At 33.6% G+C, this 72,089-nt stretch overlaps 7 protein-coding genes across 10 annotated transcripts; 3 read left to right on the top strand and 4 right to left on the bottom strand.

Moving 5' to 3' along the window:
* Positions 1–9,936: 9,936 nt before the first annotated feature.
* Positions 9,937–18,927, top strand: LOC108199649 (protein STICHEL-like 3). 2 transcript variants are annotated; one of them, XM_017367570.2, is made up of 7 exons: positions 9,937–10,208; positions 10,478–12,784; positions 14,412–14,631; positions 15,086–15,562; positions 16,392–16,968; positions 18,258–18,321; positions 18,655–18,927. In XM_017367570.2, exons 2-7 carry the CDS (start codon positions 10,742–10,744, stop codon positions 18,745–18,747), a joined length of 3,474 nt encoding a protein of 1,157 aa, XP_017223059.1. In that variant the 5' UTR covers positions 9,937–10,208; positions 10,478–10,741; the 3' UTR covers positions 18,748–18,927. The 2 variants fall into 2 exon arrangements, with proteins under 2 accessions (XP_017223059.1, XP_017223058.1); XM_017367569.2 differs by lacking the exon at positions 9,937–10,208 and having other exon boundaries at positions 10,597–12,784; positions 16,389–16,968.
* A 2,288-nt stretch (positions 18,928–21,215) lies between these two features.
* On the top strand, positions 21,216–23,981 carry LOC108197104 (U-box domain-containing protein 17). The gene has a single exon (XM_017364612.2). The coding sequence runs from the start codon at positions 21,581–21,583 to the stop codon at positions 23,714–23,716; it is 2,136 nt and encodes a 711-aa protein (XP_017220101.1). The 5' UTR covers positions 21,216–21,580; the 3' UTR covers positions 23,717–23,981.
* A 2,252-nt stretch (positions 23,982–26,233) lies between these two features.
* On the bottom strand, positions 26,234–28,377 carry LOC108197523 (heat stress transcription factor A-4c). Of its 2 annotated transcripts, none has more exons than XM_017365169.2 (3): positions 28,093–28,377; positions 27,497–27,779; positions 26,234–27,405 (listed from the first exon to the last, which is right to left on the bottom strand). In XM_017365169.2, exons 2-3 carry the CDS (start codon positions 27,716–27,718, stop codon positions 26,422–26,424), a joined length of 1,206 nt encoding a protein of 401 aa, XP_017220658.1. In that variant the 5' UTR covers positions 27,719–27,779; positions 28,093–28,377; the 3' UTR covers positions 26,234–26,421. The 2 variants fall into 2 exon arrangements, with proteins under 2 accessions (XP_017220658.1, XP_063938759.1); XM_064082689.1 differs by having other exon boundaries at positions 27,497–27,796; positions 28,093–28,336.
* A 4,208-nt stretch (positions 28,378–32,585) lies between these two features.
* Positions 32,586–37,240, bottom strand: LOC108199888 (uncharacterized). The gene is made up of 5 exons (XM_017367902.2): positions 36,977–37,240; positions 35,154–36,509; positions 34,099–34,299; positions 33,683–33,878; positions 32,586–33,072 (listed from the first exon to the last, which is right to left on the bottom strand). Exons 1-5 carry the CDS (start codon positions 37,064–37,066, stop codon positions 32,888–32,890), a joined length of 2,028 nt encoding a protein of 675 aa, XP_017223391.1. The 5' UTR covers positions 37,067–37,240; the 3' UTR covers positions 32,586–32,887.
* A 2,117-nt stretch (positions 37,241–39,357) lies between these two features.
* On the bottom strand, positions 39,358–40,553 carry LOC108198766 (uncharacterized). Its single transcript, XM_017366535.2, has one exon. The coding sequence runs from the start codon at positions 40,415–40,417 to the stop codon at positions 39,563–39,565; it is 855 nt and encodes a 284-aa protein (XP_017222024.1). The 5' UTR covers positions 40,418–40,553; the 3' UTR covers positions 39,358–39,562.
* A 4,426-nt stretch (positions 40,554–44,979) lies between these two features.
* On the bottom strand, positions 44,980–49,565 carry LOC108197737 (uncharacterized). 2 transcript variants are annotated; one of them, XM_017365433.2, is made up of 7 exons: positions 49,436–49,565; positions 48,676–48,701; positions 48,073–48,241; positions 46,164–46,192; positions 45,565–45,638; positions 45,370–45,455; positions 44,980–45,262 (listed from the first exon to the last, which is right to left on the bottom strand). In XM_017365433.2, exons 1-7 carry the CDS (start codon positions 49,488–49,490, stop codon positions 45,207–45,209), a joined length of 495 nt encoding a protein of 164 aa, XP_017220922.1. In that variant the 5' UTR covers positions 49,491–49,565; the 3' UTR covers positions 44,980–45,206. The 2 variants fall into 2 exon arrangements, with proteins under 2 accessions (XP_017220922.1, XP_063938497.1); XM_064082427.1 differs by lacking the exon at positions 49,436–49,565 and having other exon boundaries at positions 48,638–48,701.
* A 16,143-nt stretch (positions 49,566–65,708) lies between these two features.
* Positions 65,709–67,821, top strand: LOC108198261 (aquaporin NIP1-1). Its single transcript, XM_017366024.2, has 5 exons — positions 65,709–65,874; positions 66,078–66,302; positions 66,766–66,963; positions 67,187–67,248; positions 67,487–67,821. Exons 1-5 carry the CDS (start codon positions 65,740–65,742, stop codon positions 67,683–67,685), a joined length of 819 nt encoding a protein of 272 aa, XP_017221513.1. The 5' UTR covers positions 65,709–65,739; the 3' UTR covers positions 67,686–67,821.
* Positions 67,822–72,089: the final 4,268 nt, after the last annotated feature.

Consider the following 72,089-nt stretch of genomic DNA (forward strand, 5'->3'; position numbering starts at 1 on the left):
GCCTCGGCTTCCGCGGCCTCTCCTTTGGCCTCGGCTTCCGCAGCCTCATCTCTCCTTCAGCCTCGGCTTCCGCGGCCTCATCTCTCCTTTAGTCTCGGCTTCCGCGGCCTCATCTTCATTGACTCATCCTCGGCTTCCGTGGCCTCATCCTCAGCAACCTCGCCATCGTCTTCATCAGGCAAACACTACCTTCACATCCATCAAGCAAATGCTGCATTCACATCCGTCAAGCGAACATCATCTTCACCTCCGACAAGCAGAATCAACTTCATCTTCAAACAACTTTTTCAACATCAGCTTCAGAGGAATCTCCCCCATTCGACTCAGTTGCACTATTCAGACTCAGCTATTATACGGCAACGTATGGTGCATCTAATTAAGGAATGTATACATCTTCTGCACCAATGAAGAACAACCAAGATATGACATCCCAGGGGATGAAGGACATCAAGATCTCATCGACATCTTCAATGCCACCAAGATCTGGGGGGTAGTTGTTATACACAAAAATCACCATGAAGACCCGGCCCATAAAAGAAGATTATGATGGGCTTAAGAGTGGACCAAGCCCAAACTAGCCATGTAAGTCAGAAAGGATCACTACACGAAGATTGGGCGCGCCTTATCTTCAGGGCGCGCCAAGTTGAAGCTTACAGAGAAAGATCATCATTTGAAGGGCAGAAGGGGACATATTTTACCTAGGGGGACGCCCTTGGGTGTGTATAGATCCTACTGTTAATTTGTCGAAGACTCTACCTTGTAGTCTGAGGAGTTGCCCTCCTTGGGAGATAGAGAATGAAGATTAGAGGAGGCCTTGCTCTGTAGTCTGGCGAGTTGTCCTTGTCGGGGAGCTTGTGGAACCTTCTCGAAGATACGCCCTGGAAGGCTCTATCTCTGTAGTCTGGCGGGTTGTCCCTGTCGGGGAGTAGAGAAGTGCCCTTGCATTTGGGGTAAGTTTTGGGTGCTCGAGAGTCTACAAGGCCCAAGACTAGGCCTCATCGTATTGGGCCCCTTTCAGGAGGAAGATAGCAGAAGGGGAAGCCTAATCCTATTAGGTTTAGGTTTCCTAAGGAGAAAAGAACTACGTACTGGCTTGATCCCCTATAAATATAGGGGTACGTAGGCAAATTAGGGGGACACGAGTTGGGAGCATCTGGAGGCAACTCGAAACCCTAATCTCAGCCACCCCAATATTTTCCATCACCACCGCTTAGCCACCGTCACAGATCTTGATTCCGGCCACGAACCTCGAATTTTGTTAACTACCAAATTCCTCCGTTAACAGTAATGAAGCTTTGTTTGGCTTCCGCAAATTGTGTTGAAGGTTGTGGATGTGATGGTGTTGTCGCTGGAGTTATGGTGATGGACATAAAGGAGGAAGGAGTGATAGCTGTTGTGATAAGGGTTCACTAACGGTTGGTGGATGATGGGTAAGGCGACAGTAACTTTGTGGAGATGGTGCACTACCAGAGAGAGATAATGTAATATGAGGGGGAAGGGGGGAGGGAGGTGGAGGTGAGAGACACGATTTTTAGAGGGTTTTGGGGTGATTTTCCTTCTCTACCCTTTTCTTCAATTTTATTTTTTGGAGTCAACAGAGGAAATTAATGGAGCTTCACGGCCGCCACCTTTTCAAAAGACGGAAGTGAACTCCATCCATCATTCCGTAATTTTCAAAGTCCAGCCACCATTCTGTAAAATTTGGCAAACTTCAGTCATAACTTTGTCATTTACTTTGTTTAACAGAAAACTTGACTATGATTTTTTTTCTAATGCTTAATTTATTACAGGCATCCACCAACAATGACAATGTTTGAAATGTTTTTAGGACTACTTTTGAAAGTTCTCCTCATTGGCTTTCATTTGTCTTAATAATTTAATTACTTATATTTATTTTTACATGTTTTATATTAGATGTGTCAACACTCGAACTTAATTAGAGCAAAGAATTTGGTGATCACTACCCCACCTCACCTTTCAAATGAAATAGCAGGGGTCAATCAACAAACATGAAAGACTTCAAAGATGAGGAAAGAGGCAGACCTTGTACTTATCTAGGAAAGAAAGATTAGTCGAATTGTAGTGAGAATCTTTTGTGACACTCTGTATGCTTTATATTATTGTGCAACAATTCATTATTTATGCTTTGTTGTACGCTCTAAAAAGCTAAGGACCATGGTTAATCTTTCCTAACTGCACACAAGAATTTTGATATCAATGTCATGTATTGATTTTTGTGTTCTTTTATCTCTGCAAATTTTGTTTTTTATTCTTGTCACAAATCTTGAGTCACATAAAAGTAAGTTATTTGAGATTGATTAGAATGCGGAATAGAAATGAATGTGAGTGTGTATTATTAGAATGGGTAACAGAGTTGAGCGTGGGTGTGTTTTTCTTCTTTATGGGATGTTTGTGTTAAGAATTTAACATGAACTAACGAACTAAATCTGTATGCAAGTTTGAAATGATATACATAGTTGACTATTTTTTTTTAACTCAATAGGTCAATTAAAATTTATGAATGTATTCTGCTATATATAGTTGAAAGTCTCAATTATTGAGTTAAGATCCAAATATATAAAGATAAAATTTTCCACAAAAATAAAAACATGATTTGGACAAAAAGTTTTATTTCTAGAAATTTTCAAGTGTGCTGCCAAGCTTAGATGACTCGCCAATCTCGAGATTAATTTTGTAAACCATTTTTTCACTAAAACTTGTACATCCCAAAACGTTTTAACTTTTGTGTTTACTCTTATAAGCTTCATAGGAACAACCTTCACAAAATATTTATTTTTCAAATTATAACACCACCAAAATGGATCATGACAATGGTCCAAATCAGATGAAATTCTGTCCAAGAATACAATCAAAATCATCTAAGAGATACTAAAATTAAAGTTACCTTTTCAATTAATATGCTAACATTTAAAGAGTCCCAATTTTATATACCTCGAAATTAGTTGTTTTGTCTATAAGTGTATGTAGTGTCAAACTCAAACCAAGCTCGTACGCTTACTTTTCAGCCCATGTCAACAAAGTAACCAACACCATCATTCCCATTCAGTTTGCACAACCCATTCATCTCTATACTTTTTTTTAAAAAAAAAATTAGTATTAACGATCAGTTTGCATACAATATGTATTTTGTAAATAAATCGAACTGGTTGTTAAGAAAATCGACTCGACTGAGCTCGTTAATGAGCTCGAATTCGAATAACTAAACCAGTTCAATAAGTTTAATGAGTCGATTCAAACTTTTGGGTTGTGTAACTCGACTCATTTTCCACTCAAACTCGAGTTCGGCTCGTTAAACTCAAATTTGACTCGGTGAACTATATATATATTAGAAAAATTATGTTATATATAGTTTATATAAATAATGGATTAAGATTCAATGATCATCTAATACCTAATATAATCTTCAATCGTCAATAAATTTTTTAAATACAATAATACATCCTTACCCATATATACCACTGCATAGAATAATGACAAACTTTTAATCTCACAAATTCACTAAACTTGAAATTTGAAACAAAACAATTAAACAAATAAATACATAATATATATAATGAAACCGATAAGTGTGATGATTGGTTTAGAATTACTTCATTGACTAGTTAATAAGTCAAAATTCCATATTTTAGTACTATTTTACTCTAAAATATTGGCATTTGAATGAATATGTATTAAAACATAAGTCAAAATAAGTTTTAGCGGGTATGTGTGATCGTGAATACCGGTTCTATATCACAATTTATGTTTTATCACTTATAAGTTTGAAGTTTTAAATTTTAGACATTTGATTTTTGTTCTTTTTATTTTTCAATTCTAGGATTCACGAATTGTGTTTTAAATTTGAAGGAAGAATTAAAAAACTTATCTACCGACTCGACATTGTTCGTTAACAACTCGAACTCAACTCGGTCGTTAACGAACTCAAGTTCGAATGACAAGAAAAATTGATAAAAGAATTAGAGTTTGGCTCAAAGTCGACTTGAATTCAGTAAAAACTTGACCCAACTCAATTGATTTAAGTTAGTAAAATTACTGATTAAATTATGTTTTTTTATACAAGATCAAATTATGCGATGAAATTAATTTTAAAATGTATTCGGGCGACCTGAAGGTCCCGGACAAAAAGGATTAGTGGGGAGTAGAGCTGTAATTCGAGTCGGGCGGCTCGCGAGCTCGCCCGGCTCGAATTCGTTTAACTAGGCTCGACTCGGCTCGTTTAGCACGTTTAGTTAAACGAGCCGAGTTGGGGCAAAGGTTCCGATTCGTTTAATTAAACGAACCGGCTCGACTCGACTCGTGAAATTAAATGAGCCGAGTTCGGGTAGAGATTTAAGCTCGATTAAGTGTAAAATTAAATGAGCCGCTCGCTCGACTCGTTAAATCCGGCTCGTTTAGCTAAACGAGCCTGCTCGACTCGCCTCGTGAAATCAAACGAGTCGAGTTCAGACAGGGATTTAGGCTCGATTAGTTAAACGAGTCGGCTCGGCTCGAATTACACCCGGCTCAAAACTCTGTTCGTTCAGCCCGAATTACACCCCTAGTCGGGAGCTGGCTAATATATTAAACAACGGTGGAGGCAGCCGCAAAGGTGCACCATGCATGCGAGTATCCAAGCGCGGATCTTCACTTTATTATCCAAACAAGTACACTGAACATCCTCAAAATATTGGGTTCACATCACCCCACAAAAGGAAAATGCATATATCATAAAAAATGCTAATTCAGTCATAGTCCTAGTTGTTGCTTTAATACACACTAGCCTTTAACCCGTGCGAAGCACGGGCGGGTATAGAATTCGTAATTTATTAATTATAATTTATATTTTAACATCAATTTATTAGGATTTTAGTATTAATGAATTAGATTTTAACCAGATTATATTTACCAACTTATTACATTTTTTGGAGTTTATTATAATATAGTATATAAACAATATATAAATTATATTTAAAAGAATAATGGTGGAGTTTTTTATCTTGTATTACATCACAAGTGTTTGTAATTTGAATGGTATAAAACTCTTTAATATTGTAAGAGTAAAAGAAGTCTACACGCGACAGACTTGTAGTTATAAAGGAGATGACCAAACCAAAATTTTGTACGACTACAAATTAAACCTATGTTGCCTTATTATATTATAGTATAGATTTTAAAGATTTTGTTCCTTCGGAACTAGACCATGAACTTGATTTTGAGGCTTTTCAAGGTGTTTCAAATGATGCCCACCACCTTCTCTCACTAATCAACTCATAGTATTCCTTTGTCTGTCCAAAAGTGAGTTCCGGGAAATATATCTCCGATTCTCCCCAACGTATGAGATCCATATATGACTTGTTAGATTCATCTCTTCGGTTTTCGTGATTATATTTTGTGTAAGTTGCAAAGCGATGCTTTTAATCGTGTAAATTATACTTTATTATCAAAAATTTAGATAATTGCATAATATATTTCTAACATATATTTATACTCACTTTAGACCTTTTTAATTCTTTTTTTCTTCCCGGTTTTGACCTATCAAAATTAAACAGATGAAATTTAAATTTATTAATTAGCTAAAATGTAAATATTATAGGCTCTTGATTCTATTTTATCTTTTTAGTTTAACATATTGATAGGTTAAAATAGAGAGAATGCCAAAAAATTCAATACTTAACACTATTATATGTGAAGTTATATGTACTATGTGATTATGTAAAATAACTAATTACAACCGACTTGAAATAAAGGGATATATTTTAAAGTTAACTTATGACCAGTTTGATAACTTGAATTTCATTTAAAATTTTGAATTTAAGCAATTACATGCTTGAAAACACAAAGAAAATTGGATTTAAATTTCATTTGAAAATCATAACACTAAAAAACTAGTACAAAATTAAGAATTTAAAATGACTAATCATTTAAAATTCAATTTTTGAAATGAATCATATGTAATATATCCCCTTTACTTGTAACAACCCAAAGATTTGGTTTAATTGACATGTTACAATCTGAGTGACAGCTGGTTATTCTCGGGTTTTACTTTGAACCGCAAAGTTGCAGGTGTCATAGTTTTAGGCTCAAGTTTCTAACTAGGTCACATGAACAAGAGACTAAAGTGGCAGTTGAATGTGTATATTATAATTTGTATCATATGTTGCCCAGTTTTTCACTATAGGTGTGATGAATTAGAAAATAGAGAATACAAATAATGTAACTGAGAGTGGAAGAGCACATGGTTTATGTTATTAAGTCCATTAGAAGACAAAAGCGGCATGTGGTCCGTGCCCATATATTACATCTTCACGAGAGAATCCAAGAAGAAGAAGAAGATCTAGTTTTGGTTCAACAATATTGCATTACTGGCTACAAATAGCTACTCCTTCTTTGCCCTCCTTTAATTACGTTACTTTTGGCACGCTTTTTCATACTCATTTGAAATATAATTTCATAATATATTTTTTAAATTTTTTTCTCTGAATAAAAGTTTAAATTTTTATTAAAAAAAGAAAATTTCAAAAAAATTATGAAACTATGTCTTAAAATGCGTGCGTACGTAAACTACCACGGGACGGAGGGAGTACATAATAACGCAGTAAATGGTAAATGCTGGTACAATCAATCCATCATAAAGCAGCCTAAATGTGTAAATAAATAAGCGAATAACTGAGAACTCCCTCATTGTCTATCTTCAGGTATACATTTCTTTAATAACGAGAGATCCAGAATTTAAGTCTTTAAAGTGCAAGTCCCATCATTCATTTTGTATTTTCAGTTTTGGGTATTTTCGGAAGATATATTATTATAAATAATTTAATTTAATGCATCATTAAAATCTTCAGATCAAATAAATCAACTCTTTATTATTTTATACATGTACGTGTATCATTTAAACCTCAGAATTTAATCGAAATAATTTCATATAACTCATTATATGCTTATAGTTATTTAATTTTTCTTAGTCGTCATACATAAAAGTAAATTTTAAATTATAGTATCTTTAGTTATATTTTTTCCTTGAATTTTACTAATTTTCATTGTTAAATTCGGATTTTGAATGAGTAATCGCTGATCAATTAAATTGATTTCTTTCTCTATTTAACTACTTTTCAAAAAAAAAAAGACTTTTGACATTCTTTTTATTTAATCAAAATGATAAGTTGTTATAAACTTCTTCCAAATTTTTTATTATATGAAATTTTTAGTCTTAGGTGATGCATGTGCATCATATAATAAAAAAGGGAAAAATACTTTTCAGATATAGAACATGTTTGTTTGTATGAATTATAAATATATCAAATTTAAAGAATTATATAATGAGATTGTATAACAATAACTTTTTTATGAGTCAATAATCATATCAAAAAGACTAAAATAATAGTTAAAATATAATTTTTTAATATTTTAGAATGTTAACAAACAGGACTTCTTTTTGTTTTTTTCGCCTAAACACTACTCCTCCGTCCCTCTGTATTGTTTACGTTCACTATTTGCAGGTATTTTGAGACTTCGCCAAAGTATAGTTTCATAATTTTTTTTAAAAATTTTCTTTTTTTGAATAAAAATTTATATACTCCCTCCGTCCCATTTAATTGTATATGTTTCTTTTTAACTGCTCGACACGCATTTCAATGCTCTTATAAAATATAGTTCTGTAACTTATTTTTGAGATTTTCTTTTTCTGAATAAAAATATAACATCCAAACTTTAATTCAGAAAAAAAAATTTAAAAATAAATTACACAACTACACTTTACAGGAGCATTAAAGTCCGTGCCGCGTCCCCGTCCCCCAATGTATACAATTCAGAGGGACGGAGGGAGTATCAAATTTTTATTCAGAGCAAAAAAAATTTAAAAATATATTTTGAAACTATATTTTAAATGAGTGTTGAAAAGCTGACCAAAAAATAATATAAAGAAATGAAGGGAAATGACGTATATATAATAAAAGAATTTATAGGTGCGGGGGGCCATAAGTGTACGGGGCAGTTGGCGAATTGAAGCAAATAAAAGTAACAACCCAAAACCTTACTACTCCCTCCGTCCCGGTCAATAGTATACATTGGGGGACGGGGGCGCGGCACGACTTTAATGCTTCAATATAATATAGTTCTGTAAATTATTTTTAAGATTTTCTTTTTTTTATAAAAGTATAACATTTATATTTTTATAAAAAAAAGAAAATCTCAAAAATAAGTTGTAGAACTATGTTTTATAAGAGCCTTAAAAAGCGTAAACGTATACAATTGACTGGGACAGAGGGAGTACAAAAACAGTGACACATTTGTTTGATGGAAAGAAGCTGCAGATTTGGATGTGACCCGGTGTCATCAACGATTCCTACAGTTTCTAATTACGAGTCCTGTTCCTGTCCAAAAACGCATTCACGTCTATCGCAAGTACATGGCCAAACAAACGGCTTCTTACATCATCACCAACAGAACGGATAGTTTTTAACTGACAAAAGTGGAAGTGAAAACACACGGGAACAACGATCACTTGGTTGTTGGTCCCCACCGCTGGAGGTAAATGTGTTTGACAAGTATTTTTCTTTTCAAATTTGTTTCGATTGTAAATGCGGGGGTTCTTCAAAATAAAGTTTGTCGACAAGATATGTATCTTTCAATCTTTATTAGGGCTGAGCATCGGTCGGTTTGGACGGTTTTGAGGATCCAAACCGAACCAAATCATAATTATCGGTTTTCCAAAATTTCAATCCGAAACCAAACCGTTAAGTAAAAAAAACCGAACCAAACCGATCCATTTAAAACGGTTTGATTCGGATTGGTTTCGGTTAAAACAATTTTTTTTATCAATATAACAAATTCAACAACGAAATTAAACTTGAATTTGCAAACAAGAATTGAAAGTTTGAAATATATTATGAATTTGTATATTATATTTTAATTTTATTTTAAAAAAGATATTAATATAAGAGTTTGTACAATATAAGGAGAGGGAGAAAGATGATAAAAATGTAATTCTTATACTTTTATTTAGAAAAAACAAAAAGATAATACATACAAATTAGTATATCAATATTCTTTAAAAAAATATGATAATAGTTTTATATGTTTTATTTTTCACATATTTTGTAGAATATAATTTTATTATCAATTTATTATTCACGCATGTATATTATTATTTCAATATATATATTCGGTTCGGTTTGGTTATATGGGTCGGTTTGGAGGCAAAAACCGAAACCAAACCGAAAAAATTCGGTTTTTTAAATTTTAAACCGTAACCAAACCAAACCGTTAATAAACCGTAAAAATTGGTCTGGACGGTTTGGATCGGCCGGTTTAAGTCGGTTTGGAGAATTTTTGCTCACCCCTAATCTTTATTGTCGACAAAATTTCGATTTTTTCAAATATTTACCGGTGTGTTTAACTAGAAGCAATTTTTAAGACTTTAAACTGTTCCTTGTGTATGGTACGGTAAAAAGTAGAAGTGCTTTGTTTGAATTTTTGAAGTTAGAAGTGAAAGTTAGAAATGTTAATTTATATTTTTTAACAAATTTTTAAATTTTTTTAATATGTAGTAAATTTTATTTATTGATAATGTTTCTGGTATTATAATTATATAGATTGTTAATATATAAATTAAATTCACTTATCACTTATAATCTATTTTTTATTTTAAATAATATATAACTTTTTTAAATTAAGTCAAACAATCCTTAGTGTTCTTTAAATAAATTGAAATTTAGAATCTATTTGAGAACTTACTAATAGTTATTTCTGCATAAAATAAAAGTGATCAAGTGATTTATAAAATTTTGTTGACATTGGTTGAATTTTTGAATTAATTATAACTATTGTGAAAATGCACATATTTTTATTATTCATTTCAAAAATAATTTAAAATTTAGCATAACCTCACCGGTGACCACAACTGAAGAGTTAAAAACAGGGAAAGTTACTAGTAGTGTCCACCACTGCCTGCTTTCGTCCCATACTCCCCAACATCTCTCTCACACACGCACACAAAATAATGAATCTGGAAGTCTTGATTATTAAATTTTGAATCCACTAAACAAATAAAAATCACATCTTTCCATCATTTTCAACCAAGAAAGCCTCGTGAACTTGATGTTAAAGTGTTTCTGTGACTATATATTGGAAGATTCCTACAACTGGTAAGAGGGGCAAGCTTAATTATGGCAACGGGTCACTTGCCTTTGCTCTTTTTGCTTCTGATTCAGGTGATTTTAATGTCTTTTCAACACCCCTTTTTGTGAATCTTCTTCTTCTTGAGTTTAATGATTCATGGCTTTCCACCTCTAATTTAATGTTCAACTTGTTGTATGAGCATTACCCATTTATAGTTATCAACTTTAAGGCTTACCCTTTTGAGTTTTTTGTCTAAAAGCTTGTAGTGATTGTGTATATGTGTATATTGTGAAGTAACATTTGATTGTAGAGCTATAAATCTTGGCCTATAAGCTAATGTTTTATGTTGTTTTGTTTCTAGGTGGTTTGTGAATTTGATGAGATTTTTTGGTGATTTGAGGAATATGTGAATCTTTGATTAAACAGGCTAGATTGTAGTGGTGATTCTTGGCTTGATGTTTGTTTAGGGACTAATTTGGTGGGATTTCTTTTTGGGTGGTTTTCCTGCATTGTGATTTGGTTGTGAGAATTTGGGAGGGCAGTAAATCAGGAAAATGCGAGATTTTCTTATATTCTGCATTAAGGAGAAAAGATATATGCTGTTGGATCGATTCAGGTTCTGATCATGACCAGGGCTGTCCGTGACCGGATACTTAAGGATGCGAATGGTGATATTAGTGATCATCTTCGCAACCATATTCACTTAACAAACTGTATTCATTTGAAGAATCATATGCATAAGCAGAGTCCCATACTGTCGGACAGGTCTATTGTAAGGGATCTTGTTGTTCTTCAGAGGTCACGATCTCTTAGGGATCCATCCATGAGTCCACCTTCATGGAATTCTCCATCTGCGAGTGGTTTGGTGTCTAAAAGAGGTGATAACAATGTGTTAGTGGGAAATGGAAGATGGTCTGTAGGTATTGACCGTCACATGGATGGGAGGGGATCTTTCGAGAGTTCGCCACCGCTACCTAACATACCGATGTCTGACGCGGTTCATAGAGAGTTGGAAATGCATATGGATGAGGTACCAAATGTAAGTGGCCGTAGTAGGAAGGGTGGAGTCCGAGAACGCAGAAGAAGTAAAAGGGAAGAATCAGTGGGGAGATATTTGTCAAATGACCTACTACATGGCAAAGATGACACTCCAGTAGATCAAAATGTTTTGGATCATGACACTTTTTTAGGAAACGCTGGATTACAGAGCCAAAAACATAATCAGAAGGGGAGGCGTAAACAAGTTGATCACCCTGAAAATGTACACAAGGTTCAAGATGACAGTGATGATGTAGCATCATCACACAATCATCATTATGGAAGACATGCACACTATGGGGGCCCATTTGAAGAAGCACAAATAAGCACCCATGACCACTTTAATGGTCGAAACAGGGGAAAGAGGCGCAAGTTTCGAGGTGCAAGGAAGACTCGAAATGCTGTAGCTGCAAGAGAGGCTATTGCCCAATATGAAATGTCTGTAGCCTCTAATTCATTGGCTCATTGTGCTGAACGGGCAAAATATCAAATGGAGGAGAGTGGAGAAGAGTATGGTGATCCAAATGTTACAAAAGCACCTGGAAATGGGTGTGGTCCTCCTTGGAATTGGTCACGCATTCATCATAGGGGCAAATCGTTTCTGGACATTGCAGGGAAGAGCCTTTCTTGTGGTTTATCCGACTCAAAGTCAAGAAAAGGTGGTTCATTTACACAAGGCGCATTTCCTAATATGCCTGTGGGATCTGATCCTTCAAGCTCATCTGGTAAATTCGATGGAGAGGCACTTCCTTTGCTCATTGATGATCAGGACAGTGCAGATAATGCTGCTTGGGTGCATGATTACTCTGGTGAGTTGGGCATTTATGCTGATAATCTGTTAAAGCAAGATATTGACTCTGACCTTGCCTCGGAAGCTAGGTCCGGTAATCGGCAGAAGTTTCAACTGAACCAAGTTAGGCATCAAAATCTAACCCAGAAGTACATGCCGAGAACCTTCAAAGATCTAGTGGGGCAGAATTTGATTTCACAAGCTCTCTCTAATGCTGTTGTGAAAAAAAAGGTTGGGTCGCTATATGTGTTTTATGGTCCTCATGGAACAGGTAAAACATCGTGTGCTCGCATATTTGCTAGGGCTTTAAACTGCCAGTCATTGGAGCATCCTAAACCTTGTGGGGTTTGTGTGTCTTGCACTGCACATGACAAGGGCAGAAATCAATTTATACAGGAAGTAGGTGCAGTTAGTGCTTTTGACTACCAAAGTATTGTGGATATCCTCAACAGCGTTCTAGCTCATCGACACACATTGCCGTATAAGATTCTTATTTTCGATGATTGTGATACTCTATCTACTGAGTGCTGGAGTGCTATATCGAAGGTCATGGATCGAGGTCCTAGGCGAGTCGTTTTTGTCCTTGTCTGTTCAAGTCTTGATGTTTTACCTCATATGATCATATCCAGGTGCCAGAAATTTTTCTTCCCAAAGTTAAAGGATGCTGATATTATCTATACTCTGCAGTGGATTGCCACTAAAGAAGATCTAGAAATTGACAAGGATGCAGTAAAGCTTATTGCTTCGAGATCTGATGGTTCATTAAGGGATGCTGAGATGACCCTTGACCAGTTGAGTTTGCTGGGGCAGAAAATTTCTATTCTCCTGGTTCAGGAACTGGTAAGCTCTGTTTTCTTTTGTATTCACAAGGTCTTCCATTCTTACAGTACATATTCATGTCTTGTTTGAAAAATTTTGCGGCTATAATTTCATTTAGCATTAACACAAGAGTACTGCTTATAAAAAAATATTTTTGAATTTATTTCAGTCTCTCTTTCCAATCATGAGATGCCATGTAACATATTTTTATAATATCCTATGGGGAATTCATACTCCCAGCAAGACCCCCTTTTAGTATCTTTACATGAAAATGTTCTTATACTCTGTGTTATATACGCATCTTGAGGTTTATATCAAAGTTAAATTTTGTTTGAAATCTATATATGTTGCATATTTGTAAACATCATCAGTCTCTGGATTTATATACTGGAGGGATCTTGAAACTTAAACTATTTAACCTCTATTCTCATTTATATGTTTTTGAGTTGGCCTAGACGAGCTTTAATTTTATACATTTCCTCATAATATACTATGATGCACACATGCAGTTCCCGTTGTCCTGTGTAGTTATTTAAGAAACTTGAGAACATGATTATTCAGTTGTTTTAGAATAATGATATAATGCCTAAAATACTTTAATTATTTACTGCATGGCTTTGATCATTAGTTTTAATTAAATGTCTTGCATGCTGATGGTTTCCTACAATAAAAAGCACAAGTATTTGCAAAGTTCAGGAGATGCATAATTGGAGGATGTTGTACTCTTAAACTTATCTCCTTCACTTTTTCTTTCTATTACATCTTCCAGGAAGTAGAATTGTGGGCAATATTGTTGACTTGTAACTAAATTCTCAATTATATGGACTATCAGGATGAAATTCACATTTAATCTTGATGTAGATATGACTGTCTGTAATATGATTAGTTCTTGGCTTAGTTATTTCTGACTCAGAATTTTTTCTGAGCATGTCTGTTTGTAAAAATTTTAGTTTATGATATTTGTCATTATAATTCGATTATAAAGTTATTTACCTGTCATGTAATTTACTACCCGAAGATGTATAATATTAGGTTTACACTTTTAAGTTAGAGTACTGGGTATTAAAGTTCAAAACCGACTTGTACCTGGATACAATAGATAAGGTTCGTCAATATGTTGAGTTATATTTACAACATGTGCGAGTGTGACTGCCAATATTATGAGATTCAGATTTGATATGCAACATGTTGGCATATGTTGTCATCCATTGCCTAACATGGAAATGTTAATAAAGGCCTTTATGCTCTAAAGTCTAAACAAATCCGCTCATCAAGTCGTGTATATTTATGTATATATGTGTAATTGCCAGTAATTGCAATAATTGCATACATGTGTATTTAGCTATGTAAAAGGCTTTTCATGTTGACAATGCATTGTTTAATTTCTGTTTTGCAAATCTAGTCGACAAGGTACAATTTGGATGCATTTACAATTATCTCAGAACCAGTTCTCTCAGGAATACATGCCTCTATTATGAATGTTTCAGACATAGCTTATATTATGAAAACTCAGTACTAGGTTCCTGTTAATTGGATTTTACCCTACATGAATTGGAACTCGCTTGATGTCATAAAAGTTCTCGGTACCTCCCGTTTTAATCACAAGTTACTTGCTGAATATAATATTGTCATGTTTTTTTTTTTACAGGTTGGGCTTGTATCTGATGAGAAGTTGGTGGACCTACTTGATTTAGCATTTTCTGCAGATACAGTTAATATCGTTAAAAACTTAAGAGAAATCATGGAATCTGGGGTTGAGCCATTGGCCTTGATGTCACAACTTGCTACAGTAATTACTGACATTCTTGCTGGTAGCTATGATATTATGAAAGGAGGGTCTAGAAGAAAGTTCTTTCGACGACAACCATGTGGGTTGAACATTTTTTTGTTGTCCCCGCATTTATAGATAAAGGCTGTTTATTTATTTATATATTTATTTTAAATGTCGCTACAAGTTAGTGTAATTCATATGAGCCCTTAAATACATCTGCAATGAAAAATCAATCTCTATGGTTACTTGTTTCTATATTAGGTTGCAGATTTTAACAATAAGCATGTATCTTTAAGCAAGCATATTTAAACAACTTCACTCCTTTTGTATGCACACCTTTTGAAGATCCCTTCATTGCACCCGCAGTTCTTGAACATATATATAAGCTGCCTCCATTTATCAACTCATCCCAATTACTTATACTTCTCTCTTATAGGTTGCGCATAGCATGACTCTAGAATCACTGCCCTCTATGTTACTTCATAATTGTGATTGTGAACTTAATCTTTCTCTGTATAATTTCTCATGTATTTTTTGTGTTGGTTCCCCAGTGTCAAAAGAAGATATGAAAAAACTACGTCATGCTCTGAAAACATTATCTGAAGCTGAAAAGCAGCTGAGGATGTCAAATGACAGATTGACCTGGCTAACAGCGGCTTTATTACAACTAGCTCCCGATCAACAATATAATTTGCCTAGTTCTTCTGCAGAGACTAGTTTCAATCAGAGTCCATTGGCCCTAAATACTGCTGATGGAAGTCACAGGCTGCGAAGTAGTTATGTTCAACAGACTGACATACCTAATAATAGTCAAGATAGAGAAGAAAATGATGGGGTGGGAATGATTCCTCAGCGGACATTTAGTGTTGCTGGTCGTAACAATAGTGTAAAAAACAGACATCCGTCAGAGAAATTTCACCGGGAAATTGAAGATATTTGGTTAGAGGTTCTTGAGAAGATCCATATAAAGAGCATAAGGGAGTTTCTGTACCAAGAAGGCCAGCTAGTCGGAGTTAGTTTTGGCGCAGGTAATATTAGCAATAAGCATTGTTTTTTTTTTTTTTTTTTTGAGATAAGTAAGCTAGCTTTGGCTTTCGACTTCTGTCGCACATGTTATCCCTTTTCCCGTATCACACTTGAAATAGCATGTGAAATTTAAAGACTTATCAGTTACACATTTCAATTCTCTGTATTTACTGACATGTTAGATTTCTTTCTCCACATTAACGATTTCAATTCTGATAGATATGGTCATGGACTTGGGGTCTTATAAGCAATGTGACATGTCAACTACCTTTGGACATTAATCTATTTAGGGATTTATGTTTGTTTTCCCTTTTTTAGGCATCAAAGAAACTTCTGACTATTTACATAAACGCGCTATATTACTTAATATAAATCCTGAAGGAAATTAAATAGCAGACTCTCTAGTTAAGAAAGGAGTCATCTATTCTTTATTATAAATGTCAAATCGTCCAGAGAGTAGTTGGCCACTGGTGAGCCGATCAAAAAGTATGGACTGACTTAGTTGTTGAATTAACCAATTTAATGTAATTTTTGTCCTCGCCTAAGGTAGCGTTTTAGTGCAATATTTTATTTAAAATTACTGGAATTTACACAGTCCTGATATTTTATCGAATACATAATGATCCATTTGTTGATTTATCTAATATTTGATCATCTTTTTTATATTTTAGTAACCTATAATATGTATCTATGGTGCATGTTACTGCATCTGCACCTGTCACTTTTAGCATCTTTTAAACCTCTTGTTACATGATAAAACACAAGTCAGTCAGTGAGATGACATCGTTTTGACTATCTAATTATTTGATTCTGTTATTGATTGTTTAGCAGGTTCCACAGTTCATTTGACGTTCAGCTCCCATTTAATGCAATCAAAGGCAGAGAAATATATGGCACACATATTACAAGCATTCGAATCTGTTCTTGGTTCCCCTGTAAAAATAGAAATCAAATGTGAATCAAGGATAGTTACGCCAACAGGGATTAGTGTGCCACTTGTTTTACCTGCTTCTCAGGAAACCTCACGTCAAGTGTACGCAAATCAAGGAGGTCTTGGCATCAACAGGATGCCTATGGAAAGATTTGATGATACAACTGGCAGAAGTTTAAAAGATAGAGATAATGTAACTCATGCTAAACCATTGCATATTGATTCAACTGGAATGGGAAAGAGTGAAATAGTAGAAATTGAAGCTTCACCAAGACAACGAAAAGATAATGGGCATTTTGGCAATATGCAGTCTGCTAAAAAAATTCAACTAAGTGAATCCAATCAGAATAAGAGCATAGTGAAGAGAAAGGTTTCCCTTGCACATATAATTCAGCAGACACAAAGAGGTTCACAGCGAACTGGGTGGTCAAAACGCAAAGCTATTTCAATTGCTGAGAAACTGGAACAAGAAAATCTGTATGTCTCTTAACCTCAACTAGTACATTACTTCCATGGTTGAGTTTTACTATTTGCGCACTGTTAATATTGAAATCTTACTGAAACCCCTAGTATACTGTTGTAGCCTTGCTGATAATCTTAAAAGTGCAAGTATATTAAGCTTAAAATATAATTAGCTTAAATAACTGAGGCTGTGTTGACATTAGTATATAAACCGGTGGTTGATTGGTTACCTTGAATTTGCTATTAGTTGAAGTGTTGATGGCAATGCCTAAAGTTTAATTGTTATGTCTCGTTAGCTTTAGTATGTCATCCTTATTAATGATATAGTTTTTGAAGCCAGAATCGGTTGAACACCAATAAGATACATTTTCCCTTGCAATCAAAGTTTGTTTCGTTCTTCGATGGTAGTAGGACATAGATTGTTGGTTTCAGATGATTTGGATTTTGAAGATGAGTTGGCTACTTAACACTAAAAGATTTTGTGCTTTATTAAACTTAATTTATAATTCAGCACGGTGGGAGAAAATGGGGGAAATGTGGTTGAGGGTGTAGCAGAGGGATAGTTCTAAGTACTGAATTTGTATTACTCTGTGAGATCAGTGCATGTAAATATTATGGAGGGGTGGCTGCTTCATGCTAAAGCATCAAAAGGGTGCAACTATATGCACCCATGCTCATGCATAGAGCTGGGGATTTCTCTAGCATAGACCTATTAAAGGCAATTGCCCTTCTGTTGGCTATATTGAAGTGGTAATTGCCAAACTGTACTTGTTATTTGTCTATTTGCTTTATTTCAACCTTCTAATTTGACTCAAATATTTAGTGTGGACTTGATGAAATGGCTATATGATTCATATTCCTTACAATTAGACTTGAGTTCCTTTAATTATTTTACGGTAGGTACGATATATGCACTTAGTTTTCTAGAGGATTTGGAACTTTGTATGGTGGTGATGTATGTAACTAAGTAGGCAGTGCAAAATAGAGGAAAGGTGGTGAGGGTGTAGGACAGAGATTTATCATTCCTGAATTTGTAGTACTGTGAATGATTATCCCAGGCAACAACTTTCAAGAGAAAACTGCTTCAGGTTCTGCCTCAACCAGATATTGCATTGGGTGCAGAAATATGCACCCATGTATAGAGCAGGGAGTTATTAGAGAGTAGACCTATTGGCATAGCTGATCTGCTGGCAATTAGTTTTTAGTACCAAGCTAAGGACTTGTTGGATTAGTTTCGTGCTAACAATTATCTCTGCGTTCTTCCATGATAATAATATCGATATCTTGCCTTCTTGTGTCCACAGGAGGCTAGAACCTAGATCAAGGAGTTATCTATGTTGGAAGGCATCCAGACTTCCCAGTAGAAGGGTACGTGTGATAGATCTTCTTACGCTCATAGTCTGACTTAATTACTTCTTTGAGCTGTAGTGTTCTAAAAGTAAATATTACTATCTCTTTTATATACCCAGATCCCACGTGACACAGTAAATATTATTCTCTCTTGGTCTCTTTTATACTGACACTTTTTCAGTTTTGCAATACATTGAGACATAGAAAACTTACTAAATATTTGTGTAGATAATTTTCATGTCATGCCTGTAATTTTCTGTTTGCGTGTGTGCATAGCTTCAAGTCCTCTGCAAGGATATATAAGAATTTCATCAAGCTGGTAATATTTAATTCAATGTTGTTTGCATGCAGCTATTGCATTTGAAAGTCAGACCAAGGAAGCCAAAGGCTTTGCTGAAATTTGTGTCGTGTGGAAAATGTATGTCTGCTCGGTCGCCCAGGTAACATAGAATAATACTAAAGAGATCTGAAGGTTTTGTTGTAGCCATATTGTATGAATCTAGTATCTTCATTCATGTTACTTCGAGAATAGGTTCAAATTGTCCCTTCGTTTTAGTTAATTTTATATGTTTTTACATTCTAGAGAATAAATTTCTAGAGTAGATATATCAGTTTTATTCTTCACATCCACTTTCTTTTGTGCCTTTATCCATGTACTATTATATTGATGAGATGCTCTTTTAAAGAGGTCTCTAATTAAACTCAGTTTTTCAAATTTATTTTGGATGCAATATTGAAATGTATGTTCCTAAAAGATGGGCGATTGGGCTTGAGTGAAGAGGGTTTTGAACTAATTCTAACGATCCTCCTCAAGTCGGAAATTAAACTGCACTAGTACCCTAACAGAGCTATATCCTCGACGCAACTTGATGTATTATTCCTTCAATCAGTCCGAAGCCATGATATGGGAATAAGAGGTGTCAAACTGTCACCCCCTTGCATTGCCCCTGAAGAGTTTGAGGTGATGCTGATGCACGAAATATATATTTATATACATGAACCTAATTCTAATGCTACCAGCCTCCCAATAAAGAAGGTTTAACGTTTGAGCCAGTGCAAGAATAGCCATTAAATATAAGTAGATGTTACCTTCAGGTATAGGCCCCTCGCCAGAGTTTGAGCCATTGAAAATAAATATATGTAGATGCTACCTTCAGGTCTAGGGCCCCTGCCCAAGGTTGGGAGCTGTTAACAGAGGTCATCAGCATTCAGCCCCATATTCATATTAACGGACTAATAATTTTTGTGTTGGAATATGTTATTACTAATCATGGTTTCGGTAACATCCTAATTATTCTCAAGCAATACGGTTATTGAGGAAAAAAAATGGGGTGTTGACTGAAACCATGATTATTAGTAATATGTCCAACAGAAAAGAAATATTAGTCGGCTAATATTAATTTATGTAACTGCGATGTTGTTATGTTCAGAACTAATGTAGGTTGAATTATTCGAAATACTATGTGTTAAGTGATCTGAAAACAAACAAACAGGTTAAAAATAAATCAAAATGTTTTTTAGTTAATCAAAACAATTAGCTGTTTTGTTTTCTAATCGTTTTAACACATAGAAATTCAAATTCTTGATAAAAATGAATTCAAAGATATTCCAAATGATTCAAATTGAACCAACATCCCATAAAGCAGCGACATCACAATTGACCCTTATCACATAAAAGCCATTACATGCTGGATGCCAGCTATAGACATGCCGAAGATGTAAACTTCGAACGGATGATAAAAACCATTACATGCTGGATGCCAGCTATAGACATGCCGAAGATGTAAACTTTGAACAGATGAACAATCTTTGACTCTGAAAGGTGAGCTCTTGAAATAATCATCACCCTCGGTTTAGATTTGACGCGGGTTTTCCACATTCCAAAAAACTTTAATGAAATCATTCTCAATAGATCCAACATCAAACAACTTCAAACATAAGTAAACAAAAACATAACACAAACACTCTAAAAAGAGAGACAAAACAACCACTCCAATATAAGAGACACACGAACAACCGAAAATATGGGCTTTCTTGAAAGTAAATTGATGGAAAAAAAAACCCAAATGGGTTGGGATTTTACACTGCAGAAAAATAAGTTGAAGCCGAAGCCCTCGGGCCTCGACTAACTTGGAAGGTTAACGACAAAGGATGAAAAGCTGCTCTTCAAACACTAATTTTCGAGAGGGAGGAATAAAATTATTTTTAGCCAGTTAGATAACACAACTTACGTAAAAAAGAAAAGATAATTCAACTAAATTTTATCACAAACATATTTATTTTTCAATTTCCCTTTATGAAAAAATTCCTCTCAACCGCTTCTTCTTTTTATAGTCAGGTTTTCATCGGTTTTCACCGATTGAAAACTCCAAATCATTTTATTTTCGTTTTACTTTGTTTTTGTTTTTTTAATAATACTACTTCCCAAATAAGAGTTTTTTTTTATTTTTCTAGATTTAATTGTTTGTTTGATAAAAAACTTTTCTGGGCGTTTTGTTCGTAATTTATTTAAATTTTGTTTATCTTTTTTTTTTAGAGCTTGCTGTGTGTCTTCGTGTGATTAAATGTTTAGGACGTTGGATCTGTCAGATTTTCAATAATTTGATTCAGTGATAAAAATTTGTGAGATTGTAATTACGGTCGATAACTCAAACTGATTGTGTTAACTTAATTGTGTTTCATACAGAATCGATATGATCTATTTTATCTTTGTTCGACTCGTTTATTTTTTAGATATCATAATATTTTTATTATTGAATTAATTAATTTGTTCTTTTATAAAAAATGTTCACCACTAGTGTATAAAAAATAAGAAAAAACAAAAAGCTTAAAATAATCGGCCCACATTAATTTATTAGTACATATTTATTTAAGTCGGTGCCGAAAAACGTGTGAAATCAGAAAACGGCAAGGATCGGATGTACACACATATGCGTCCATGTACACACCAAAATCTATAAATTTGTGCCCAAAGTCCAGGAACGTCAATTTCTGCAGAGATGAACACAAAAACATGACTTTCCAGTCTTCTTCTTCTTCCTTACTCAAACGCGGCTTCTGTTTGCTTCTCCCCCTATATTACGCACCATCTTTTCATTCTTCTCAACCCCACTGGCCACTCGTACATTTTGAGTTAAGAGTTAATCTCTCTCGATTCTAACACCTACCCATTTCGCATAAGTGCGCTAATTGTAACCCCAGATTCTTCATTTTGGTAGAATCTCAGTAACAGCAGAACCCCTAATTTTCAATTTGAAGTTAGGGTTTGTATAATTCAATGGCTTCTGCTGCGATTTTCTCGTCATTGAGGAGGAGAATATTCCCTCCCGTCAATGCTTTCTTAGCCCCGGTTGATTTGACGAATGCTGCACTGTTGAATGCACTAAGGGGAGTGACGTCAGAACTGGAGTCATCGTTCTCTGGGTTGAATTTGCTGTTTCAGCGGGAGAATTCGCGGTCTTTGGTCCGAAAGATTGAGGTAATTCATGTTTTGTTGGAAAATTTAAGTGAGTCGGGTTTGAGTTTGCCGCCGTCTGCTGTTCTTTGTTTGGGGGAAATGTATGTGATGTTGTATCGGTGTAAGATGTTGCTCGAGTATTGCGTAAGGTCTAGTGGGTTATGGCTTTTGATTCAGTGCCTTTCAGTTTCGGGGCAATTTCATGATTTGAATTTGGAAATGTCCACACTTTTGGATGTTTTTCCGTTGGACGAAGTTGCAATGAATGATGATGTGCGGGAACAAGTTGAGTTGTTGCGAAAACAGTGTAGGAAAGCCGAGTATTTTGTTGATATAAAAGATGAGATATTGAGGTTTGAGTTGTTTTCATATTTGGATGAGTTTGAGCATGGAAATGTTCCGCTTGCGGAGGAATTGTCTTGCTTTTTTATTGAAAAATTGCGGATTATGGATGTTGAGTGTATCATGAGTGAAATTGAGTTCTTGGAAGAGCAAATTGTTAATAGTGAAGGGGATATTGAGCCTACTGCTTCTGTACTCTATGGTTTTGTTGCAATGTGTCGGTATTGTCGGTTTCTGTTGTTTGGTATTAAGAATGTTGAGTTGGGATTGGAAAATGACAAGCGGGAGAAACGTATGACTAGTCAAGAAACTGAGGAGAGTTATGTTTCGGTTCCAGTAGATTTTACTTGTCCGATCACATTGGATTTGATGATGGACCCTGTCATAATTTGTACCGGACAGACTTATGATCGATCATCGATAACAAGGTGGGTGAAAGATGGGAACTATACTTGTCCAAAGACAGGACAGGATCTTATTCACACACATCTCGTGCCCAATAGGGCTATGAGGCATTTTATTATGCACTGGTGTAATGCATATGGAATTTCCTATGATTCACCCATAGACTCTCCTGGGAAGTTTTCAGCTTCTTCAGCAAGCAAGGCTGCAATTGAAGCTAATAAAGCTACAGCACAACTTCTTATTCACCAGCTTGCAAATGGGTCACAGGGTGCTAAAACGGTTGCGGCTCAAGAAATACGTTTATTAGCAAAGACCGGAAGAGAAAACCGTGCTTATATTGCAGATGCTGGGGCAATACCCCATTTGAAGGCTCTGCTTTCTTCCTTAAATGCTGTAGCACAAGAAAATTCAGTAACTGCTATTCTTAATCTGTCAATATATGGCAAGAATAAAAAACATATTATGGATGAAGCAGGTTGTTTGGGATCAATTGTTGAAGTTCTAAGATTTGGGCACACAACTGAGGCAAGGGAAAATGCAGCGGCAACATTGTTTAGCCTTTCTGCTGTTCATGACTACAAGAAAAGAATAGCACAAGAAGATGGTGCAGTCGAAGCATTGGCATGGCTGTTGATGCAGGGGACTGAAAGAGGAAAGAAAGATGCTGTGACGGCCTTATTCAACCTATCAACTCACATGGATAATTGTGCAAAAATGATAGACTCAGGGGCCGTAGCAGCACTAATATGGGCACTATCGCATGACTCTGTTTCAGAAGAAGCAGCGGGTGCAATAGCCATTCTTGTTCGGCATCCAACTGTTGCTAAAGCAGTTGGGAACGAGGAAACAGCTGTGGCAGGATTAATTGATATGATGCGTTGTGGGAGTCCAAAAGGAAAAGAGAATGCAGTTGCTGCTTTGCTTGAACTATGCCGGGGAGGTGGCGAAGCTGCAACACAAAGGGTGCTGGAGGTACCTGCAATGCTTGTTTTACTTCAAAGTTTACTTTTTACAGGAACAAAGAGAGCGAGAAGAAAAGCAGCATCACTTGCTAGAGTTTTCCAGAGTTGTGAGAGTGCATCATTGCATTTAAATGGGTCGGGTGTAGGTTATGCATTTGCTGGGAACTCGGCTGCGAATGCAGATCCAAGTTTCGCTGAGGATATTCTCTTGCCAGTACCAATTTCAATATTTCTTCCAGTTGTTTAGTGGTAACTTGCCCATTTTATTGGCCTCCCAAAATGTTTACAACCCCAAACTTAGTTTTCTAATTTTCTTAATTCTTTGATTCAAATTATAATGAAATATAGAAATAGAATAAGTGATTTGTTTGGGAGAATGGAGATGAGAACATGTATATTCATAAAGTAGTATGTTAGAGCATGTCCAACGGTATTGGCTATAGTGGTTGGTTAAATTGGACATGCAAGACATTATGTAAAATTTGCTGAACCTGTAATACATTTTGCTTCGATGGTAGTGGCTATATTGATTGGTCATATATTAGAAATGATATGTAATTATTATTTTAGTTGTTATAAATAGAATATATTGTTTTAATATAATAATAAATGATATGGCATTTGTTATATATATGTAGCTCTTCAACAAATATAGCCATCTACAGGGCTTAGCTAAAATTATAGATAAGGGAAGGGTAGAGTAATATTATCAGGAGATTATGTATTTCTTTTTCATGATATGTCAACTTATTTTTTAACCAAGGGTTTTGTAGGGCTGGAGTTGCTCTTATGCGCTAGCTGTTATGTGGTGTGATTATATTAGCTTCTATGTTCGGGATCAGAGAACTGGTTAAATTGGTAATTTTCAATTTGTTTGAGTAACCAAACATATTGAAGATTCCACATTTATCAAGTATAGGCGTATAACATATATTTGCTGACACTAGGGAAAATACTGTACTTGATATAAAATAGCGATTAGTCGTCACTCTTATTGAGCAGGGAAGATTTTGCAAGCATGAGCGATTTGGTGTGATTATAAAACTAGCATAGAATTGCGCTTGACTCGAGATTACTCATTGAAAATATAGTAAGACCAAAGTACTCTTAAATCTAAAAGAACTTTGCCTTTGCAGAAAATTAAAGAATCCGAGAGAACTGAGATTGAGTTAAATGATTTGAAAGCGATTGACTTGTTAAATGTTCTTGATTGGTTGGTACAGGGGGTGTCCTTCCAGCTGCTGAGAGTGGAAGCCCTGATTGAGGTACAAAGGTGTCGACTTGAGATGGATGAGTAGTTTGAGGTAAAGTTCCGTTTTTTAAGTAGGTACTCCTCTTCCGGGTCATGCAGCGGGTAGAGGGTATAAATGAATCTCTGGATTGATTAGAATTAGACAATTACAGCTTGTCTTGAAGTTTCATGCATCTGCTGCAACACCTGAACAAACTTTTTCGACTATGAAAATTGTGAAAACAAGCCTTTCAAGTCGATTTCAAGATGTATTTCTCAGGAATTACTTGCTAGTGTATATCGAAAAGGAGATTGTGGAGACCATTTCTGTTGAGGAGATTATTGACTCATCTTATTTAGTCAAAGAAACACAAGCACATCTCAAAAAAATTGGTTTGTTTCTCCTTTTGTTCATTTTGGTCGCCCCTATATTAGATCTCTAGTTCCACCCTTGCGCAGTCACAAAGGGTGAGTGTTTTATTACAGCTTAGTTGTGAGTAGACTAATAGACGTGAATACAGAAGTAAAGGATGCAGGAACGGAGAATCGAGGGCTAACAAGACCTATCACCGGAGCCAGTATAAGAAAGTTAGGAGTGTTGGACAAAAGAGAGAGGCGAGCTAAGAGAAATGAGACAGATAGATTCAAAATTTTGTTCTTCTGAAGAATGAGAGACTTGAGGAAATGTTTTGTTGTTCATATGTAAAGGCTTGTAAGGTTTTGCTCGTTGTATCGAATTAAACCACATGCTGCACCGCTTGCAGGCCCCGTGTATCGAATGTTTTGTTGTTTCACGCGTTAGCTGGGCCCATACTAATGATACCTCCTAAAAATGGACTAAAGAAGCTACAAGACTCTGATTAGATTCTTTATAACAAAAATATAATCGATCTCAACCTTCAAATATGGAATTCGATGGGGTAAAAGATGTGAAGGATGCTCTGAATGAAGGTTCAAAATAAAATATATGATCAATCAACATCTATCGAATTTGAAAGATTCAGAAGAGAAGGTCTGATACTTTAATTCTGATATATCGGTGAACTATAAATTGGAATCCTGGTGCCTATAGATACTGATGCTCAGCTGGGAGCAAAATATTTCCTGGAAGATTTGGACCATTTCGTTCATGAGCAAAAGAGCCGACTTCATCTTGTTTTAGATTGATTACGTATCTATCAATATTGAATTGATTGGTCTGATTGCAGTAAGACCACGGCAATGGAGGTCAAGAGCAGATAATTATACGCTTATTTTTTAGAGAAGATAGAGATAGTATAGCACATTTTGCATATATTTGATCTTTAATTGTTTGTCAATTTCTATGCTCAAAGTTAAAAGGACTCGCCCAGATTGTTTTTATGGTGTATTTTTCCATTTCAGTACATGTCAAAGCTCAAAAGCAGTCCAGATAATGCACATTCAAAGTCAATCTCAGCACAAATATACATGCACTGCATCCTTTTTGCTGCTGATTGCTGTTGAATGCACCAAGTACTATAAGTTTGTCAAAATTTGACACTTGACAGGCAGTTTTCACAAAATCAATACAAAATATTATTAAGAACAATTTGTACAAATAGGATTCTGGAACAAGAGAGTAATACATATATGCTCAATAGTAGAAGCTAACTACAAATGAGGTTATATTTACAAGCAGCTAGGGGGTAGTAAATGAAAGGCATATATTATAACTATGCTACAAAAATCACAAATGAACATCAAGTTCTTTGTGCAGGAGCAAGCTGTCCCAACTTATCCGTGAGATTATTTATACTCCTCATATTTAACCAAAAATTTTCATGATCAACTGCTTGACTCCCATCCTTTCTACTCTCAATGTGTTTTCTTTTGGAATGAACTTCTGGTCCATCTGTTGAGTCCACATTGTCGGTCAGAAATTGTTCCCAAAAACCATCGTTGGCACCAGTCGGCGAATTAGACAAGCTTCCAGCTGCCTCTGTTTTTAGAATGGAAACCTCTGGCACAATTGCTCTATTAGGCTCTGAATTCATGTCAATCTTAGAAGTTTCAACCGCAAGATCAGTGTAAGATATGGCTGGGCTGTTAGCAATGCTTGTTGATTGATCAAAATCCATAGATGGAGAATCTGGCACACTAACGATCGCCACATCTTTTGCCACATTTTCCCAATATGTCAGGGAAGTCTCCAATTTCTCCAACAATTCCTCGTTAAACCCTGATTTCCCTCTGATGAAACTTTGTGGGACAGTTATCTGATCATCTTCGGAGCTCCCATCATCTGGCCATGAACTTTTCCTTGGTAACCTTCTCTTTCTCTCATGTATTTCTTCTGATTTTGGCAAGAGATCCAAGGCAAGCGCTGGTTTTTTCAAGGTTTGAGCCAACGATGATATCACACTAGTTTGTCGTTGCTCCAGACGTTGCACACGCTCTGTCAGAATCAGCATCTGCAATTCCATTTGTTTTTTCTCCTGTTGTTGTCTTTGAAGCTCTATGAGCATTGATTCCTTCTCATATCTCAACCTTTCAATCTCTTCCTTGTAACCCCGCCTTTCTGAATCACTTAATGGAGATGAAGATCCTCCTTGTCCATGCAGATTCTGTGTTGAATGACTGTGAACTGGCTTGCGTCTGTGAATGTTCTTCAAAAGCTGCGGTTCACCTCTGACAAAATCCTCGTTAGCAAATTCCCATTGTTCAGGATCAACTTTCCTAAAACCCTGATACAAATTTCACAACACAAAATTAATACAACTTTTTGAGTATAACCAATTCCAACAAGAACAAAAGGTAATTACACAATCGCCTTACATATGTATTAAGCTGGCGGATAAAGCTGGAAAAATTATTGTGCTTGAAGAATCTGGGTAACAATATTCTAGAAAACTCCGGTGGATCCCACACTACGAAACTTCTGTTGCTTAGACTCCAAGAAACAATGGGATCAGTAGTAAGATCATCCACCATTTCATACGTCTTGGCTATAAATGGAGGCAGCGCAGTAGAGTTACCTTGACCTTCATCCATCATCATTACCTCTCTTGCGAATCGAACTTAAAAACAAACCACCAACAATTCCAATATCCAATCTTGCCTGCAAAAAATGAACTTCTTTAGCCTTTTATTAGTTATCAACACTGAGCATATAATTTTAGCCACTACCCAAATAAAAAAACAGTTATATGTATCTTATATATTGTTCAAAACAACAAGCTTCATTAGAACATTAACATACTACTATCATTAAACAACAAAGTATAATTTAGAAAAACAAGAAAATATTCAAAAAAAAAAAAAAAAAAACACTAAATCATAAAAACCCCATTACAATGAATTACAAGCTAGATCATTACATAGGCATATACATACATATAGTTAAAAGGCAGCTAAGGTGTTTGATGAAATACCTGATAGAATACAAATTCAAGAACTTGGGTTTTGCAGCTGATATATGATTGAGAACATGTACAATGAAATGGGGAGGTGGAGATTGTTGAATGAAACAGTGCTAGGAGGATTGAAATGAAGATTCAGGGGGAATAACGTGAGTGTGATTAAAAGCATTGACTCAAGCTCTGCATTGCATATTACTCATATTTATCAACTCTGTATATTGACTGCTTATCTCATCACTGACGTGTGCTTACTTCCGACGGCTTTATGAAACTACTTTAACCCCAGCTCGTATAAGTGTTTCAAACACCGTAATTCATCAAACTGATTAAATATGTGGTTATTGAATTAATCATCTAATTAATCTTTTGTTAACTTTTATAAAAATAATAGTTACGCGATTAGTTTACTGCAATTGTTCTATATCTTTTTTATAATCTTCGATTCTAGTCGGTTCATGCGACTTAGAGATCATCTGTACAATAAGATCTAATTAAATTTTTCATTAATTATTTTTTAAAATTTAATATGACTACATATATAGTGATTTTAATGGTTAAAATGCATTCCCATACAGATCGGGTTGTCACTAATTTTTGTACAGATGATGAGCACTCTAATTTAATATATAGTCATTGTTATGGAAATCGCAGATTATTTTTATGGGAGATCATTTTTATAGCGGGAGGTTCTTTTAACACGTAAGGAAATGTTTTAAATTGGTTAATAAGTGGATCAATAATATATATTCTATTATTTAGCTATAATATTAATATATTTTAAAATAAATTATGTTGTGATAAGAATTTAAATTTTTAATATTTTTTTTAAATTTTTGATGTAATTATAATTATATTATATAAAATTAATATTTAAAATCGAAAAATTAGCAAGTCAACATCATTTTGACTGTTTATTCCACTTAAATCAAATTAATGAAAATAGATTCAAATTCTAATTTCACTAAGATATTACTAGAATTTTAAGATTCAAATCTCATAAACATTATATTATAATTAAAAGTTAATTTTAATACAAAAATACAAAATTACTCCCACTATTTATTTTTGACTTTCTTTAGATGTATTTTTAAGAGTTTTGACAGTAGAATATTATTTTTAAAAAATCTTTTTTGATGATTAAAATACCACACTAATACTTTTATTCACAAAAAAAATTAAGATAATATATTCAAGTAAGTGGTCAAAGCCCTCATCAATATACTTATATAAAGGAGAAGCGAGGGGCGTGTAGGTGACGCCTCTCAGATAGCTCCGTTCTATTTTTCTAATTTTCCAGAATTTTTGGATGAAAGATATAAAAAAAATTGTTTCAGATTCATTGATATGGTATATATCTTGGTATAAATTAATCTGATTCTGTTTCAGATTATTTATGGAATATAATAAATTGAAAGCATCAGTCTGATTTTATTTCAGATTATTTATGGAATATAGTAGCTTGCAAGTTTTTTAATCTGATTCTATTTCAGATTATTTGATTATGGAAAAGAGTAGCGCACAAGTTTCTCGGCACCTATAAATACCCTTATAGGTTGTAGGGTTTTGGATCATCTAAACACAACCTACACTGTCTCTCAATATCACAGTTAAGGGTGTGCATTCGGTTCGGTTAACCGAAAACCGAACCGAATAACCAAAATAATTTCGGTTCGGTTAATCGAAATTTATATTTCGGTTCGGTTTTCGGTAGCCAAATTTTCAATTTTCAGTTATCCGGTTTTTTAACCGCGGTTTCATAGAATTTCAGTTTCGGTTAACCGAAATAAATTTCGGTTTCGGTTAACCGAATGCACACCCCTAATTACAATGATATATGTTTGTTGGTGATTCTTTTATAATATTTGTTTTGGCCGTCGGACGTATTTGTTGTTGTTTGCAAGCTTACGGTCTGTTTTATTGACAGTCAGTATAGTCGTATGCTTTTTATATGCAGGTAGTGGTGTATATGTCTAAGAAGTAGTGTTTGGAAAAGTTAATGACAATGTTAGTCAAGAACAAAACTTTTCAAAAAAAAAAACACAATTAAAATTAAGATTCGTCGTGCTTTAAATCGTTAATTACATGTAGAAACTTATTATCATTTTTTCACATATGAATTATAGTCCAATTTTGCAATTTTAAAAATTAATATTGGTATTGCATCGAGATGTTTATAATATAAAATTTATTTTATTTTATAAATATTAATTTTGAATCATTAATATAATTTTTATAAGTCGCCGCAAATTGATTTTATTCTATAAATATTAATTTTGAATCATTAATGTAATTTTTATAGGCCGCCGCAACGCGCGGATTCTCAACTAGTTTTCTCCTAAAAATACATATAAAAAATCACCAACGAATCTAAACAAAGAGAATGTATATACTATTAAAATACATTTACGTATTGTACGGGTCATAGACTAATATAAGAATATATCCAAATAACAAAATATAATTTACATGTGGCAGAAAATATCTTATGTCTTAACCTCCAATATTTAATATAATTAACTGAAGTCAAGTCCATGCTACTAATATTGATTGATTGAATTTCATGTAAGAAATCCAAACTGTAAAAAATTAATGCGATTAAGCCAATATATCGTATACGCGCTAACCTTCCGAGTACATTTGAGAGAGATCGATCAAGTTAAGGTCAAATTCACAGCTAAGACTAAAAAGACCATATAGCCTGAGAATATAGAAATACTAGCTGACCACCAAATCAGCTCTTTTTTCACTAGTTACTAGAACAAAACGTAGTTACCAGGAAAGTACGCGCCTTGTCTTGTCTCTGTCATCTACTCATCATCTGTGTGACTGTGTCCGATGGTGTTGGGGTGTCTGGAATTTTCCTAACTCGAACCGTGATGCTGGCTACTATACTATAAAGGTTTTAGTTGCGTCCTCTCCAACAAGTAGCTGCTTTTTATGTATTGATTAGCGCTAAGGGTAGTGTTAGGCAGATGATTGAGGGGATTGTTGGGATGTCCAGGATCTTCCTAACTCGAACCGTAGTGCTAGCTACTACACTATAAAAGCTTTAGTTGCGGCATCTCCAACAAGTAGCTCTTTTTGTCATAATCAATTGAGATCGAGAATTGAACACCTCTCTTCCATATTAGTACTCCTTCTGTCCCATTTTAACTGATGTTTGACTTTCTAGCACGTATATTGAGATGTAAAAAAACAATATCTACGCTCAATAAAATAATTCAATACTTATATCAAATAAAAGTTTAGGTTCTAAACTTTTATTTGATATAAATTTTATAAAAAATTATTATGTTTAGATATGATTTTTTTAACATCTTAAAATACGTGTAAAAAAGTCAAAAGCAGTTAAAATGGGACGGAGGGAGTAACAAATTATTTGAAGACGGACAGTTTTTTAAATCGAAGATAGAAGGACATGTATTCGAGTTCGAATTCTTCAAAATATTTAAAATAGAAAAACTTAAAACCCGATTTTATCACGATTCTGTGATCAAATAACAAATTTTAATAATCATATCGACGTCCAAAACGAGCTCTACGCATCTTTTGTTATCATTTTTCAATTTTGGATTTTTTCAGTTGTTAAATTTTAATGAAATGATCAAATTAAGTTAATTGATATTTAGTCTGACTCAACTTTATAATAAGTGACTTATTTGAATTTAAAATTAATTGTACGAATTCACTCACGTAAGGTCGGATATTGATTTCACCTTTTAGCTGCACGGAAGAAGAATACACGGTCTAGAATTTGGGAGAGTAACAAAATTCGAGATCTGTCTATACTAGAACATCTGGAGTAGAGGCCATCACCTTCCTTCCACGTTACTAACACATGTTTAAGAGTCAAGTAAATCCTCCACGTACAGTTGCATGTTAAATATTGCAGTCGTGGAGATGAAGAAATTAAAGCAGTAACACATGTTTTCACACAAACATATTCCTAGTCTTGCTTTTAATACGTCTCAGATAATAATATCTTGATATCAACACACATGTCCTGACATCACTGCTCAGTTCAGCAGTTTTTTGAAAAAAATATTTTTACACTTTACTTGGTTTAAGATATTATAAAATAAATTTTAAAATAATTCATCGCATGTCTTGGAGTGTAGATTGAGTTACAAGTATGTAGTAATTAAACATATTATATTATTTTTATAATGATAAGACGGGGTCAAATTCATAAACAAGAATATCTTACCAACGGAGGACCAAAGATTGGAGAAAATTCCAAGTCTTGACGACAACGTCATCGATGATTCATCATAATCACATAAACAGTTTTTAAATAAAACTTTTGGTTGATTCTTATACTCTTTTGTTATTTTATAGATAATATATGAATTAAAGAATGGCCACTACCAAAGCACCCCTGATAATGCAAAATACATGACTAAACTATTCAGCAAAGTGGCTCAGATGATTCAATAGCAACAGCAGAAGACATGTTATGTTATCTTTCTGATTCCTACCAAGAGGCACTTTCCGGGACAAGAACATTGAAGAAAGATCTATAAAGGCTCGTAAATTTGCGAGAAATTATGAAATTTGTTGCAGTAATATGGACACATGATTCACATCTTACCCTATAAAATGCTGATCACAATTTATAGTGTATCCTGATCTTACATTCATCCCCCACGATATATACTGTACACTAATCGAGGACTACATACAATAAATATTAGACGACCTTCGTATTTACACAGATTCACAAATAGGATATGCGTGAGTGTTTATTTTCCCTGTTCCAGCTCCATTTATGATAAGCATCGATAACTTTAAGCTAGAGCTTACATGATCAGATGTCAAACTTCTGATACAGATCAGCCAGTGCACGGTACATGGTGGCAGCTGCAGGCGGCTTGGGTAATGAGCCAAGAAGAATGTCAGATGCTGTTAGCGACTGGCTACCATAAAATCGGGAATTTTCTTTTACCCGAGTTGTCATTACACTCCCTTCAAGAGAGCATCCAACATATGCACCTGCAGCATATACAATACACTCTTATGAGCTAGAGTAAAAAAAATGTGACCACAAGTCATTAACTTTAATGAGCAAAAAAACAGATAATACAAGTGATTTCTCAGGATAACTTTACTCATCAATCCAGATAAAACTATCAGTTTGCAAATAGTAGTCGAGTATTCCACTAGTTCCAATTACTGCAACATTAAAAGTATATCCTTTGGTTGAATCCAGTTATTGCCAATTTAGTCAAAGATATATAGATCTACTGGAAAATTATGCCGGAATGTTACCACTAACAAAGTGGGACTAGGGGAGTTTAGACAATTATGGCGAATGGTGTCATATTGTCAGAAAAGATTGTCTAATAGAAGGATTGAGCGTGCAAATAGTCGATTCTTTATCTCAGAGATGAAAATTCAAGATCGAGTGCACAAATGGTCGATTCTTTATCTCAGTGATTGAGCTTCAAAGATAAAGCTACAAACATTTCAGTCAAGATAGTCAAATATACGAAACTATAACCGTAGTTGCCTTCACTTTAAGTTTATATCTAGACCCAGATATATCTTAAAGATATACAGCATTAAAAGTTTAAGAACATTTGATATTCTGGGACCAAACTACCTTTGCTGCAACTGTATGTGTAACAAGCAGCATAGCCACCAGAACCAGCTCTTACATCCGCTTCAGCTGTCCGTCCTACAATACCAACAGCTGCACTTAAACCAGCCCCAACTGAAAGATGCAAATCTCCACTAAAAGTCTTGACAGCCTCTATTGATCTCAGGACAATTATGTAGTCCGTGAATTCACCTCCTGCCTACAGAAGAACAAAACTGTCATCCCTTCAATTCACCAATTTACAAGAATATTCATTGTGATTGTTCTAACTAGCAAATAGACTGAGATAAATGAACAACGTATAGAAGTTAGATCAATTATTTATATCGAAAGCCATCATTTATCGGACCAAATTTACTGACAGGAAAAAAACTGAAAGGTAACTGGAAATTGTAAAAAACAAAACTGTTTTTACTTACCTGAGCACCCCACCCCATACCAAAAGAAGAAATAGCAGATGGCGGAGACCACGATCCATCCTCCCTACGAGCAATTACCAGCCCCGTTCCAATATTGTAGGTAACCATCATGCCAACTTTCATGACAGTGAGTATCGCAAGGCCTTTTGCTTGTCTTAAAATAGCATCTGGGATTGATCTCTCGGGTCTTAGAGAACCAACCTAGTATATAATTATTCAAAAACAAATAAATTAGTTTTGAATTTTGATAGTTGCGGGTATGAGAGTGCAAAGTTTGTGAAGGTAATCTTTATGCATAAGAAATTACAACCATTCACCATGATAGGTTCTATATTGACATTTGGTCTGGGGTAACTTTCTTAGTACAGAGTCAAGGTTCCAATTTTGTACATGGTGCACTGTAGCATTCCTTAATTGCAATAGGACTGAGAACTCTGGATAACAGAGTTGTAGTGGCAAAGATCAATTGAGGGAAAAAAAAAAACAGCAAACCATTTATAAGTAAATCACATCAAGATTACTGCCAAAATCAGCTTTTCAATCTCATTTTAAACACGTTCTCTCTAAACTAAACATAGCTATATAGAGTTACTTGCACTATGTCAGCTTAAATTACTTGCATGTCATTGTTGAGTAACAACTAATACCCTATGAAAAAGGCTGCCTAAAGTAAACACAAAATAAAATAAAAGAGGGCAGAGAATATCAACATGAATATCCATTATAAGAGAGAATTAAAACGATAATGATTTCACTAGTGAAAATTAACTTTTTTATTAGGGCTTGGTTTCAGAGACTGAGATCGATGTCGGCTGCACCTGCCGACACACCATAGTCCAGAATTTGTGAACCTATTGTTCTCATTCTAATAGATTAAGAGTGAATGTTCTGTACTTATTTTAAGTACTTTAGGTAAAAATGTTTGATATATAATCTATTAAAACAATTTGCCTCCTCAACTTTTAGATCTTGATTCCGTCCCTGCTTGGTTTTATAAATTAAATTGGCCTCTTATTACTAGAAAACACATGATACAGAGCAAAATTGTCTCTTACTTGATTATACCCACGAATCGTGTTTGTAGCTTTATAAATCTCATATTCCATAGATTGTCCCCATGGGAAATTCAGCCAAGAACGTAGAGTGCTTAGGTCTGTCAGATCATGGGTTGGCAACTGTGCAGCACGACTTATTTGATCCATTAAGTATGGCTGTACAGACTCGAGGCGCACATAGCAAACATCACAAACACGTTGTGGATCCCCAACACGAAACTTTTCTGGCAACAACATTCTTCCTTTGGTACACTCACTGCAAAATATTCCACCACAGAAACGACAGTGATGCCTGGTGCACATGATAGGGTGAAACCGCACACTACACAGCATACAAGAAGAAGCTGAACTATCAGGCAACCATTTAGGTGGATCAGTTTGAAGTATCATCTGGCTTTTACCATGATTGACCTCTGCAAGAGTTTGCGCCATCTCCTTCCAAGCTTGCTCAACAATGTGACCAGACATCAATGAAATGCTAGGAATATCACCAGACGCAAATTCATTCACTTTTCCTTTAGCTGCAAGTAGCATTTCTACAACCACATCCCACATGGTCAGCTCTTTGTCTACAGCAAATAGATCACCCCACCCCATGTCTTCTTCAGGGAAGGTTCCCCCATTAGATCCAAAACCTCTGGTCCATTCCTCATGGTCTGTTTTTGACATTGGAGGCACAGATACAGGTATCCAAACCCCTGTTTCTTCAAAGAGTGGTGGGTCATAGTAGAAGTACTTACCCCGCTTGTCCTCACTATTCTTATCATCTAAACCTTGAGGTATATTCACATCAAACATTTCATTTTCGGACGATTTCGTAGCAGCAAATCGACTATCCTCATTTTCATATTTCATCACAGGCCGACGTGTTTCACTGAGACACTCTTTACTACTATCTACTTTTGGGATGACCAGGTTGCTAGAACTTCTTGTCCCATGTATATCATCACTATCGTTATGAACAGACTGAGGTATATTCACATTACACTCTTGAGCACCGGCAACCTTTTGGCCAATGCCAGAACAATTCTCCACAACTGCGCTTTGATCAAATGAATTTTTATTACTATCTTTAGTTCCAGAAATTTTCAAACTCTTCGAATCAGCAATCTCATTATCTTTCACACTAATCTGCGTTGTACGAATTTCAACTTCACCCATTGTCTGTTCCTCAAATCTTTCCTCATCACTCCTCAACCCTGAGTACTCGGGTTGTTCAATACATTCTTTAATTGCAGTTACCTTTGGACTCATGGAACATCCCAGCTCATCATTTGCCACCCCTGAAAGTTGGTACTCCGGGGATAACTCAGTGTCGGATGATCCCTCCTCATCTTCCCCAAGTCCCCCAGAATCCTGTTACCAACAGCAAATGAACAACTTCACCAAACAGTCACTAAAAAGACAAAAACTAGCTTCTGTGAAACACCACTCTAGAACACATCAACCGCAGGCTTTTATTGTCGACATGCCTTAACTCATAAACACCTAATTATTAAAAGCGGATAGTTTCTCTAGAACACTTATCTTCAGTGCAACTTAGTTCACAAACACAATTAGATCATTACACGCACACAGAGACTAAAAAAAATTCAAAATTGGAGCTGCCCAAGTAACAAATTCAGCAAACAACAGCAATTATTGACACCCCATAACACAAAATCAAGCAGTTAAACACAGAAGGGGAAAAAGGTGCAATCTTTGCACACAGAAACATGATATACATACATATAAAAATACAAACAAATATCAATAATATTAATCAAAAGAAACTATATGCATAATATACAAAGCAGAGAGAAAATTAAAACAAATATTATTACCTGGGGAGAGATGAAAGTGGGTTGATTGGTAATGAATAAATCAGAAACCCTAGATTCTAAACACTCCAATTGATCACTTTTGATCTCCATAAATATCACGTGAACATCATTTACACAATCCAAACAACAACTAAAAGCTTATTAATTAACAAAATCTTTGCAGGTGTGGTTTGAATTGAATTTTGATAGCATACAATTGAATTTGGGTAGGCCTTGTTTGGTTTCTTTACTCTTTAGTTTCTTATGTTGCGTATTCGAAACAATAAATGGTTGCGAAGAAAAACAAAATTTATTTTTTTGTCAGCAGAGAAAACAATATTGTACATTTGTATTGTCCCTGTATAAACATAGTTTTTTGTTTTTTTTTTTTGGTATGGTCCTGTATAAGCATAGTTGTTTATAGAAAAATTTATGTATTCTTTGATCAAGTAAAGTAGAACCCAAATTCATTAAACTAAAAATAATCATTGATTTTTATGAAATTTATCATAAGACATTTAGAGCATCCTCAACCCATCAAAATCCTAAGCTAAAATTCATTAAACATAAATAAAATTTATAGATAATGCGTGAATTTGCTTAACTCCAATTACACATAATCTTTGTCTAAAAATATAATAATATAGCCAACTAATTGATGTTGGCTATATTTGGCCAATCACTAGCAATATCTGTACTAAGATTTCGTATAGTTTATTACCATATGATAACATACATTCTATTTATAACAATTTGAAAAAAATAATAACTTACTATTTTTGAAATATAGGCAACCAATATAGCTGGTACCATCGAAGCAAAATGACTTACAGCTTCCACAAATTTTAAATAATGTCTTGCAGATCCAATTTAGCCAACCACTTTTAGCCAATACCGTTGGAGATACTGTTATACTTGATTGTGTTTATGTATGTTCATTATGTTTTGATATACGGTTCTCTCCTTGTAAATATTGCAAATTGATTGTGTTCAATGGCACTTTAAAAAATCAAAAACTCATCCAAATTTCGGCACTCAATTTTCAGATTTATTTATTTTTTAATTTTTTGTAAGGGTTTATTCGTTGATTAATAAATTTTGATTTTTAATTTTATGCACAAAAATGTCCATTTGTGTTAACTCTAAAACCGACTTTAAATAACTTGTAATACACAACTCAAGTCCTCAACGACTCAACATATAAATGTATTCAAACACATGTTCTGTTACTATATGCAGACGCACATACCAAATGCACAGTTCAAAGAGCTTAGCACCAGCATCTCTTGTTATGATCCTTGTCTTGTTCTTCATCACACAAACTAGGACAGCAACTTAGCAACTTGCCCGGAAGACGCTCTAAAATTGAGTGTTGTATTGTGTTATATGCTAGGGAAACAGTGCCCGTCCGCTCTGTTGTCAGATTAAGCAATCCACTAGAAACACCTTGCTCGTGTTGTTGCAAACTCATGGACGGACTTGTTAATATACTGAAATTGAGGTTGCTGTTTGTTACCACAATGCAATAAATCCAAAGATCCTGGAGCTAAACTTAGCCTTCATATTCTTTTGGTTTTGTTGATCAACTATTGCAGACAGCAACTTCCCCCTGGCTTCAAGTGTGAAAATAATAGCTGCATTACTGAATTTGATTGTCTGAACTTTCTTTTTTCTGTTTGTCCTGTTTATTTGTATGACTGGAAAAAGCTAGTTGGTGATTTGCAAATCCCTTTGTTGTGACTTGTGAGTACTATTTATTACAATGTCTATCAATAATACTGATCTTGATTATTCTGAACCACAAACAATTTACTTCAAAGAAGACACGAGATTATTGTAGTTTTGGATTAATGGTGTAGTAAACATATCTGCACTTCCATCTGGGGCGACAAGCACTATGACCAGAGATAACCTCAGGTTCTCAGCCCCAGTACCTCAAAAAACCTTAATAATATAATAGATCATATTAAACGACCAAAAAATGTAGCTGCTCTCACCGTTTTCCAACAGTCCCCTTCTGACCCAATCTTGCATCCATCCTATATCGACCAAAACTTGAACAGTGGACACTGGTATATACTTCTACTTAGAGGAATACTGCTGGACTGGACTAATGGCAAGCCATAGGTTTATTGTGTAACTCATGGTCTGCAACTCTAACTATTGACTGCATAAAATTGCTATATTTGTATATTAATTCACTTTTATAAATGCAACTCTATATGATAAAACCTGAGTGCAGATTATAAACAAAAGAGAAGCTCTTGCATAAACCATCTTTTAATCAATCAACTTCACCAAAAAAAAACTTGTATTCAGTTCAATAAACCAAAGCAATCATTACTGTAAATTAAAGCAACCAAAATTTAATTTCCACCACCTCCCTCCAAACAACTTTCAAATATCAGTCAAAAAACTTTCAAATATCAGTCAAAAGGTAACTTTTCAAATAGTAAAAACCATGACAGGTCACAGCTAAAAAAACTTAACTGCAGTAACAAAAACTTCACTTCAAACCATCCTTTCACAATTTAGATTGAACCAACTTGTTCAATCCTCCACTCCAACACAATCAACAACAAAAAAAGAACTAAATTCTTTTTTTTTTTAATTTCCCAAATGATCATCCTCATTCGCGAGAGCAAACTGCCTAACAGCATCCCTCATATCATCGAAGCAATCACACCCTTGAAGAAACTCCATCACTTTCTTCAACTCACCATCTTCAGAATCATCGATAAATGGTTTGATTTTAATAGCATTGTCAGGTTGAAACTCATATGAATTCGGGTTATCATCAACTAAAACAACCCTTTTCATATCTCTCCCCAATTCCGACAAATCTTTCACAAATCTCCCCTCATTTTCTTTACAAGAATCGCGATACAGGCGGTGTGATATGACCTTGTTTGGATCAATTTTGTCGATTACTAATGATGCGTACTCTTCAATCCCAGCAGTAAACACAACAACCTCATACTTTTTGCCCAGATTCTCCAGAAATTCGTCGACAAAGGGGCGCTTCGACACGAAGAACTCAACTTTCCGGCCATCAATCGCCGGCCGGACCACAAAATCAAACTTCCCGGGCGGAATTTCCGGCGAAGAATGTATGAGGGTCTCATCGAGATCAAGAAAGACCGTCTTCCTCTCCGGCGGGTCCACCGGCGGTAGCGGCTTTCCGACGAAAAGCGACCGGCAAATCTCGCCGGCGGCAACCTGTTTCAACGCCCGGTAACCCTTCTTCCGCGGAGATCTTTTCGGGGTCCCAATACGAGCAAGCTTGGAGAAAATCTTGATGAGACGACGGTGGCAAGTGGAGATGGACTTATTGATCGAAGCTACGACGTTTGAAGCCACATTCTTGAGCGGAGAGCTCTGGCTACGGCGGCGCGTTCGACGGCGCGTGCGGCAGTCCCTGATGGTCTTTGTCGGGGTCCTTTTCACAGTCCTCGAAACCATTTTTACGGGTCTGATGCGATTTCAAATGTAAAAATGTGTGTGTTAGGAATGAGGTTTAGAGGATTTAAAATGAGCTAGGTTAATTTTGTGACTAATATGGGGATGCAACGGTCAGATTTTGAACAAAAAGAGGGGGAAAGGACCGTTGCCAATTGGGATTGGGCCAATGGGTGATGTAAATAAGAGCTGTGTGGCTTATCATCTGTACTTACTATACTATAATAAGCCAACATGAGTATAATTTGTAGTCCAAGGTTTTAGTTATATTTTTTGGTTTGGTACTCTATTTTTGGTACTACAAGTCTACAAATATGGAGTCTATTAGTTTTACATTATTAAACAGTTTCAAATACTAAAAACACTCATAACAATATATTATCATATAATATTTCACTAAAAAATTTTAATGATGTTATAAGTATACAATTTTAAATGCCTTAAAAAAAAGTATACAATTTTAAATATCTATTTTTAACAAGAATCTTCATATAACTTTTTTAACTTTAACGTGTTCTATTTCAATATAAACACGAACCATTATATAACTCTTTTCAACTCTAATCTTAAAAGTTATTGTTGTCAAAAAAAACCAATATTACAAAATTACGTTGAAATTCGATTGATTGGATTACCGGATCTTTCAAAGGTATTACACGATCGGCTATGTTTGGAAAAGATTTGAATTTTCTGATTTTTTTTATTTTTAAATCTACGTGTACTAAATTCGGATTAAATGTACTAAAATCCTAATGTATATATATATTTATTCGGGTTTGTCCATTTTCAAGTAAACGGGAGAAAATATAGTCAGTTGAATAATATAATTTAATTAAAATTCAATTCATTAATACTAAAATACTAGTAATGATGTTAAAATTTAAATTATAAATAATAAATTACGAATTATATACCCGCTATACTATAGGTATAATTTGTAGTCCAATGTTTTAGTTATATTTTTTGGTTTGGTAACAAGTCTACAAATATGGAGTCTATTAGTCTTACATTATTAAACAGTTTCAAATACTAAAAGCACTCATAACAATATATTATCATATAATATTTCATTAAAAATTTTTTAATGATGTTATAAGTATACAATTTTAAATGCCTTAAAAAAAGTATACAATTTTAAATATCTATTTTTAACAAGAATCTTCATATAACTTTTTTAACTTTAACGTGTTCTATTTCAATATAAACACGAACCATTACATAACTTTTTTCAACTCTAATCTTAAAAGTTATTGTTGTCAAAAAAAAAACCAATATTACAAAATTACGTTGAAATTCGATTGATTGGATTACCAGATCTTTCAAAGGTATTACACGATCGGCTATGTTTGGAAAAGATTTGAATTTTCTGATTTTTTTTATTTTTAAATCTACGTGTACTAAATTCGGATTAAATGTACTAAAATCCTAATGTATATATATATTTATTCGGGTTTGTCCATTTTCAAGTAAACGGGAGAAAATATAGTCAGTTGACTAATATAATTTAATTAAAATTCAATTCATTAATACTAAAATACTAATAATGATGTTAAAATTTAAATTATAAATAATAAATTACGAATTATATACCCGCCCGTGCTTTGCACGGGTTAAAGGCTAGTATTTATAAAATTAAATGTTTATTGTCCGAAATTCTTTCAAAGAAAGGAGATAGATACATATATTTTTTTGAAAGATAAGTGTTTACAATTATGAAAACATAATTTCACATTTCGCATAACTTATTGTTTCTATAAAAGAATTTGAAACATATAATTTTTCTAAAAAAAATATTCTAATATTAAAAAAAAAACCTCACCTACTTGTACATCATCAACATCAACATACTCTTAATGAGTACTAGCGAAGGATTTTGAAAATAACCAGTTTTTACCCAATAGGTAAAAATATTTACCCAATACTCTCACATTGTTTACCCGTTTTGTACATATTTATTTTCTATTTTCTCGATAATTTATTGGATTGTTATAATTATTTGTTTTAAACAGTTCTTGGCAATGGTTCAAATCGTTCAAGATTAGGATCAGATAATCCTAACAAAAAAAAATTCTCTAAAGTGCACAGTATCCAAACAGTGTTTCGCCCATTAAGACTGGTGTGTTAGAACTTATTTCTTTTGTAATGAACAGCATACATATTCCAGAACTTATTTTGGTCTTTAGAGATCTTGCCAATGGTTGTAATTATTCAAGACATGATTATTGGGTTCTTATCGGGTTATTATAATTATTTGATTTTTGTAGTTCTTACCAATGGTTCTAATCGTTTAAGATTGGGATCAAGTAATCCTGTCAACAACAGACTTAATTTTCAGCTTCCCGCATCTCAGATATCTCCTTTCAACAAGAACTATCCTGTTGGATATTCATCAAGTACGAAAAATATAGTCTGAATTTAGCTCAGAATATACTACTCTGTTAAATTATGTTCTCTTTTATCTGATCTCCCTATCCATTTTATAGACAGCAAAGGGCAAGGTGATGCAGTGATCCACGCATAAAAAAAAGAGGATGTTTGTCAACAAAGGGAAAGAAAACAAAAAAGCTAATGTTATGGATGTTTCTGGAGAAGTGGATCTCACTTCAGTCGGGCAATAATAAGTTCACGTATTATTCATCCAGATCGTTCTCAGCGTTCAAATTTAGAACCCTGTAGCTCTACAAACAATTGCTTAAAGTTTGAACTTCTTGTATAAAAAATCACTCCTTCCAACCATAAAAATACAGGTTCAAATCTAATGTTAGTTCAGTTCAACATACATCACGTATGGATGACATACAGTTTTTATAGTTGAACAATATATTCTAGTAGTATAAAACATTCATCACGTGTATTGATATACTGTTTTTGTAGTTATTGGTAGTACATGCATCGGAGAAGCATGTATACAATCATCAACTACGTCCCACAAGTCCACTATAGTTGTTGGTAGTACAGGCATTGAAATCAGGATTCTAATCTTTATGGTCTTTAGTTTCAGGTTATTCTAGGCCGGAAGAGAACTCCAGTTAGCCTGTATCTGCTTTTGCAATGGAAAATGGTAGTATTACCTTGAATATTTATTAGGTATGTATCAATATATATGTCTCTTGAAATTTAAAACTAAATATTGATTTCAATTTTGTGAGTAGCTAAGCGCAGATTACACACTTAAGCATGCACACATAAAGTTATACTCTCATGTTATGTAAAATTTAATAGAATTGATTTCAAGGTTGTAAAATAAATTATATATTTGAAATACTTATTAAAAAAATACATGAAATAGACCTTTTAATCATGTAAACTGAGTTAAATTGAGTGAGATATACTTAAATTTTATAATAGCGTGACTCCGATTTATATGATTTAAAAGTTTATTTCATGTATTTTTTTTTTACAAAGATCTGAGATATACAATTTATTTTATAATTTGAAATCAAATCTATTAAATTTTACAAAACATGAGGGTATTATACATGGAAAGTCATAAATATGGAGTTACCAGAATTAGAAGTAAAAAATCTGATAGCGCTTTCGGGAAAAGTCAATTTCACGATTGTATCATAAATTTAGTACAATTTATTGAGGTATTGGTAAGCCCTGTCAAAAATATAAATAAAAAGAAAAACATTTCATATTTTTGAAAGTTTCAGAAATAAAATTTAGCTGAACGTGTTTTTTGTTTATCAATCATGTCTTGTACTCTCTGCTGGAGTTTTCTCATGCTCAGCTTGTACGACTCGTTTGAGTAGCGCTCTCTGTTTTGTAATTTTTTTAACAAACTCAGAGCATCTCCAACGACATTGGCTATAATCGTTGGCTAAATTGGATCTGTAAGACAATATGTAAAATTTGCTGAATCTGTAACACATTGTGCTTCAATGGTATTGGCTATATTGGTTGGCTATAATTTAAAAATAGTATGTTATTAATATTTAGATTGTTATAAATAAAATATATCAGTTTTACATGGTAATAAATGATGAACAATTTTCCTACGGATTTTTTACAGACCTGTAGAGGTTCGACAAATTTAGTCATAGGAAGTTGGCTATAATTATAGACAACAGGTGGGCGTTGTTGGAGTATACTATTTTGACGATGTTAGCTATAATTTTTAATTATGGTATGCCAACTCACATTTTAGTTAAGGGTACTCTATAGTTGGAGATGCTCTAAGTCCGTAATATTTGTTTAACCTGCAAACTCGAGACTTGAAATCCCAAATTTTTAGTTTCCCTCTCGGGTGTACAACCTTTACATTCGGCAGTCTTTGTTGATATTTTGTTTGTAGCATTTTCCTGGAATGTTAATTTTTGATTAGTAAAATGTGGCAGATTACCATCTTCATCACCAAAACCCTGACTCTCGTTCAACTCTTCGGTTTCGGTTGCAAATTGTATGGTAGTACACCACACTACCAGCTGTGTCAACACGGCCTAGTAAATATGTTATGGTGCTTTCAATGTACCTTCCAAATTTGGTTCACCTCATTTTGTAAAAGTATCTTTTTCTCCAACGAGCACAACGTCGAATAAAGATATTAAACAAGCACGTAGACATCAATAATAAGCGTACGCATACATAAAGCCATGCAGGTTCCCGTTTCTCTGCCATAGTAAGGTTTATACAAGCTTAACAAAGACATGCCAATCAAAATTTTATACCTTATATAAGTTTGACCACCAGAGTTAGCCCTGCAGGCATCATTTAATTACTTCAGAATATGTAAAGAAACCAATAACTTAAGACTTTGCCAATCCTGCTAAGCCACATTAACTTTGTCTTGCTACAAGTCAAACAGAAGATCCCTACGCCGATATACTTCGTCAATTTCATTCAAACCTGATTTTTGAAAAAAAAGGACAATGCAGAGATTACTAATAAGGTTTTCACCATTTCCAACTTTCACATGATTTCCAACGAGCAAAGGGTACACACAGAAGACTGACCTTTGAGCTTGACAGCCTCATCCTCGTTCAACTCAGCATAGAAAAGACGTGCACTTTCCACCGAATTGGTGATAAATTTGTTGTCACTTAACAAAATTTCCAGAAAAAGAACACAGTTCAGTACTCCCACCACAAAGTACCAGATCTGATGCAAAAAGAAATGAATAGAAACATTTAAAGAGCAAAATGACATACCAGCCAATTCTTTTCAGCAGTTCGAGGCACTCCTCCACTGTACAACTGTCAGCTTTCACATCTACAAGATAAATCTAAGCCAAACATGTGATACAAGTTACTAACAAAATCAATCGCAAAAAATTGAATATGGTGGAAATTATGCAAATTCATAACAAACATGAAACAGAATGAAGCATGGTCAATAATTGATCAGCATGCAGAACTGAAGAATGAAACATGTATATATAGATCTACTCATTGTAATGTAGAATATAATTAGAAACTCTCAAAGAGATCTATTGAAAATAATTCTAATATTAATGAACCAGAAAACCCTAGGAAAGAACTTCTATGGATTGATTAGGAGAGCAGGTACCCATGAAGTTGGATTGGATTGATCAATATGCAAAACAAGATAAGAAACAAAAACATAGAACAAGTATATATGACAAAAGCAAAATTGCTTCCTTGCCCCTCGTAGGTGGTTATGTTTTAATATACTAATATCAGAAACCAAAACTACAATCCACCAGGACAATGTTATCACAAACAAACAAGGAATGCAGGATGAAGAGACAATATTACCAATCAGAACGCCTAAGAAAACATGCACTCACCTCAGAAGGCTTGGAAATACCAACCACCCCTGGCAAAAACAATAAAGAAGATTAGTCAACAAATAAGCCCACAACAGTATAAACTGAAAGATAAAGTATGATAGTGGACGGATCACATCATTAACAGTATTGACTGTATAAGAAATCATAGCTTCCACAAAATATCCAATGCTAAAAGTATAAATTAAGAAAAAAAATCAAGAAATTATGTACCTTCAAATCATGTTCCCTCTTTTTTCTATTTAAACCCCTCTACTTATACGCCGGAGATTGCTCCTTTGTCGTGTTTCATAGTTTTGTCAGCTTTTCTAGTGAATGTTGTCTTTTGTTTTAGGCATTTTCTACTGAATGTTGATAATACTGGAAAGTTGCTGTTACAAGTTTATGGGTCAAGAATATAAGCCAAAATTCACTCTTCATTTATTATTGCCCACGGAGCTACGTGAAATAGGGGTGTTCAATCATATTAGGCGAAAATGTGCTGGAATCACGAAGCAGAACAGAGGCACAAGAATTAGCACATCAGGATGTTGATTTTGTATCGAGCTATAGTGGAATAGTTGTTAAGTAGTGAGATAGTTGTAATTGCATGTCGGCCTTCCCTCATCTTCTTTTTCTCTAAAGAAAGAATATGGCTACAAATACAAATCACCATCATATGCTAACATGAGAATCCTTGTCACTGTGTAAAGATGGCACACAATGGGCATCCACAGCAATTTACGCATGGTTGAATAGTATATAAAAGATATGGTGGAAGCACACATGGAGATGGCGTATATGAACCATAACTACTACAATTTTTGGGCCAAAGATAAAAATAGTTTTTCTAGTAGAATAGTGCAAAGCTTTGAACAATAGCAGGTATGAAACATTTTTCTTGTTCAATGCACATAAAAGATATACTATGCTCATGGTTCAATAGTATACAAAAGATATCAAAAGATATACTATGCGCTTCATTGCACATATCGCGTTTAATAACAGTGCTTGTACTATTTTCGGTTTCAGTTCTTTAAATTGTTAGAATCTCAGACACTCAGGTTTAAATTTCGACACTAACATTTACAAAATTGAAAAACATATTTGTAATACATTTACTCTTGTTTTATAGGAGAAACCCCATTTCAGTGATATCTCGTTACACCATTTTTGGTTTCACTAAGTTCAATTAGAAATATCATATGATAATTTTCCTATTTTAGACCCAACATATTATTAATCTTACTAATTTATTACTAAATACAAATGTGGAATGTAAATAGTACCATATTTTGGTTATCAACTACATATATATTCAGACATGGGTGTTATTTAAGAACACACATAGAAATATTTCAACCACAATTGACATTAGGATGACAATTATGTGATAGTAATCATGGATCAAAAATTACAACCAGAGCATCCCATCTAGAACTTCCCTCAAATATGAAAATAAATATGTACTAGTCATTACAAAACAAAGATTATCAATCATTTAAAAGGAAAAACACATAAAAAAGAACTAGTGAAGGAACATTCAAACAAAAAAAATAATTAGAACACACACAAGAATAAAACTTAAGGAAATTGATAAATAAGCTCCCAATACTATTTAAACTCAAACTTATATTTATAGACATTTTAATTACACATCTGCTCATAATTTCTAAATGTGGAATTCATTGATTTTGTTTCTAGATATGTCATGAGCCAAAAAGTTATTTAAGTTAAGAAATATAGTTTAATTAAATTGTTATTTAATTTTTGTTATATCATCTTGAGTTTGATCATTAAACCTCGATAACCTCCCTAAACTTTCTCAAAAAATTATCAGGTAAATAATTTAAAAATACCAAAACTTGTGAATCATTACTTCATAGCAAAAAGGCATTATGTAATTTGCTTGAAAATATGGAAGACTTACGAGGCAACATCATCGGTCTCGGAGTCATATCTAAAAGTTCGACATCGTTTCCAGGAAACAGGTAGACACCATCCTCTTCCTCCCCTTCTTCTCCAAGACCATCATCATATTCAAGAAAAATCCTAGGCACTCTAGATATGTCGACCTTCTCCTTATAAATCTGATATGGCTGCATCAAAAGACCAAGTTAGGGAACAGAAATTAAATTGTCGGATGCAGAAAAGGAAGAAACCAATGTACTATTAAAGGTAGAACTCAAGAGCCAAACTATGCTATAAAGGTATTATCTCAGCAATGAGAACTCATTTCTGTAACCTTGTATCTGCGCAGTCTTATAAATCTACCTTATAAATATGATTTTCCAAGTGATTAATTATGATCCCCCACCTAAAGATATTTCAAGGAGATGTACAACATACTGACAGGTCCAAATGAGAAAAGATGATAATTTTGATAAAAAGAGAAGCTATAATTAATTATTCGAAACTAAAAGAAAAAACTAAACAAATAATAACAGAAGTTCATGCAAATTACTGAAAATATTTAAAAGCAAAAGGTCAGATACCGCCACTCCGGAAAGGAACGGGAAAACACTGCACATACCTCCTTTGGACTAGAAGAACCCGAACCTGTATCCAAAAAGGATGTCAAATAGGAAATTTCAGGACAGCTAAATAAATAGACAGATATAATAAAAACATGAATTACATATAGAAAGGGGAATAACTATAAAGGGTCCTGGTCCCTGACAACTGGTTGTTAGGGACAGGTTATTTAACACACACTTCCAGGGGCGTCGGATATATATTTCAAGGGGCCAGATTAAAATTTCGTTTTTTTAAGTATCCGCTATAATTTTCCGCGGATAGGGAAAGTTCCTATCCGCGGAAGCGGATACTTAAAAAAACAAGTTTCAATCTAATACATATCTGATGGTAATGGAGCTGTGTGTTAGATAAAGACTCTCTCGTAATCAGTTGTCGGGGACCAAAACCCGACTATAAAAGGCCCCATTGATTCAAAAACTTGCAAGTAATTGTAATTATAGGTTAGGAACTTGGGAACATGGAAAGGGATGGTTCACAGATGATACAGGGTTAAGAAAGAAGAGTGAAAATCAGTAAATTTATGAGAAAAAATAATATAATATCAAATAAATATAGTTTAACGACCCTCATATTCAAAGTAAGTAGGCACCAGGTAATTAAGGATCGAATTTCAAAACTCTGGTCTAAATTACGGGTAACACTTGAGCACTAGCACCGTTAAAAGATAAGAAAACCTTAATAATAATGATATAAGAGCTCAAACCATAGATGATTTTGCACAAGAGAAAAACAAGCATTCCTGAGAAGTAGCTCACCATCGCTACTGCTTGGTTTTGAATCAACAGACCGTTTTTCCACAAATATCACCATCTTCTCCCAACACTACATACATAATGATAATAATAATGAGAAGAAGAAGAAAAATAAAAGGGTTAATTATTTGATTGTACCCTCAATTATACCAAATATATCATTCGGCCAGGGTGTCCGCGGGTCGGTTTGGGCGGTTGCTAGCAAATTAGTAACCCAACTCAATTATATTGTTTTTTAAAATTTGAACCCATTATAAATTTTATTAAAGTCGAGTTGGATTGATCGGTTTGGTCGGGTTGATTATAAAATAGAAATTATTATAACATATATTTATATTTGTTGATCGGTGATAATATAACTTAGAAATGAAAGAATCAAAATCACGTGCAACTATCTCGTATGGAATTATACAATTAATCATCACATATGCACATCACAATACACTAATATCCAACAAAATAAATTACGTTACATACAAATAAAACATCATTATATTAAATATAATTCATAATTGGTATATATACATATTAATATCAAAAAAAAATTAACTTCTAAGTCCTTTAGTAAACTAATAGTACGGCTTATTAGTGCATAATATATGTCGGGTTGGAATGGGTTAAAAATTATCAAAACCCTAACCCAACCCATTTAATTCGATTTTTTTAATGTTTAACCCATTTAAAGTTCGATTTAATAATATCAGGTTGGGTCGGCTAAAAATAGGGGCGGGTTCAGTCGATTTTATCGGTTTTGTCAAATTATGAGCACCCCTAATCCGGGGACTCTCAGATTTTCGGTCTCATTTGAAATACCGTTTTCAGAAATTGTATCAGTCTTAAAAATAAAAAGTTAAATTCGAAAACAAATAAACAGTTTGAGAAGTGACTATAATTTGTTGAATCTGTGAGATATTGTGTTTCGATGGTATTGGCTATAATTTTTTTTGTTAGGATGGTATTGACTATATTGGTTGGCTATAATTTAAAAATAATATGTTATTAATATTTAGGCTATAATATGATTGGATAAATAAAATTTTAAAGTCTAATTTTGAACTAGGGAACAACTTAAATAAAGAATTAAGAAAATTTGTGATTCAGAGCATCTCCAACAGTACAAAACCCTTGGCTAAAAAATGAGTTGGCATTCCAAAATTAAAAAATATAGCCAATGTCTTGAAAAAATAGCACTCCAACCACGTGAACCTGTTGTCTATAATTTTAGCCAACCCTCTATGGATGGCTAAATTTGTCGAACATCTACAGGTCTGTAAGAAATCTGTAAGAAGATTGCACATCATTTATTACCATATTAAATTGATATGTTTATTTTAACAATCTAAAATATTAATAACATACTATTTTTAAATTATAGCCAATCAGTATAGCCAATACCATTGAAGCAAAATGTCTTACAGGTTCAGCAAATTTTACATAATGTCTTACAGGTCCAATTTAGCCAACGATTATAGCCAACACCGTTGGAGATGCTCTTAGCTGGAGATGTGGTTGGCTAAATTAGACCTGCAATGGTACTGGCTATATTGGTTGGCTATATTTCAGAAATAGTAAGTTATTATTCTTTCAAGTTGTTATAAATAGAATGTATATTATCATATGGTAATAAATGATACGAAATCTTACTACAGATATTGCTACAGACCTATAGTGGTTGGCCAAATATAGTCAACATCAATTGGTTGGTTATATTTTTGGACAAGGGTTATGTGGGGTTGGAGTGGAGCAAATTTCACACATTATCTATAATTTTTATTTCTGATATGATTTAATGAATTTTAGCTAAGGGTTTTGATGGGTTGGAGATGCTCTTAGACCTCTAAAATTGTGAACATATGCAAAAATAACATCTTTAGAGCATCTCCAACGGCATTAGCTATAATCGTTGGCTAAATTGGACCTGTAAGACAATATGTAAAATTTGCTGAACCTGTAAGACATTGTGCTTCGATGGCATTTGCCATATTGGTTGGCTATAATTTAAAAATAGTATGTTATTAATATTTAGATTGTTATAAATAGAATATATCAGTTTAATATGGTAATAAATGATGGGTAATTTTCCTACAGATTTCTTACAGACCTGTAGATGTTCGACAAATTTAGCCATCCATAGGAGGTTAGGTATAATTATAGACAACAGGTGTGCGTGGTTGGAGTGTACTTTTTTGACGATGTTGACTATAATTTTTAATTATGATATGCCAACTCATATTTTAGCTAAGGGTACTCTATGATTGGAGATGCTCTTATTATTATTCTCACTCTCGTTTTATCATTTGCATTCATTAAAATTACATATAACATAAATGAAAATATATAAATATCAACGGAAACCATGCATCGCAACGAGCGTCGCTAGTAAAAATAATGGTTTAAAACCTATAATCCCAGTACTTAATTATATTCAATACATTAATTTTATTTTATCCCTAAGCCTTATTTACTAACCAACGGATTATAATTAATCTTGTTTTAATAAAATATATATTTTACAAATCTTTAATTTTGTTTGAGCCCATACTTATAATATATGTTAATTTTGTTGTAATAGGTTAGTCCCACTTATACACTAACAAATTATTTTTAGTTTGATTTTAATAAAACAGTACTGAGATTTGTTTTAACCCCGATCCGTAATATACATAAATTATATTTTATTTTTTCACTTCACGTGTATATTCAACAGATCCAAGACAATTTCAAAAAACGAAATATCATTCTTGACACTTAAAAAACACACGAGCCGTATGATTTAGCATTTAAGTTGCACTATAACACCAGGTACTGTAAAAGTTTCTACCAATTTATTTTTAACGAGCAATAGATACGGAGATCCTGTTACAAGGTCAATACAGAATTAACTGAAACAGGTTTTTATTGTTATGAAGAGACTACTCAATATATTCCTTTATACTTACCTACTTAAAACTTCTAAAGCTAATTTCCACATTGATGATTACTATTGCAAGGAACACTTCAAAAAGGCCAATAAATAGCTATGAATCAAAGTCCACAACAATTGAGAGAGAAGACTAATTTCGTAACAAAGAAAATTAGTCATGTCAGTGTCAATGCATTAAAGGTACTAAAAGACTTCTTCTCTATGAGTGAGTGCATATTTCAAGCCTAGACCACTTCCTATTCAGTATGTGAGATATTCTAATTCAACGCTAGCATGAAATAATTTAGTTTTGGTTGTGTTAAAGATTTAGTGAAGTGTAAAGGCGATACAAGCCTGTAGGTAAAGTTGCTAGTGAACTTCTTTACCTTCGAAACATTAAAGACTACTATTATAATATAGTATAGATGTGTCATCCTGCAATCAATACATATTGCGAGATGCATACATGAACCCTAAACTTAGCTATTCAACTTGGACGGAACTCGAGGAATTACAAGCAATATTGTGGAACCGCAGCAAGTATTCAAACCATTTGATCAGTCATATGAATCATATTTAGTGAAGATAATCTAACTAAATTGTATGATACGAAATAATAGAAATCAAGTTAAGACAAGATATAAAAAATGAGACAAATTGGGGATAAGAGCATAACACAAAAGATAAAGAAAAAATTGAAGTACTGATAACAATAACAGATAATAAGGCTGTCTTTTTAAGAAGCAAAGACATCTTCTTTTGTGACTTTATTACTGCATTTGAACTAAATAACATTTTTGTCCTTTTACTATAGCTATATATTAACACTTCCTTAAAATTAATAATATTTCAAGTTGATAAGTCCAAAAAATAAGGATCCTGGAGTGCATGGGCTTACATAGTGAGTACCTGAATACTGTATTCCAAGAAAACAACTTATCGGTGTCTTCTTTAGAAATTGAAGCCCAAAAATGAGAACTGACCACCGGTGACACTATAAATGCCTTATAATTTGGCCGGGCTGCGGCCAAAATAATATGATTAAGTGAATCACTATCATACAAGATGCACTCTTACCCTCTGAACCACCCAAAAGCCTGTGGATAAAAAAATACATACTACAAGCGTAAGTAATATGATTAAGTGAATCACTACCATAGAAGATGCACTCCTTACCCACTGAACCACCCAAAAGCCTGTGGATAAAAAAATACATACTACAAGCGTAAGAATATCAAATGAACATTTTTTTTATATTAGTTTAAGATAGGGAAAATAGATTTTTTTGCCACCCAACTTATTATTTGTTTAGAAACTTACCACCGAACTATAATTTTTTTCTTTTTTGCCACCAATGTTAGGTTCGGATTCTTTTTATGTCACTAACGTTAGGTTCGGATTTGATTATTAACACTATGTTATTCTTTTTAGAGTTAATTGCATTTGGCACCCCTTTGATTTCAGCATGTTGCACATTGCACCTAATAGTTTTGGAATAAATACTATGCAGCTCCTTACCTTTAACCCGTAGACACTTTGCACCATTTCCGTTATCTTCTGCCGTTACCGTTAACTTTTAAAGGGGCATTTTGGGAAATTTTATTATATTTAATTAAAATCAGACCATTATTTAAATTTTCCGACCATCTAAACGATATTTTTCGGAAATCTCAAATGTGTCCATATGTGATCTGTGTCTATATCTTTATATGTAGTACTCCATATGTACCTAGGTAGTTTATCTTATAGGACGAGAGTACGGATTTTTCTACTCAGAAAGAAAATCTCAAAATTAACTTATGAAACTGTATTTATAAAAAGTGGGAACCTTAAAATACGTGACAAGTAGTGGTAAAGAACTATAAAGTCAAGTGATACTATATATTTGTGGAGTCTTAAAATAATTCATAAAACTAAATTTTTTAGGTTCTTAAAATGCCTGTTAAACTCTCGTACTTCAAGGTAAACTAGCTAAGGGACATATAGATGACTGTATATAATGTTATAGACACATATCATATCACCATAATATTGCAGACTACCACTATGTTTTTATAATGCTAAAAAAATAACATATTGTTAATAATCAAATCAAAACATAACGTTAGTGACAAAAAAAAATCCAACGTTTTTTTAAGGAAAAAAAACCAACATTAAATTTTATTCAAAATAAATAAAATAAAATAATTTTTGAAATTTTTTGGAGTCTCAAAATGCGTGTCCAACTCTCATCCTCCAAGGTAAACTACCTAGGACACTACATAAAGATATAGACACATATCAGATCGCTATTATATTGCAGACTAACATTATATTTTAATAATACTAAAAAAATAACATAGTGTTAATAATCAGATCCGAACCTAACGTTAGTGACAAAAAAAAGTCCAAACGTAATGTTAGTGACAAAAAAAAAGTCCGAACCTAACATTAGTGACAAAAAAGAAAAAAATTATAGTTCAATGGTAGGTTTCTAAACAAATAATAAGTTGAGTGGCAAAAAAATCTATTTTCCCTTTAAGATAAGTACCTCAATTTACGAAAGCCGCTACTAATTACATTGAGTGACATTCCCTGACAAATACAAGTAAACAAAGGATTATCATCATTGCAATAATATGATGAACATGTTTGTTTCATATATTAATTTAGACCAAGGGATAGCACCTTAATTCTTTCTATTATAAAAATCTCCTCCTCGGTATTCTAGTTTCTCTAAAATCACAAGATCAGATGGAAATTTTTCTTTGGTGGCAATTGCAATACCACATCCATAGTTAATATTTCGCCGCTTGTACACCCACCAATAGTGAGACCCCACGGTATCCCAGGCATAGCTGTACCTCAGAGTGGACCCTCATTCCCATAAACTAAACATGCAAGAACTTTATCGGATGCCTCTAATAGCTTCATCCCGATCAAGTCCTTTTGAGGGCATGTCACATCATCAGATTCAAATGGTCCTTGAGACATAGAAATTATTTTGACACCATCTTGAATTGCTGCTTCAATTGCTTTAACTGCCAATTTCATCGAGGGTACACACTTTCCACAATCAAAAGAACAGGTTCATAGCTGCGCATCAGGGACTACACCAAATATGTCTTTGTCACACACACCAAAGAATCTGACGTTGCGACTTTTGCCACTAATTACTGATGCACTAATTACCGTTTCATAGGAAATCCGTGAGCAGATATTGATGCAGGAGCTTCACACGAGTTATATGATTTGGATATCGGCAGCCTGCTATACTAAAATTAGACATAATATGTTTCAAGTTTCACATAAAACGGAATAATGATTATTTGGCAGGAGAAGCTTCTTCCAGAATGTTATATTTCAAAGGTTAATTACAAACTACTACACACTTCTTATTTATGGGAACCTAGTATTTTTTGAACTATTGAAGTTGATTCCCCCAAATGAAGGGGAATTTAAAGTTTTATCATGTTCCTATGCTTATTCCTTTCTCACTATTAGCATTCTACTTCAATTAATTTTTATCATCTAAACATATCTCAACATTCTCAAATCTAATATACTGATTATTCTTAACTAGCACGTTCTTTCTAATGCGTAAATTCACTTGTCAATTTATTTTGTTGATATTGCAATAGAGTCGGTGTATCGAATAAATTTACGCTATTGGGTCCCTTTGATTTTAGATAGTGACTATAATTTTAATTTTTAATAGTTAGCAAAAATAAATTTGGATTCCTCGTCTTCACATTTGTACATTGAGAATCCAAGGCTCGTGGGCTTGACATGAGTAGTAGTAACTTAATTATACAAGGTAGATGAGCTTGAATAAAAACTAGATAGCAAACTGGTAGTAGCTTCTGCAAGTGGAAGCAAATTATGTATATCTTTGTAAAAGAGGATGAAGAAACATATGAATCAACGATGAATACATCAACTAAGAAAAAAAAGGTAATCATTGTCATTCGAATGAAAATTCAACATTAAAGGTATTTTAGTCGCATTACTAATACTGGATGTGCACAAATCAACACACTTAATTATATATCTTAGAATTTCAAAAAATCATAATGATCAATTTAGTGCTGCATTACATAACCTTTTAAACTTTTAAGATCGCGCGAAGTGAGTGCTTCACTACATCCCGAATCAATCACTCCAATCTTTAATTGAGAGGTGAGACTAAAATCCACATTCTTGCCAAAATCTGCATAAAGTTGTCAAGAGTAAATAGTTAGGTCCATTGAGTTAGTCACGAATTAGAAATAAAAAACAAGTAACTAAGAATATATGGAATATAAATACTTGAAAAACAAAGAATATATAATTAGATTGTTTATAACTATAGTGTTTGTCCAGGAATAGAAGTTCATAGTAAAATGTAACCAAGGAAAAGTAATAATGAATTTACCTGCATGGTTCACAGTTGATGGGACAATCTAATAAACCATCAACAATTCTAAATTAGCATGAAACCTTAGACCCCAAAAGGGAAAACTGAAATTTAAAATAATAACCAAATCATCTTCCTCACTTCTTTCTTCAGCCAAGTTCACCATGAGGCTGTACTAAAAGTAGAATGTGGTATAACAAAAGTTTCTTATTGGGAATTTTCATCTTATTCTATGGTCTTGTCTGATTACTGAATGCCAAATCATAGTAATCACATTCAAATTTTAACAGAATATATGACACGGGAGTGTAAGGTAGTCCTAAATTTTTAAGTAAAATCTTTAACCCCATAAATTAGACAGAAAAACATAACTTTCATAAAGTTTGTTCCTCCAACAAGACATAATACTTAGTTAATGTAGATAACCTAACTCCTACTAGAAATTATCATCTAGAATCTCAAAGGCTCTCAGCCAACATCTGCAATAAACTTACCTTTCACAACCTGCACCAATATTATCATAAGCGACTTCTGGACTGCATCACGCTCCACATATTCTCCTGAAATAAAACAGAGTTATAGTAAGGAGAAACAGTTTTAACAATTTAAAAAATGAGTTGAACATATTACCTTCTGGAGGCAGCTGATCCAGCACATCAACGAGCTTAGAAATATATTTTGGATTATCTTCACAGATCAGTGGAAGTCCAAGAATTGCTTGTACACGCACCTGACCCAAACAATTGATGCATAAAACTAGAATTCAATTATTCTTCCAAGGACCGTACTCAAATGCATTTTTTTAGTATAACCAAAAATGAAAGAATCACTATTTAGAAATTAGTTGCTTCTTATATCTCCATCTAATAAATCAATTTCGTAGTTGCACAAAACAAAATAGGACTTGACGAATTTAAACCCAAAGTTTTTTGTAATTCATTACAGAGATCCACCAGTTAATTGATAACTCTAATATCTTTCTATTACTATTAATTAATTTCACACAAGGAACTATTAGATGCATTAACACGGTTACAAACATAATTCAAGTACAATTAAAGTATGAGTCACAATTGCGGATATACAATTGAAATATTAATTTTTTGACAAATTAAAGTATTAATTTAATATAGAACAGAGTTTAAAAGGTCCATATTTAAATAGAACAGAGTTTAAAAGGGTCTATATTTAAATTTGAAGACCTCTTTTTTGATTGAGCCGGGCATGCATCTTCATCTCCATTAAGCTTAACAAAAGTTTATACTAAACTATAAACAAAAAACACAAACACAAAAACAACGAACCGATACACTAACCTATAAACCAACTGATCACCTCCCTTCCTCCATGCTTGCTGTTGTTCTTATCTAATCAATGATTATAATGTTCCCTCTTTCCACTAATCAATGCCACTACTAGGTATCACTGCTCCTTTCTACATTTTATTCTTGTTGTTAATGCTGTTGCTGCGCTACGTACTCATCTTCGTCCACCAACATGAAGCCTTCGTCAACAAAACCTAGACCCATATCCAGATGTCATATTTCACTGACTAGCTCGAAGAGACGATATATTTTGATAGGGATTTCCTTGATAGTTGCGCTGTCCTCCGCTAAAAACCTGACTACACTTTTTTGGCCGGCTAATGATCTGCAACACTACGTTCTTATATGTTAGCCTCCTATTGAGCTGCTCAATGACTCAGGGGTGGCACCTCTGAATGAACAAACGGCAGTCATCCCATTCTTTCATGGCCCCTTCATCTCCGGTCTCTAACTTCACATTGTTTTCTCCTTCATTGAAGGTCGTCCCTCACTCCAAGAGCATTGCCCAAAGTGTTGAGGATAAAAAAATACAAGATTCAACTTCTATTTCAAAGCACACACACAACAATATATGACGCGGAAAACCTGCATCCCAACTTGTATTATTAATCAAAACTTTTATCAATAATACAATCAACCAAACTTGTCAAGCCTACTACTCAAGCATCCACCCGCAAGCGATACCTAAGTCTACATCTTGAGCACACCTAACAAACACAATATGACTGTGTATATATAGCCATCTCAAACTTAGACAAATCAGAGTCTAATTCTAAAACACCTAATCATAATTCTAATCCAATTCTGATTTCTAACTCAAATCAGAATTCAATTCGAACTGAGCGTTAATACCCAAAAATACTTCCCATACTTTGTGTCCAATACATACCTTTTATAATAATTGTTTAAACATACAATTATTATCCTTATATATTTTGGATCACCCAAGCACTACTACCATTGTAATGGGCTGATACCCAACACAAAGTTCGTTGGCCCTCCTGTTGATATGACCCATCATTCCTAGAATTATCACCATGATTCTTCCTTTATGATCTCTTAAGACCTTTATTCTGGTAGTGTTCTTATTTGGCGGTGGATGATCATTGGAGATTGCATGAACATTGACTTTGACAACCCTGGCTCTGGAAATACCCAGCCTTGCTCCATACTTCCTGTTTATTCAGATCAGTAATGAGGAAAATGCACTACTGTAGTGGTTAATACAGGCTTGGAGAATTAGGAAGGGTTTGTCTTTTCAATTTCCCGTCCAGGTTCTAGCCCCTATCCTTCCATTGGCTTGGGTAACTACACAATTTTTTGAAAAGACGCGAGCCAGTAATGCCTTGCATGTTTTGTATTAATTCTAACAGTGTTAACACCCTCTCGTAATTGATTCTTTTATCATTAAAACAAAAAAAAATAGGACGCCTAAAATATTTTTAATTGGAATACGTCATGCAATTATTAACTGACTATCATCATGCATGCAACATTTTTAGGGTACATGTCACGGCAGTTCTCACTGGCATGCCTATAGGCATGTATTTTATAAAATGGCATGCCCAAATGGCATGCCATTTTCCATTATATATAGCAAAAACTGTTGCATCATTACAAGATTGATACTAAAGTGCACTTACAAATATAACAAAAGTTAGTAAATATTAAGAACAGAACTTAATACAGTACTAATTTATATTAGTAGTTTATCTAATATTTAACTATGAAGTTGGACTATATTTAAAATTTTCAATATTAATAAGATATAATATTTATATAAATTTTATTATTTATATAAAAAATTAGTAAAAAAGCATGCCAAATGGACAAAAGGCATGCCTAGGGCATGTCCAGTCTGGCATGCCGGCATGCCCGTGCCTCTGTGACATGAACCCTAAACATTTTGCTTCTCTTAGTGCCTTGTTTGGCTAGCTTATGCGTTGGTATAAGATATTCTCTATGACAATAAAATAGCTTTATGTTAGCATCTCGTACTAACTATTACCAAGCCATGTATATCACTTTCAGTCTTGCCCTTGGCTCTAAGATTTTGAAGCTTAGTTATCAATATCAGACAGTCATTTCTGATTTGCATTCGTTCTTGAATTATTTTCTAGTTGGAGAATTGATGGTATACGTATAGAACAACTTCTTTCAGCTTCCACAGGTGATAATGCTAATTTTAAAGGTCTTGAAAAAACAAATAAGAGGTTTCCTTCTCTATTTAGGGTATACCCTCGTATCCTTGCTTCCATATTGCTAGGCTGAGCCTTCCACGATCTGTCTATATAAGTCACAAATCCTGCATTCCACCAAACCATATCGTCAATATTGTAACTTGTTATGCAACACATTATGTAACCAATTATGATTTAAAATATTTAATTTTTAAAGTTGCATTTGGTTGGATGAGTTACAAATTTAGTTGCAACAGTTGCAAATCGTATTTTTAAGAATATTTTCAAAAGTCAGTATTTCAAATATATTTTTATTCGTAAATGTATTTTTGAAAATATTATATATACCTGAATACTTTTGAAAAAAAATCCTAAATTCTACGATATAAATTTGCCATAATATTAAAAGGCAAGATAATATCTTTTTTTTAATAAAATTTTTTACATCATACATTTCAAACTTCTACAAAATTATACACCTCTTCCACCTTGCGGGAAAATAAATTTCATCCAAACCGATATGTGCCTTTCCAAATAGTCCAATCAACCTGTGTTCATTAATTGCTCCTTTAATTCCTCTCAGTTGTATGTATTGGAGGACGGGAACGTATCACGCATTTTACTCTTCTAGTAAAATATAGTTACATAATTTATTTTAAAAAATTTATGAAAATTTTTAATTTTAATTTTATTCCAAAAAAATTTAAAAATATATTTTATAATATTATTTATAAAAGTATTAAAATGGGTATTAAACGGTAAAAACAACCTATAAGAATGAGTGGAATGCGTGTAACTACTAAGGGGTCGTTTGGTTCATGGGTATCAGGAATCAAGTATCGGGTTCATCCATTCCAAACCCATACCTGGTGTTTGGTTGGAAAAAATAAAATCTGAAACCCATACCTTAAACTAGGCCTGTAAATAGATCGGATATCCGATCCGACCCGATCCGATCCGTGGTTAAATAAATGGATATGGATCCTTGTTAAAAAAATCCGATCTGCTAATAATCCGATCCGATAATAATCCGGTCCGATAAAGAATGGATATGGATATAGTCAAATCCGATTTGTTAACGATCCGATCCGATTCATGCTTAACTATATTATATATTTTATATTATATTATAATATATTATTATTAACATATTACATAGAAAATAAAAATTTCTAAAAATACAAGACAAAATCCTAAATTAATCATATTTTCTTATAACCGATCAGCGCTCCTAATTCTTGACATGACTCTCACTCTTCTCATCCGATTAATCTAATAATCACTCATTTTTTGTGTAGAGTGAGTATAAACAAAGAGCTAACTCTTCCACTTAAAACCTCCACAATCACCTGGTTCTGTATTTAAGACATATTTATCGACTTTAATCATTATTAATAGAGGAGAGCACATCATAATTTGCTTCCTCCAAAAGTATTAAACAACTTATTTATTATTTTTCTATTAACTTGATAAATTATGTGTTGAAGTTTTTATCGGAACAACCAACAAAGTTTTTATAAATACAGCTTTATTAGTTTTTTTTACCTATTACGTTAAAATTCATGAATTAATATAGTTAGAAAATATCACTTTTTTCTGTATGGAAGTTAAAACATTATTTCACGATGAAAAAATATATTTCATAATTTTTAGCGGATCGGGACTCCGATCCGATTATCCATGATCCGAATGGATCGGATATGGATTGACTTGTAAAATATCCGACCTCTGATCCGATCCGAATCCGATAAATTTAAATGGATTAGGATATGGATTTAGCTAGATCCGATCCAAATCCGATCCGTTCACAGGCCTACCTTAAACTCCCAAGGTATAGGTTTTTGATACCCAAGTGGGGAGGTGAGTATGAGATGAGGGTATCAGATTCATTCATTTTTTATTTTTTTTGTCTCTATTTTATTAATGAAATATTAATATTTGATACAAAATTAACTCAATGATGCAAAAATATATAACTATGATAATTTTATTAATATTTTTAATTAATATAAATTAATAACTTATTTTTTTACAAAAATTAGATATATTGATTCCAGCACTCAACCAAACACATGATATCAGATATGATACCTCAAACTCATACCAACTTAACCCGATTCCTCATTACAACCCCATACCACTGCTCGAACCAAACGACCCCTAACTGCGCTGGCCGATATATACTTGAAACTTTAAGAACTCCGCAAAATTTTGCTACAGCAAAGCAAATCCATTTATGTGTGTTTACTATATGCGGTATGATTTTTACTTGACTTCTAACAAATCGAGCATACGAACTATATAATACGATTTTTTTAGTGTGTGTCCATCGGCACACGCTAAGTACTAAAATTCATAAGTTTGAGTGATTTTAATTGGCTTTTATTTCTTTATAATGGTGAACCTCCGCAAATTCACCAACCACACCACTTAAAATCTACCAAACTTATAGAATTTTGTGCTTAACATGTGCCCATTAGCACACACTAGACAAACCCATATTAATATCACAAGTCATTGGTATTATTTGTGTGTATTCTTTTCTCATTTATTTAAATTTTATTTTCAAAATGTTCGGAGTTATACTTGCATGATTTTTGATTAGATGATAAACTTTATTGAAAGAATGAAATTCCGAATAAATCTCGTATTTCAATACATTTCGTCTACGATTATATATAGATTTTAAAAAATTATATTATAAGTCATCGGTGTCTCATTTGGGAATATATTTTGTACTTCGTTATATTGAGGAATACTAATTATTAACATTTCATTATAGTGTAAAAAATTTATTATAGTAAACACTTCAATCACCATATTAATTTAGAATAAACAGAATAAAATCTGTGATACCTAATTACAATTTTAACAATTTATAAAATAAATAAATAATCAATATAGAATAAATTGAAATATAGGAAGGACTCATCACGCATGTAAGAACATAAAAGAGGACCTAATTCCATCAAATATACAATTTACTAAGTGTGTAAAATATAAAATATTATTTTTTTGGTTTGTGGTTTTTTCTTTATTATGATTATTATATGTGAACACGACATATGCTTTATATACGGTAAAAGTAAAAATAATTTATCTACTGTGAGATGATATACGGCAATATATACGCACATAATATTCTTTAAATGTTAAAATATTTAGTTGTTTTGTTATCTTAAACCCGGAAATCTTAGCCGATTGACTATCTTGTTCATGTTTTGTTGTTTAATATACCTGTAGGGATACGATGTCGCGAATTACTAAGCTGGTTTGATTCTATTGTTTGTACCAGGCACAGAGAATAGTCAGAAAGCCTCCTTTCTTGCCCTCCATTGTCATATTATTTTAATCGGTTGGGCTACCGATTCAAGGATTAACTGGAAATCGGGATTAATCGGAAGGATTAATCGTAGTTAAAATCGAGTTTATTTTAATATTAAAATATTATTTAATATTTAGTTATTATTATATTAGCTATTTAGTAATTAATATATTTAGTATATTCATAAACTCTATAATTATTCATATCTAAAGTAATATCGTATTTTAATTTTAATAATTTATCACATATACTTCGATTAAGAAATATATATAAGGATTAATCGGATTTCAAAAATCGGATCGATGACCGACCTTGCAGGGGATTAATCGGTTAAATCGGGGATTTTTAGAACACTGCCAGTATATATACTCTCATATAATTCTAAATACATTTATGAACAAACAAATATCATGATATTATGTAAATCGGTCAAATTATATATTACGAGTTTTATCATTATTTGAATTATTATTTTATTTTATTTTATATAATCTAAATTTTTTGATATATTATTAGTGAACAATTTTGCACGTTATTCTTATATAATATAACACAAAATTATGAATAAATCAAACTCGTACGAAAATTTGAACAACTCATATTTAAAATAAAACATTAAATTTATAACTCAATTTTAAAAATTTATTTGATAATTTTTGTTGTTGATTTACTTTAGACTTAATATATATTTCAGAATCAATTTATTTGTAATATATATTTGCGTGTGTGTATAGTGTTTTACTCTATTATAAACCGTTAGATACAAACTTAAATGTGAATTAATGTATGTGGAGGTTTGTGGGCCCGAGAATGGCCCCTGGGTGGGCCTCGGCAAGGCGTAGGTGGGGCCTAATGGACGGGGTGGAGTAAAAGTATCGGCTCTTGCGCTTGTGGAGAGCCTCTCTCGGTCATGTCCTGAGCCTTAGTGAGGCTTTAGTGGACCAAGATGGATCGAGTGGGGTCAGGAGTGGATGATGTTATGCAGAGCAAATGTTTCTTGATTCGTATTTAAGGTTCGCGTTTAATGGTTTGTATTTGATTATTAGCCTATATATAAACAATTGTCAAATTCTAAATCTTAAATGTTAAATTTGAGAATGACCTAGATGATATATTGGTGTGAAGTGACTGTCCTACTAGTCAATTTGGGTCGCGCTCAAAAGAGAACCGGTCCTTAAAATAAAACTATAGAACCATTAAGGTTCCGCTGCATAACCCTAAATTTTAAATAGATTTTTTAAATTTAAATACATGTTTTTTTTCATGTTTTTTCATAGTTGTGTATGTTCAAAAATAATTTTAAAACATAACACATAGATATTGACATTTTTTGCATATAAAGTTCTATTGTATAATCCTAACTAATACTAGAAATAAAATAAGAGATTTTATGAGTTTTTTTTATGGATCTTTTTGAACATGACCCTAGTTAATTAATCCCAAAAAAAATATAAAAGTTGCAGGATTCGAGAAGGAAAAAGAGGAGTTTCATTTAAAAAGTCTATCTTTTAACCAAAGGTCATGCACGAATGCCCTCGAAAATTTAGTACTACGCTTATGTACCGAAAAAGATCATTTAAAAAGTCGGTCGTTAATCTAAAAGCAATCAAATATTACGCTGTCCAAAGACACATAAAATTAAAAAATTAATACACAAAGACATTAATATAATAACAGCATAGTAGACGATATATAACAAATAAAAAACAATCGCACATATTATAAATCCAACTGAATCAGTAATGGTAACCATGCAGTCATTACTGCGAGCGGGCCTGCAAAATGGTAACAAGACTTCTGATTTTATCGCTGGTGGTATTCTATTAATTCAAAAATGGAGCTAAGCATAATCCAACATTTTAGTTTAGATGAAAAATTGCAGGGGATAAAATCATGGACACCTTCTCTATATTTCCGGTACGTTGTTGGAAGAGTCTTCATAGATGCTCTGCGATCTCCTATGTCCCCACTTCATACATCACACTTCTCTCCGATTTTAACTAAAATCTGAACAATGACAAATAAATAAATGTAATGAGTGGTCGATTGCTGTCATTGTCGGAGAATCTATTTTTTTGTTTCTGTGCCAAAACATATTTCGTTGTCTGTTTTTTGATATCTATAAATAGAAAGTTTTCGAGTGATTCATTTCTCACAACTCCACAGCTGAAAACTTGTTGATAACAAAAATAGGACAAGCATGGCTGACATGAAAGACAGTAATGGTAACCATGCAGTCATTGCTTTCTCGGTTGCAGATGATGATATGCATAAGCCTAGTGATGATTCTGTCGCGGATGAAACTTGTTTCGTTACTCTTCCCTTTTTACAGAAGGTACCTCATTACTCTATAGTATAGTCTTTGTTTGTCGATGAACTAAAGTCAAAGCGACTATTATTTTGGGACAGAAGGAGTAGCGTATGATCTAACTAATCGCTGCTATGGTACTAACAGAGTAGAGGTTTCCGAGGAGTCAGTAACTTAACTTAGTACATGACACACTGATCAGTGATTATTGATAATACGTATTTATACAGGTGATTGCAGAGTTTTTTGGCACGTTTTTTCTTATATTCGTGGGGGATTGCGCTGTGATAGTAAATATGTCAAAGAACGGCGTAATTACATTGCCAGGAGTTGCCATGGTTTGGGGACTGGCTGTTACGGTGATGGTTTACACAATTGGACACATTTCCGGTGCTCATATTAACCCTGCTGTCACCATTGCTTTTGCATCTGTCAACAGATTTCCGTGGAAGGAGGTATTCAAAATTTACTGCATAACTTTTTATTGTTTTAGGAAATTCCCAGGTGGGAACTAATGCTTCTGCAATTTTTACAATGTTGTAGTGTGCAAATTTTGTTATGCAGATCTTTAGTTCTCGCTTTTCTCACCAACTAATAACTGTTATTAATAAATATATTGTTCTTTAAAGGGGTGGGTATTTGGATATTATTTTGATGCTTCTGATGTCCCGATGAAAATTGTCCTATTATGATTCTTGTTCCTAGTTCAGTTGTGATTTATAGAACAAATATCTAATTCATAGGTCTTGTCCTACAAGTAAATCCGAAACTAATAAGGGGAAAAAAAACTTCGTAAAAAGGACTCTGACCTTAGAGACTCTGCTTGGTTAAGCAATTTAACTTAAACTAGATTGGTTATTTGAGTTAAGTTTCTTCCTGCAGTTGCTAAATTAATCTTAAGGAATTACCTTGTACTAGGTACCAGCTTATGTTGCAGCACAAATTCTTGCGGCTACATTAGCGAGTGGAAGTCACCGGTTGCTTTTTCAGGGATCGGAAAACAAATATCCCGGAGCATTCCCATCTGGGTCAGATCTGCAATCTTTTGTGATGGAGTTTATAGTAACATTCTTCCTCATGTTTGTTATATCTGGGGTGGCCACTGATAACCGAGCTGTTAGTCCTTATTTTCAACTATATATTATCATGATTCAATTTTCACATACTTTATGTTGTGAATGTTGAGAGCTTGATTCATTTGCCTATTCTCTGTTGTTCACTTGCTGCTTATTTTGTATTTATTTTAAGTTTGGTTGATTGCTCTCGGCTCTTGCATAATTTTATTATGCCTTGTAACAATCAAATATCATACTTGACCCCCTTTTCCATGTTAATGCAGGTTGGTGAACTTGCTGGGCTTGCAATTGGAGCTACCGTGTTGCTTAACGTGATGATTGCTGCGTATGTTATCATGATAACCATACACCCTTTTATGAAAATTAACCATTTTTTCATTTAAAAAACTACAAGCAAATTACAGCTACAGATATATGTCATCGAAATGTTCAGAAAATTTAGGTGTTCTGAAACTTTAACTGATACATTTTCTGGTCAATCCTGTGAGCAGTCCAATTGTGATTTCCGGTCTAGCCTAGCGTACTCATGTTGATCTAGAGTGTTATTATCTTATGGTTGACAGGCCAATAACAGGAGCATCAATGAATCCAGCAAGGACTCTGGGGCCAGTGTTTTTGGCAAGCCGCTTCGACAAGGTCTGGATATACTTACTGGGTCCAATTTTTGGAGCCATAGCTGGTGCTTGGGCTTACAATATCATCAGATTCACAAACAAACCACTCAGAGAAATCACAAAGACTGCTTCCTTCCTAAAAAAGTAGGGCTGAGACTATATCCTAATGTATCAATAAAAATAGTCCTGCTTGTTCTCTATGCAGTGAAGTTGCAAATAAGCATATGTTCAAGTTTAATAAATATCAGAGTTTCTGTTTGGAGTCTGCTAATTTGTTGTCAACTTTATACAAGTATATATATCATCAATAATTGTTGCTTATGAATAAGGATGTTTATTAAAAATAATCATGCCAATATTATCATAACACGAAAACTTATTCTTCCCACATTTTTTCAGAATCATATGGATTCTCTTGCCTGCTTATTTCTAATGTAATTCATCTCTATGAAAACCGGAAAAAAATGGTTATCAGATTAAGGTCATTTAAGACTTTAGTTGACAATAATAAATCTGTTTATCTTTCCACATCTATTCAACTTGTGTGTTTGTAAGATAAAAATTTATCCTTCTTGACATTACACATGAATCTGCAAACTCTGTTTATTCACCTAAGAGCATCTCGACCCAGCTGATAGGTAGAAGAATATATACATCTCACATCTAAAATATGGATATCTCTGACAAAACCTGAGCATAATTATCCGAAAGCAGTCCAAACCGACAGATCCAAACCGTACAAACCAGATATTTTGGTTTCTTAACGGTTTGGTTTGGTTTTTGTTTTTGTTTTGGTAATTAAAAAACCGAAAAGTTTCAGTTTGGTTTCGGTAACCTTCAAATCGACCTAAGAGCAAGTCCAAGAGTGTCCTAATTCATGCCCTAAATATAATATAAAATATTGTGTCCTAGTAATTTAGGACATGCTTTACTACCTTGAACTCCAACAATGTGTCTTATTCTCACACTATGTTTAAGAGCAAGTTGTCCTATTTAGTGTCTTAAGTCATAATATAGGGCATCTGATGAAAAAATTTGATCCAACAATGTCCTAGTGATGCCCTATATCACTAGGACAACCCATTCAAACCCTATTTTTGAGGCACTCTCTCCTTGTCCTATCCCATTTTTTATAATAAATTCTTACCAACATTCTCTTTCTCTCTCTATTTTATATTATGTTTTAATGATGAAAGTGAACTTTTAATAATAAAATATTAAACATACAGTGAAAATAAGGCACATTGTTGGAGTTGAAGTTAGTAGAATATGTCCTAAACTACTAGGACATAATTTTTTATATTATATTTAGGGCTCCACTAGGACACTGTTGGACTTGCTCTGATATTTTATTATTAAAGACTCTCTTTCATCATTTAAGCATAATACTCCCTCCATCCCATTTTAAGTGTCCAATTTGCAAATTTCACACATCTTAAGAAACAATTAATGTAATGTTTTTATCATTATCTTCACACACCTATTCACCTTGGTTTTTATAAATATTAATTACGTATAGCACCACTTCTAGTGTGTATATGACCTTTCTTCATATTGGAACTAGTTGGTTGTATTTAATGCTATATTGAAACTAGTAAAAAATTGCATGGGTTAAAGAGTATGATACATATTTTGGGAATTTTTTTTTTTGACAAAATGGACACTTAAAATGGGATGGAGGGAGTATAAAAGTAGAGAGAGAAAGAGAGTGTGATGAGAATTTATAATAAAATATTGAATAGGGCAAGGTGAGATGTGCCCCAAAAATAGGGCTTGGGAAGGTTGTCCTAGTGATATAAGACATCACTAGGACATTGTTGGATCAAATTTTTTGGTCAATTGCCTTAAATTATAACTTAGAACATGACATAGGGCATCTCTTGGACTTGCTCTAAATATCCAAACCAAACCCTTAGCGCATATGTTATATTGTTATGTAATTAATATATTTCTATATATAAGAAAAACAAAAATAATGAGAGTCGACTCCCAAACCCTAGTTAGCCGCCTCAAGAACATTCAGATCTACCTTTTCTTTTTCATCAATTAAGCCTTCTTCCTTTCTCTTCTTTCTCCCAAAATCACTTCCATCTTCTTCTCTCCCATCTAATAATCAGTCTTTTATTTTTTCTTCAATAATCATCCTTATTTTATAAGGATTTCTATCGTACCCAATCTTTTTGGATGACTTGTTTGTCCTCCTTTTGGAGTGGTTGTTTGTCCTCCTTTTTGGAGTGGTCAGTATGTTTTTGGTATTTTTGACTTGTTGGTTTGTATCTTTGAGAATGATTCAATTGGTGTATCAGGAAATCTTGAAAGCTTGCATCAAGTTTGAATCGGTGGTGAAAATTGCAAAAACTCACCTTTCACAACGGATGATTGTTCATATTACGAGGGCATCTATACCTCCAATAAGTTCTGAACATTGGATTACAACTGGAATTAATTGTGTGAAGGTCAATTGTGATGCTACTGATTTTGGAGATGGTTCAGTTTGAAGAATATTTATATTCTGTATGTTACACGATCTGGAAACAAAACGGCTATTCGTATCACCAGTTTTGGGGTTTGTCCAAGCTGGATTAAGTCTTTTTGATGAAATGCATAATTTTTTGGCAAAAAAAAATATATTTCTATATATTATGTAGTTTAGGTATTTAAGGGGTCAAGTGTTGATCAATATTATGAATAATATTATTTTTAAAATCCCCTTTTTCTCCAACTTCATTTTATTTACTCTTCATTATAATCACACTTTCTTCTTTTTTCTCTTTTAAATAAAATATTTTGTTTAGTTTTTAAAATAAAATGAATTATTTGTTCTCATAACAATGTATAAGGGTAGCACCTAAAATTATTTATCACATTTATCTTATTAAGTATTTTGTTAAGTGACAAAAAAGGGAGCACTTAGAGTTATTTTAAGTAGTTGTTTTTTTGTGGCATTGTGAAATAATTTTATGATTATAACAGAAAATCAAACCATCAAATAATCCCAAATTAAAATTAAAATTAAATTAAATAAAATGCCATCTAAAATCAACAGTCTGGATGAAAAGCTCGTAGTCTATAAAGGATTTGAGCATAATCTCACATACTTTATTACATTATTGTTTCATAAAAATCTAAATATTGTAGTACGATTATTCAGCTGTCTTGGAGATGTTATAATCAGAGATCTAGTAGTGATACATATTTATCATGATTAAGCCTAGAACGACATAAAACATTTATAAATTATACTCGTATTGTTTTGAAGTGAAATATACAATTATATGATTCCGTGTGAATGATGAGAAAATTAAAAAAATATCTATGTCTCATGCTATATTCGTGATTACAACCATTCCTACAAACACATGGACGTTTTCATAGCAGATTTGCAAACGGAAGGATTGAACAATAAAGTATTTTTAACAAACGGAGAGTTATGTCACTCTAACCTGTGTGATTCCGCACGATAACACTTGACATGATTAATATGACCGGTCGTTCCAACAAATCTTGGTATATAGGATTCCCATCATTCGTCAAATCTCCCCATAGATGCACACGTAATGATTGACTTGTACACGGGTATAACAACTTGTTTTAGTCGTTAAATCAATTATTAATACAACTGTAGAGGAATTATAGCATTAATATGGGTAATAAGCGGATACATACAATCCATCGCCCAGACTCATTCTAATCAAACGAACATTCTCACGTGGTGTGTTGATAATCTGCAGAGGTTGAATGTTCTCAACAACTCCTATAACATCTGCATAAAATTTGATCACATGTTAGAAATGATTCTTTAAATTGCCAAAACTTAAATCTACAATAGTCTCACCCATGGGAAATGTCTGATCACTATTGTCTTCCTCAGCACGATGGATTATCTACTCCATCTGCAAAAAAATCAAATTTGTACTTTGGTATATCACACTAAGAGTCGCTAGACAGGCTGACAGTGGTCTGCATACAGAAGACCACAGCCCGACTGATCGAGTTGGCCTGAATCTCCCAGATGCCATCCTCACGTAAAACGTTGAAAATTCATATATGTTTCCTACTGTAATGTAATTATCGAACAGGTTCAATATCTCAGCCTTGACATATGCATGAACATCTGTACTCTCTATAAGGAAGACAAATATTTGTGGTAATATATTATACATCGTGTGTTAAGCCTGAAACAAAAGTTATATCATGTACAAGTTCGAGTGTCTAACCTGATTGTAGATCATGATTATGTTATAACCAGCAACATTCCCGTCAATTGATGTCCTAGGCCAAATTCTTGATAATTGGACCTGGATCCTCCAATCAGTTCTGCTAGTGTTCAAGGTTGATAGCAAGCTGAACATGACTACAACTGTGCAAATACAAACGATGTTAAATACTTTCACTCCAAGAAAGAGATAGGTCGAGTTTATACTCGAGAAGTCCTTATTATAGCATAAGTAGCATGAGCTTATTAAAGGAAATTATCTTAGACATTATATAATGAGTCATAAGACATGCTTAAATCGTTGCTAATTATAAGAATAATGCATATTTTATGGTA

The sequence above is a fragment of the Daucus carota genome, chromosome 8 (genome assembly GCF_001625215.2).
Source record: "Daucus carota subsp. sativus chromosome 8, DH1 v3.0, whole genome shotgun sequence".
NCBI lineage: Eukaryota > Viridiplantae > Streptophyta > Magnoliopsida > Apiales > Apiaceae > Daucus > Daucus carota.

Bases quoted from the DNA above. Each gene is read 5' to 3' on its own strand.
- LOC108199649 (XM_017367569.2), top strand. From the start codon at position 10,742: ATGACCAGGGCTGTCCGTGACCGGATACTTAAGGATGCGAATGGTGAT. The intron at 12,785-14,411 runs GTAAGCTCTGTT...TTTTTTTTACAG, and splicing joins TTCTCCTGGTTCAGGAACTG to GTTGGGCTTGTATCTGATGA. The intron at 16,969-18,257 runs GTATGTCTCTTA...TTGTGTCCACAG, and splicing joins AAACTGGAACAAGAAAATCT to GAGGCTAGAACCTAGATCAA.
- LOC108197737 (XM_017365433.2), bottom strand. From the start codon at position 49,490: ATGGTGATATTTGTGGAAAAACGGTCTGTTGATTCAAAACCAAGCAGT. The intron at 46,193-48,072 runs GTAAGTCTTCCA...TGTTTTTGCCAG, and splicing joins GAGACCGATGATGTTGCCTC to GGGTGGTTGGTATTTCCAAG. The intron at 45,639-46,163 runs GTGAGTGCATGT...TGTTTGGCTTAG, and splicing joins GTATTTCCAAGCCTTCTGAG to ATTTATCTTGTAGATGTGAA.
- LOC108199888 (XM_017367902.2), bottom strand. From the start codon at position 37,066: ATGGAGATCAAAAGTGATCAATTGGAGTGTTTAGAATCTAGGGTTTCT. The intron at 34,300-35,153 runs GTAAGAGACAAT...ATTATATACTAG, and splicing joins CGATTCGTGGGTATAATCAA to GTTGGTTCTCTAAGACCCGA. The intron at 33,073-33,682 runs GTAGTTTGGTCC...TATATGCTGCAG, and splicing joins CACATACAGTTGCAGCAAAG to GTGCATATGTTGGATGCTCT.
- LOC108197523 (XM_017365169.2), bottom strand. From the start codon at position 27,718: ATGATGATGGATGAAGGTCAAGGTAACTCTACTGCGCTGCCTCCATTT. The intron at 27,406-27,496 runs GTAAGGCGATTG...AATTTGTATCAG, and splicing joins TCCGCCAGCTTAATACATAT to GGTTTTAGGAAAGTTGATCC.
- LOC108198261 (XM_017366024.2), top strand. From the start codon at position 65,740: ATGGCTGACATGAAAGACAGTAATGGTAACCATGCAGTCATTGCTTTC. The intron at 65,875-66,077 runs GTACCTCATTAC...GTATTTATACAG, and splicing joins CTCTTCCCTTTTTACAGAAG to GTGATTGCAGAGTTTTTTGG. The intron at 66,964-67,186 runs GTTAGTCCTTAT...ATGTTAATGCAG, and splicing joins TGGCCACTGATAACCGAGCT to GTTGGTGAACTTGCTGGGCT.
- LOC108197104 (XM_017364612.2), top strand. From the start codon at position 21,581: ATGGCTTCTGCTGCGATTTTCTCGTCATTGAGGAGGAGAATATTCCCT.
- LOC108198766 (XM_017366535.2), bottom strand. From the start codon at position 40,417: ATGGTTTCGAGGACTGTGAAAAGGACCCCGACAAAGACCATCAGGGAC.